Source organism: Mangifera indica, unplaced genomic scaffold (assembly GCF_011075055.1).
Source record: "Mangifera indica cultivar Alphonso unplaced genomic scaffold, CATAS_Mindica_2.1 Un_0031, whole genome shotgun sequence".
Classification (NCBI taxonomy): domain Eukaryota; kingdom Viridiplantae; phylum Streptophyta; class Magnoliopsida; order Sapindales; family Anacardiaceae; genus Mangifera; species Mangifera indica.
The window spans coordinates 61,702-133,790 of NW_025401123.1; the positions used below are offsets into that span (position 1 = coordinate 61,702).

General features: G+C 31.6%; 2 protein-coding genes and 1 non-coding gene across 3 annotated transcripts; 2 read left to right on the forward strand and 1 right to left on the reverse strand.

Moving 5' to 3' along the window:
* The first annotated feature begins 19,567 nt into the window (after positions 1-19,567).
* On the forward strand, positions 19,568-23,621 carry LOC123206301 (F-box protein SKIP19-like). Its single transcript, XM_044623465.1, has 2 exons — positions 19,568-19,956; positions 22,916-23,621. Exons 1-2 carry the CDS (start codon positions 19,634-19,636, stop codon positions 23,511-23,513), a joined length of 921 nt encoding a protein of 306 aa, XP_044479400.1. The 5' UTR covers positions 19,568-19,633; the 3' UTR covers positions 23,514-23,621.
* Positions 23,622-31,904: 8,283 nt separating this feature from the next.
* LOC123206292 (protein kinase PINOID-like) lies at positions 31,905-34,294 on the reverse strand. Its single transcript, XM_044623456.1, has 3 exons — positions 34,175-34,294; positions 33,336-33,903; positions 31,905-32,861 (listed from the first exon to the last, which is right to left on the reverse strand). Exons 2-3 carry the CDS (start codon positions 33,890-33,892, stop codon positions 32,075-32,077), a joined length of 1,344 nt encoding a protein of 447 aa, XP_044479391.1. The 5' UTR covers positions 33,893-33,903; positions 34,175-34,294; the 3' UTR covers positions 31,905-32,074.
* Positions 34,295-55,850: 21,556 nt separating this feature from the next.
* Positions 55,851-55,957, forward strand: LOC123206304. The gene has a single exon (XR_006499988.1). It is a non-coding gene; the product is annotated as a small nucleolar RNA R71 (small nucleolar RNA).
* The last annotated feature ends 16,132 nt before the right edge of the window (positions 55,958-72,089 follow it).

Genomic DNA, 72,089 nt, shown 5'->3' on the forward strand with positions numbered 1-72,089 from the left:
AGGGTTTCACTCAAAAGGAGGGAATCAATTATACGGAGACTTTTTCTCCTGTATCTAAGAAAGATTCTTTCCGTATTATAATGGCATTAGTAGCACATTTTGACTTGGAACTGCATCAAATGGATGTGAAAACGGCTTTCCTTAATGGAGATTTAGAGGAAGAGGTATATTGAAACAACCTGAAGGATTCTCCTCTAGTGATGGTAAGCATTTGGTATGCAAGCTTAGGAAGTCCATATATGGATTGAAACAAGCATCCCATCAATGGTATTTGAAATTCCATGAGGTTATCTCTTTATTCGGTTTTGAAGAGAATATCATGGATCAATGTATATACCAGAAGGTTAGTGGCAGTAAAATTTGTTTCCTTGTTCTATACGTGGATGATATATTACTTGCAACCAATGATAAAGGATTGCTTTATGAGGTGAAACAATTTCTCTCTAAAAACTTTGATATGAAAGATATGGGTAAGGCGTCTTATGTCATTGGCATTAAGATTCATAGGAACAGACCTCAAGGCATACTAGGTCTATCTCAAGAAACCTATATCAATAAAGTTTTAGAGAGATTTCGGATGAAAGATTGTTCACCAAGTATAGCACCAATTGTGAAGAGTGATAAGTTCAATTTGAACCAATGCCCTAAAAATGAACTTGAAAAGGAACAAATACAGAACATTCCCTATGCTTCAGCTGTTGGAAGCCTTATGTATGCTCAGGTTTGCACAATACCTGACATTGCATTTGCTGTTGGGGTATTAGAAAGATATCAGAGTAACCCAGGTATAGACCACTGGAGAGCTGCAAAGAAAGTGATGCAGTACCTTCAAGGGACCAAAGAATACATGCTTATATATAAACGGACTGATAATTTAAAGGTAGTTGGTTACTCCGATTCGGATTTTGCTGGCTGTATTGATTCAAGAAAATCAACATCTGGATATATTTTCTTGTTTGCCGGCGGAGCCATATCTTGGAGGAGTGCCAAGCAGTCATTGATTGCTACATCTACCATGGAGGCTGAGTTCGTTTCTTGTTTTGAGGCTACATCACATGGTGTATGGTTGAAGAGTTTCATATCTAGGCTTAGGATTGTGGATTCTATTTCTAAGCCGATAAAAATTTATTGTGACAATTCAGCTGCTGTTTTCTTGGCTAAAAATAATAAAAGTAGTAGTCGAAGTAAACATATCGACATTAAGTATTTAGCCATTAAGGAACATGTAAAAGAAAATAAAGTGGTCATTGAACACGTCAGCATTGAATTGATGATTGTCGATCCTTTGACAAAAGGCATGCCACCAAAAAGTTTTAAGGATCATGTATAGCGAATGGGAGTTAGTCTCATGTCGTAATTGTGATGGGAGTGAGTTCCATCATGTGATTTGATGTATATACATTTTCTATAATAAAATTATTCAGTTTTTCAATTGATTAAGTTTTCTCATTTTATGTGCACATTTTGGTTGAGAAAATAATCAAATTTAGACCCAGAATAAACATAAGGTTTATTCATTAAGTTATAGAGGAATGAATACATCGTGATACATGGAAGATAATACTCGTTCTTAGAGGACTTATCGTCATGATTCGTGTATTTTATTTCTTTACTTCAGTATGTGGATTGATGGGTTACAGACCAAGTAGGAGAATGTCAGTTTTTTTTTCTTCATGGCTTCATGCAGTTACTTCCATGGCTTAATGGTAACTGTTTCATGTAGTTACTTCTTCATGGCTTAGTGGTCTATAACTCCCATGCATCATGGTTTATAACTCCCATGTCATAACTCCACAAGTTGCGTAGCATTCTTGATGGTAGAATGCTTTTTAAGGCTATAAATAGGGTCCTTGGGTGAGCTTTTTCTACAAGTGAAAACATACACCATTCTATAAGAAAAAGAGATCACCTGGAAGACAAAACTTGCAAGCAATTTCCAGAGGATTATACTGCATCAAATCGTCAAGCAATGGCTGGAGGTTAATGTTTAATATTCCGCAATATAATTTTTGTTTCTATCTTGCATATTTAATATATATATGCTTAGATAGAGACCATATTCATGTTCTAACAATATGTTCCTCCAATTCACTCAATTCATGAACCTTTCTTGCCAGCTTCGATGCCATAATGTTCTTCTCCTTTCCTAAGCTTGAACATATAACTTCTAGGCTCTTTCAAGCGGCCAAGCTCTCTGTAAGCTGTCTTCTCAACTTGTCTTGTTCATCGGTTGGAAGTTCACAAGTCTTTTTATCTTTCGAAGGACGGGTAAGCCTCAACTCCGTGAAGCATCATCTAAGCTCTATAGTTTTTCTAACAGATTGAGATTTTTTTATCCTTGTTTTAAGATCGTCTATAATAGTTATCATGCCTGCCACCCGGCATTTTCCGGTCATCTTGATCTTTTGTACTTGCCTCATTATGCTCTTGAATTAGTTTCAGAAGCAACTTTACATTGGCAGCAATACCTAAGTCAAAACAAAAAAATTATACCAAATCTCAGTTTCTTTCAATCGCATATCAAAAACAGAAAAACATATATATTTACCTTCTAAGCTAAGATCATGTTGGTTCATAGTTTTCTGGAAAATTAAAGAAAAAAGCTCAAGAGAAATCACCATTAACAAAATGGAAGAAGGCGAATATATCCAGAAGAGAAAATGGGTAGGGTAAATTAATTTATTATTCTATATCATATGATCTCTGTTGAGAGATCCAAAGAAGAGTGACTGCTTGTTTGCACTCTCTCGATCCCTATCTTTCTCCCTATGAGTAATCTGGGTTGTATTGTGTTTTATCTGTAATATTGCTATTCAAAGTTTTCTGATTTGAGAATGGTTTGTGATTATGCGTAATTGTTGGCATAAGTTTGACTTTTCCATTGGCCTTTGCCTGTTTTGAATTTCTTAAACCACCATGATTGGACAAGAAGAGAGCTTGCCACCTCACTTCTGAAATATGATATTTGGATTCTCCACTTAATTATTAGGTATCACATATTTCCTATTTTCAATCACGTATACGTATACATCACTTGAAAATGAGAAAAAATAACAATAAAGTTTTTTTCTTTCTACAAATGGGTATGTTTAAGATGCAAAAGTCAAGAAGTTTGAAAAAAAAACTCCTGACTATTTTGATTCCTTTTTTCTATTAATAGACATGAAATAATCATTTAAGTATTTTTATATAAAAGCACATTCATTAATATTAAAAAAATAAATCAGTATTCTTAATTTGTTGTAAATTTTCATACAATAAAACAATTAAGAAAGTGCATATCTCTTCATGAAAAGTGAAATGTGTTAATAGATTAATATTGGTTATATTTAATTAAACCCTTATTTAATATGAGTTTTTGATCAAAAAAAATATTTCTCTAATTAAATTTAAGAACAATAATGTATATACATGTTTTTAAATATATTGTTAATATTTTATTATATAATTAATTTTTTAATTTAAAATCTTTATAATAATATATTTAATTAAATATTTAAAAAGTGTGCCCCATCTTCGTGATGGTTTGAAAGTGTGTAAAAAAAGGGTGCAGCGGAGAGAGAATTAACTTAATTTGTGGCGGTTATTGATGGCCACTTCTCGTCTGCGTGCATGTGGGTGTGCAGTGAACTGTTATGCGTTTAATAATAACATTAATTAATTTATAGAATGAGGCTGCCTAAAAAGTGAATGAGAATCTGGTGCCGTTGGTTTGCTTGCACCTTGACTTCCACCCTTGATGACCGGCAAGCGTGTAAACTCCATTCTTCGTTACTTTTGGAAAATGAAATCAAATGCTTACTTGACAATGCATTGTGATAAAGCAATTTACTTTCTTTATCCTCATTTTTCACATTTCTTTATTAAAAATACTTATGACCTAACAGCTTTTTGATGTGAAATGTGATAGGTCAACTTTTATATAGATGTCTATGTGTATTTTTAAATCTATTGAGTTAAACTTTTTGAGTATGATTAGATAACTTTTTATTATTAAAAATCCCCATAAAGATATTGTGAATTACATGAAAGCATTTTCATCATACCTAAAATCAAAGAGGATCAAAATTTGAAAAACTTAGAAAATCAATTGTAACAACTTAGTCCGCTATCAAAATATTATTTACTTTATACGTATAATTAATCATTGTTTTGTTTTTTCGTTTTGTAATTCAAAACATGTCTAATAACTTAAGATCTCACAAACTAAACAATATTATCTTAACAAAATTTCAAGTGATATAAAATGTTACAATTCACCTTATTTTAGATTAATTGTCTTCGCTAGCATCATGGGCTATTATTGGCCATCCATGTACTATTAGTTAGGTCTTGCTTTGATACCTTTATAGCAACTCAACCCATTATCAAATATTGTTTATTTTAGACATATAATCCATCACTATTTTTTTTTTTTGTTTTACAACCTAAAACACATTTAATAACTTACAAGTTCATAGATTATTTAACAATCTTCTCTTCACATTCCCAAACAATATGGGATGTCACACCAACCTCATAGTGTACACCATCTATTGAAGAGCCTCCAAAACTTGAACTCAAACTCTTACTCTCTCACTTGAAATATGCTTATTTAGATGGAGTTTATTCTTTATATTCCAGTAATTTGCTATTCTTCTTTGAGACGTTTGATAGAGGAAAAACCATTTATGGACTTGGAAGAACACAAAGTGCATTGGGTGGACTATAGTTGATATCAAGGGAATTAGTTGTAATATCAGCAAGTATATCCAAGGTTATTTTCATTTTTTGGCTTTATTTTAGGTTACACAACCGTGTGAGAAGGCTTGCAATTCATGTACATGATGACAAGGCTAAAATACTCTTTTTTCATACAATACGTGAAAATTGACTAAGTATGAAAGACATACAAACCAGTGTATATTATTGTATATGCTCATATATGGTCAACATATTTGAATTTTGGATATAGATCAATTTTACAGTAATTTCAAAATTTTTCATTAATGGGTAATGATATACACACCCGTGTATGAAGGTTACATGGTTGTGTATCATAAGTTTAAGTTAAAAAATAAAAAGGATGAAAATGGGTTTGGCTAAACATTGGTTATCACTTTTCACAAAAAATTTAGAGAGGTTTGAGAGATTTTGAAAGCCTTGAAGCTAGGAGGTGCACAAGAGCACTTGGAAATTCACCTTGCCACATGAAGACTTGCTTTTGGACTATGGAGGAAAGGTAAGTAAGCGGCTTCTCCTTTCAATTGATATGAAATTTGCTATTGTACTGTTAAATTAATTGATTAGTTTGTGAAGAGAATCTTATAAATGCATTTATGGATTTGAAAAGATAGGTTCTTTGGTTATTCGAATTACATGATGATTTGTTCACATGATTTTGCACTTATGTGTGTATCTATATTTTGTTCCTTGATGATGGTGAAATGTAATGCTTGTAATGGTACTGTTTGGTGATATGTGTATTAACTAATGAACCTTTTTTATATAATCAAAGAAATTGTGATTAGTTTTTATATGTGTTGAACTCCTAGGTTTTTGATGATGCTAAAAATACAAGTTTAAATATATAACATTGTCCAAGGAATATATAAAAAACATTACCAAGTGGATACAAATTAAAAAATGCAGAAATAAGATATACTCGCCCCTTGTATCAAGCCAAAACATGAGGAAAAGTGGTTGTGTATCCCTCTTGTGTAGTTTTAGGTGTAAGTCAACATGGTCAAACAAAATACATGCCTATGCAACATGACTACATGCTTGTGTATCAAGTCAACACACGAGGAAAAGTGGTCGTGTATCCTACCCATGCAGTTTGGACAAAAGTCAACATGGTCAAACTACATACATGTTCGTGTGCCTTAAAATACATGTTTGTGTATTAAAGACACCTATCCCTCTGCCTATCTCTTGCCCATCTTTTCATGTTTGAAACATTCTGGAATTTTGAAGGTGTAAAGTAGGATGCCCATCTTAGAAATAGGGATGTTCATCCCTCAAGAGGTGCATTTAAAAATTTGACCATTGGAAACTTTGACCGAAGATTGATCGAGCACAAAAAGTGAAAATCGAAGGACACATGCCCATGTGCCTCGTAGATTTTTGTAGAAATTATTCAATTGTTATATTCTCTCAACCAACGGTCATATGAGATATTCCAGTCATCCAAGACTATAAACTGAAGACTCTTTGATGGAGAATAGGTGAGTCATTGCTAATGTAAAATCTAATACTCATTTCTTCTCTAATTTATCTCCAAAGCTCATAACTCAAATTCTTAAGAAATATACTTGTGCTCACTTTCTTGTATCAACCTTGTAGAGGGTAAAGGCATTCACAATCATTTTTTCTATATTCAAGTAATCTTAGGGGAAATCTCAGATAAACTATTGTGGTGGGAGCAATCCTAGAGAACTACTGTATGTGGACAAAATCGAAAAGAACTATTGTAAAAAGATGTTATCTTTATGAGTGAAACTACAAGTAGGTTACTTGAAGAAGTAGACATAACAGACTTGGAAGAGAAAACCCTGAACCACTATAAATTTTGAGCATTTCTTTTCTCTATTCTCTTTACTTTATGCATTATACTTATATTATATGTTTTTGATAAATTGTTGAACATTGCAGATGCTTAATTACTTGAGTTTGTTGGTTATTGGATTTGTTTGAATATCTTGTTGAATTTATTTATTTAGTTGTGATTGCTTATAAATTTGCTTAAAGAATTTTATTTGGTTTAAAAAATTTTAAATAATCTTATTCACCCCTTCCCCCTATAGGATTATTAGCAATTTGAGGTTTTTTAATTGGTACTAAAATTTGGACTTTAGGTTGTAAAATCTAACGATTTTTAAAGTTTAAGATCATTTAGAATGGCTAATTTATCTATCGTTGTTTTTTGTGAAAGACATAGCACTACAAGACCACCATTATTTTATGAGTCAAGCTATACTCAATGAAAAATTAGGATGAAACTTCACATTCAATCTATAGACTATAAGTTATGGAAAACAATTAAGAATGGTGACTTTGTGCCTAGAGACTCTAGAACAAATTTACCTAAAAATGAAGATGACTTTGATAAGGAAGATGAAAAATTACTAAGTTTAAATGCAGGGGCTATGAATATGTTATTTTATGCATTAGACTCAATTAAATTTAATCGTGTTTCCTCATGTAATTTAACTAATAAGGTATGGACTATCCTTCAAACCACTCATAGAGGTACAAGTCAAGTGAAGGAGTTTAAAATTGAGCTTCTTTTTCAAGAATATGAATTGTTCCAAATGAATTCAGAAGAGAATATAACTGATGTCTACAAGAGGTTTTTAAACTTGGTAAATGATCTTAGAGGACTTGAAAAGAAGTTTGAGACCATTAAGTTAGTAAAGAAAATTCTTTTATCATTGTCGGAATCATGGAGCATAAAGGTAACCATCATCGAAGAAAAAAAAACTTAAGCAAAATGGGCACGAATGAGCTTATTAGAAGCTTATTAACATTTGAGATGAAAAGAAAGTCCAAGGAGGAAGAGACCAAGCCTAATAAAAGCATTGCCTTGAGAATAGAAAATTATGGTGATGATTCTTCAATGGATGAGGAAGATGTAAGTCTTCTTACAAGAAAATTCAACAAGTTCCTTTCAAAAAGCAAAGGCAAGAACTTCTCCAAAACAAAATACAAGAAAGATAGTAACAATAAAATTATATGCTACGAATGTAAAAAACCCAACACATCCAACAAAAATGTCTTCAACTTATGAAAACGAGAAAAGAGAAGAAACTCAAAAAGAATGTGTTTGTGGCTACTTGGAGTGGGAGTGATAATTCTAGTGATAAAAAGTGAGTCGGAGTATGAAAGAGTTAATCTATGCTTCATCGCAATAAACGAATCGAAGAAAGAGATAATAACTGTAACTCTTACTCTTACTCTTTTAATGAATTGTAAGAAGCATTTGATTCTTTAATGGATGAGTATAAATGCATGTGTGCTAAAAATAAATCTTTGAGAAAGCAATTGACATGCATTAAGAATGATAATGAAAATCTCATTAGTGAGCATGCTAAAATCAAGAACGAATTTGAATTGGTTAAAAATGAAAAGATTTTAGCATCAAATGAGTTAGAAAAATTTAGAAGTGAAAATGATGCATTGCTTGAAAAGTAACTAACTCAAATGAGATTTTAGAAAAATTTGAGATATGCACAAAAAGATTAGATGAGATGCTTGCATCTCAAATATGTGCATTAAATAAGAAAGGTCTAGCATATAATGGAAATAATCTTTTTGTTAAAACATATAAACCGTTGAAAAATGATAATTCATTACATTTAAAATGTAAGTTTTGTGTTTTTATTGGTCACACTATTGGAAAATGTCCAATTAGGAATGACAAATCATTTAAAATAAAAAAGGTTTGGGTTCTTAAAGGAACATTAAAGACTGACCTTGATGGACCTAGGACCATTTAGGTACCAAAGAAAACTTGAATTTCTTTGTAGATGTGTCTTATACCATTGGAATCAAATGTTACAAAATAAATGACTATGCAAGGCACATATCCAGGTAATGGAGATGAAAGCACCAAAGCACTTTGAAAATTTAAGTTCTACAAGTTGAGAGCTTAGGATGTCAAGTAAGTGCCTAAACTTTTATTTGAATTCAATATCTATATAATCTTGTTTGATGAGTTAGTTGGATATTTGAATGATGCAATTGAATTGATTGAGTGAATTCATATGTATCTTGATTAATATGTGATGATATGGATATATTTTTTATCTTTGCATATTCTATGATTGACATGTTTCAAAGATGTTTGAATATGTGATATTGGATATAAATTTAAGTTTCTAAATGTGTTCAATGCTTATTGTAAAAATCAAATCAATCCGAACTTATGTTCAAAGTTAATCATAACTTGATTTACATAAATATTTTTCGAAATGGATCAAAATATCCAAGATTTGTATCATATGGTGTTTTGATTTGATGTATAATTTATATGTTTTATTGCTAGGTTTTCAACTTAAAAATTCTTGAAAAATCATATGACTCTTTAAATAAATATTTATTCGTGATTTTTGGCAAATCATTTTATGCAAAATGCTAATGGGTTCTCAAATTTAAGTTTTTACATGTTAGAAACACCTAATGTTCTTTTTGCACAATTTCCTTCAAAATTTGAAACACATAACCATGCATCAGAAGCACATGCCCGTATACTTTTGGTACTTTTTAAATTTCTAGTTTAAAGCAAGCACATGCCCGTTTACTTTTGGTACTAAGCAAATGTATCATGGTTTTTAAAGAAAAATCTGCATCTTTTTTTCTCATTTTCACTCACCCTAAAACCTTAGCCATCGTGTGCCTCTATCATGCACCGACTCTAGTAGCTTTTTCTGATCAAATTGGTGTTGACAGATATATGTTCGGCCACTATCGTCCTTATTCATCTCCGAATCAAAGCTAAACGTCATTAGGTCTTCATCTCCACCCAAAATCTTATAGGTTCCTCAATTCTCTAGGCAAATCAACTACAAGCTTTGTGTTTCCAGCCAACACAAGCATCAATCTTCATCTATAATTGGTTTTCAAGCCTCGGTTCACTTCATTCCCGTCCATATTGCATAATTTCCCTCAAAATCTAAAAAATTGAAAATGACACCAAGAAGAAAATTGGTTGCTCAACCACAGGCATACGAAAGAAACTTCAAGAGCATAAGCATCAAGAAGTCCAAACTAGAGGTATCTTTAATAGTCGTTGTTTTGATATGAATATTATTAATGAAATTGATGTTTGAGATGAATTAATAGAGATAATTAGAAGGATGAGATGGGAAAAATTATTTCTTATACATTTAGATGTTTATGAAGATTTTGTGTATGAATTTTATAGTTCTTTATGAATGCCTACGGATAATCACAGCAATATTATTGAATATACTATGAGCTTCAGAATGAGAGGTGATGATTATATCCCCACATCTAAAAAGTTTGTTGAATGGCTAGAGTGTGATAATGAGAGCATTTTGAATACTTCAATAAGGTGGACTTTGAATTTTTTGCCGCATGTTTGGGTAGTATGAGGTCATATTATGCAAATATGACAAAATTAACTAGATTCAGTTGTCTGATAATAAGAATTTTGTACCAAAGGTTGCTTTTCACATTGAATGCAAGAAAAAGCACCAATGGACATGTATCGGTGCAAGATTTGGTTTTACTGAAGGTCGCAATGGATGGGAGACAAGTGGTTTCGACAAAATGGTTAATCCATAATTTTCTTAAAATTAGAGATGAAAAAGTAAAGCTCTAGTCCGGGATGATTGCCACTTTTATCGTAATAAAATTACAAGTTTCTCTTAATGAAAGCGACAAAGCATTCATACGAAAATTCAAAATGAATCAATGGATTAACGCCGATGCACTATTTAAAATGAGATTGATTAAAAAAGCTCAAAGTGAAGGATGATGTTTAATCTTAGTTAGAGGTAGGAAGAAAATCAACAAGAAGATCAACAGCTGGTTGAAGAAGAACAAAAGGTGTATGTTATGCCCAGTGATCCTACAATACCTTAATCTAGCTCCAGAAAGAGTAAAAGAACAACGACAGACTAAGTTAATAAAGATATATCTTCTAATTGTGTGGATCGTTCTATACAATATATGGAAAGGAGATTTTATGTAATTGAGCTATCCCAAAGTGTCATGAACTTAGTGATCCAAGATATATGGGATTAGTTTACTAGTCTAAGAGAGGATTTCTATCGGAATCGAGTATTGAGACACCGAGATGATTCCCCCCCCCCCTGCTTTAGCTATGATATCTTTTCATGCATCTCATTTTGATCTTACTCATTGCATATCATAACTTTTTTTAGGAGCAACTTTATTTTTAGTACTCAAACTTATTCTCTTGTTTATTTAGTTATTTATCAAGTTTGTAGTTATTGATAACATAGATATCTACGTATCAATTTTGAAACTATGTATCAATACCTTTATGGATTGAAATTGAAATATTGATGATGCCTTTGAGATTTTCTTTAAATGTTTATATTGATCATCTTAATGTTGTTTTGAGTTTAAATTATGTACTTTGAAGTTTATTGCCATGAGAAGATACATTTATTGATGATGGATATTGATTGATTATTTGCAAATGTTGTATTTTATGGATTGAAATTGAATTGATTGGTTGAGATAAATGGAAGTTTGGTGTTTGAAAAGAAGTTTGGTTAATTGAATGGATTATATTAAAGTGTATTTTTTTTTTTTTGTTTGAAAAAGGGATTTATCAAAAAAATAAGGGACACCATGGCAAATTTTTTCCAAAATCTTACCAAATAAACTTGTTTTAACACCGAAACTTAGTAATTATGTTTGTTAAAATGTGTTAAAGTAAGGAGGAGTATATAGTCATAGACTAAAGAGGAGAGATTGGTTTGTTTTAAATGATAATGAATTATTGCTAAGTTTGTTGATAAAATGAGTTTGGATTTTAAAAAGTTTTTTTTTCTAAATGGTTAATGAAAAGAGTAAATAAAATGGATTAATTGCAAATTAATTTTCTTAAAATTGGAATTCAAATGAATCTAGAGCTTAAATTAGATTTTGCATTTTCAAGCTTGAGTAAAATGTGCAAATTTGTGATAATGTTAAGAGGGTATTTTTTAATTGCATACTTTTGATTCAAACTTCGTTTTTGTCATAAATCAAAATAGAGGAGATTATTGAACCCCTAGGTGTTTTGGTGATGCTAAAAACACAAGTTTGAATATCTAATATTGTCCAAAGAATGTGTGAAAAACATTACCAAGTGGACACAAATTGAAAAATGCAAAAACAGGACATACAAGCTTGTGCATCATGAATATGTGCCCGTGTATCAAGCCAAAACACAGGAAAGTGGTCGATATCCCTCTATGTAGTTTTCAGTTTAAGTCAACATGATCAAACTAAATGCACGCCTATGCATCATGACTACACGCCTGTGTATCAAGCCATCACACAAGGAAAAATGGTCATGTATCCTACCCATGCAGTTTTGGGCAAAAGTCAACATGGTCAAACCAAATACACACTTGTGTGTTAAAGACATCCATCCCTCTGCCTATCCTTTGCCTATCCTTTCATGCCTAGAAAATTCTAGAATTTTAAAGGTACAAAGTGGGATGCCCATTTAGAAATAGGGACATCCATTCCTCAAGAGACGTATTTAAAAATTCGACCATTAGGAGTTTTGACCGAAGATTAACCAAGCACGAAAAGTGAAAAATTGAAGGACACACATCTATGTGCCTTGCAAATTTTTGTAGAAATAATGATTTCAATGCTCAATGGATCTATTCTCTCAACCAATAGTCATATGAGATATTTCAACCATCCAAGAAAATAAATTGAAGACTCTTTGATAGGGAATAGGTGAGACACTGTTAATGTAAAATCTAATAATCATTTCTTCTTTAATTTCTCTCCAAAGCTCACAACTCAAATTCTTGAGAGATACACTTGTATTCACTTTCTCGTATCAGCCTTGTAAAGGTATTCACATGCATTTTTCTATATTCAAACAATCTTGGACCAATCCCAGATAAACTATTATGGTAGGTGCGATCTTGGAGAATTAGTGTACATGGGCAAAATTTCAGAGAACTATTGTAAAGAGACGTTATCTTTACGAGTGAAACTTCAAACGAGTTGCTTAAAGAAGTGGATGTAGAAGGCTCGAAAGAGAAAGCTTTGAACCACTATAAATCTTGAGCATGTCTTTTCTTTACACTCTTTACTTTATGCATTATATTTATGTTATATGTTTTTGATAAATTATTAAATATTATTGATGTTTAATTATTTGAGTTTGTTGGTTATTGGATTTACTTGAATATCTTGTTGAATTTATCTGTTTGGTTGTGATTGTTTATAAATTTACTTATTTATTTGGTTTAAAAAGTTTTAAATAACTTTATTTACTCCTTTCTAGGATTATTAGCCATTTGAAGTTTTTCAATATGTATATGCGTTTGTGACTATGGAAGTAAGGTTCAAGTATTGAAGAATTGATTAAGATTTCATAATATTGTTTAAGGATTTTAATGTTGTCTATCGAAGATAAGTCCATTAAGAACATAGAATGGATACTTAGGAATGTTGAAGATTGGTTTTGGATCAGTATGTTGTGATTTGGGATGGCAACAGGATATAGAAACCTTAGTTTGAATTTCTAGAAAACCGATTACATGCTCGTGTATAGGAGATACACGACAGTGTACATTTAGGAATAAGCAGTCCTGATGTTAGGAGAATGTAACACCTTTCTCAAGATACATACCCTTACACGAAATATGCATTTGAAGAGACGTGTTAGTTTAAAATTTCTTTCATAAATGTATACAACGAAAGCATGCATAATAGTTAATGAAATTCCTACAATCCTAAAAGTGTGTTGATTATTAAATAAAACAAACCATCAAAGTCTGAAAACAAATTGTAGAAATAATTGTGCATAAAGAGGTAATAACAACTTAAAATAGATCAAAATGTCCAACATATAAAAATAATGAAAATTTCCCTACCCTTATACACTATCATGAGTTGATTCACTAGCACTTCGACACCTTTCTGTTGTTTCATAACCCTACCTGCAAAACTACACGTAAAAGAACATGTGAATGAAACAAACTTAATAAGTAGGTGATCTCACATTAACCAATATAATATAAAAATCTCAATTAATCGTATAGTCATGTGTTCTTTACAAATCTCTTATGGTATTACAAATATTTTTCCAACATTCTAGATATCCATTTGGATTATCTTGACACCTAGTTCCTTGTCCTCAGTGGCAATATCATCACAGATGATTGATGTTGAATGATGTATGATGACATCTTGAATGTCAAGTTAAAGTATGAGATATTCTAGATGTCAATCATAAGGTATACCTTATACACATGCTAGTTGGCCTTTGGGTTATGGATACCATCTCACAAAGGAACAACACCTCAGACCTTCCCAAATTTGCACAAATATCCTAGATGTTAAAATGCCCAACATTAATGCATGCACAAATATCCCAAATGCCAAGGCACTCTGCACTAGTGCGTAATTATTCAAATGTATCAAGGTCATATAAGTAAGATGGAGATATTCATTAATGGGCTCTGACCAAATATTGTTAAGGATGTCATGATAGGAGACCATGCCCTCAATTCCTATTCAGAGGCTCTAAGAAAGACACATATATCAAAGGTCATGTTATAAAGGATGGCTAAAGACAAGGGTGTATTAGATCAACCAAATGCAATTACCCCAAACTAGAAACTAGATCAAGCAATTACATGAGCCAACCGAGGGGGTGGCAATTGTGAAGGTGGCAACAAGGATTTCAGAGGCAAGAAAAGCTGAAAACACAAAGGTAATAAGAAACACAAAATAAATATGTGAGGACCAACTAAGGAAAGATAATATTTCTGCTTGTTTTAGATGTAGACATAAACATGCTAATAAGTGTATGGCTAATAAGAGGGCGAGTTGCATGTGAAAGCATCCAAGACATTTTGCCAGAGACTGCACAATAGTAATAGCACTATCCCTCGCATAGTAGACAATAAGAAGAAGACAAACTAAAGTTTTCATACCTACTTAGACACAAATCGAGGCCGACCCATCAACAGTGATAAGTTAATTATTATTTCATTCATATCCTTTATTTATACTAATAATAAATTCTGGTAGTTGTACTACATGTGGCATCATAAAAAGGATAAATCTAAAGCCTACATCAGTCTCAAAGATCAGTATTGAGATGCATACTTGAGATAGGGTGATAAGTAATCACATGTTTCTGGGTGAGATTATGATTTTGAAAGTTTAAGAGTTAGTTATTAACTTGATAGTATTTGACATGTTAGACTTTAATGTGGGATTTTCTAAGTAAATATAAGGTTGGTATAAACTGTAGAAAGAAGAAATTTTGGTTTAACTTTGATAACAGTGACAAGTTTACATTTGGAGAGGTTGAGTTCTTAGCATGATGATCAATATTGTAAAGGTCTGAAAGATATTGAGTAAGGGGTGTATGGGATATTTGGCATACATGGTGACAAATCAGATAGGGAAGTCCCAGGAATAAAAGATACTCTAATAATATGTGAGTTTCTATATGTATTCCTTAACAACTTTTCAAGGTTAGCACAAAAGAGAGAAGTGTAATTCATGTTGTTTGTTGTGTCTCATTTGTTGAAATTATCTAATTTTAAATGGTATTATTGGATGGTCTTAGGCTAGGGTTGGATTCTTCAAAGGATTGGTCACCCAAGGGTTTTTTTCTTTTCCATCTTTTAAGGGCCATCTAAGGAGAATGGTATGTCAAATATCAATAGGTGCAAGCATTTGCAATGAGGTTCAAAGGAAGCCCTCTTTCTAGCATTAAATAATTGATGCAATTTTTCATTACCAATTAAAAGTAAGTAATTTAGAATCTTACTTTATATAGGTTATGATAATAGCAATAAAAATTAGCTAGTAACTTTGTATCCATTATAAGAGTATGAGAAAGAATAATAAAAACAAAAGAAAATTTTAAATGGTTTAACCCTTTGTTCGAGAGTTTATATCCACAGTTATATTATTTATCTCTAAGAAAAGAGTTTTAGTAGAGTTGGTGTAATGAATACAAAGAAAGAATATTGTGTGTCTATGTTGCACTCATATTTTACGCACATTTTAAGGTCTAGACTTACAGATTTAAAATAATTTTAGAAAGAAAAAAATTAGGATTAGAATAATTTTTATATCTTTTTCTTGATTTAACATTACTTTCTTTCTTTTGTAAGAGATGCGGATAAAATAAAGGAAAAACGGAAGAAAAGAAGGAAAATAGAGGAATTTGGATCACATTAGGAAACTAACAACCTTAACACATGAAGAATCTAAGTCCTACTAGGAAACTGATACGAGCGCAAGGAGGAAAGAGCAAATATCAAGTAGATTTGGATAATGTAGATAGATATGTAATTTCTTATTTCATGCTAACTATCACCATAAGATATAAAAAGGACATTTAACACACAACAAAAAGACTTCGATTTCACAATTTTAGATAGCCAACCTACACTTCTGCTTCCTGAATTTTTTTGCAAGCCACCAAGACTATATTGCAATGCAAATCACAATCAACGATATCGAATCAAAGGACAACAATGAGAGTCCAAGTAGCATAAGTCATTCATTCATTAAGAATATTCTACACTTAATTCTTGGATTTAGTATGATTTTCTTCGATTATTATTACTATGTTTTTGTAAAAGCTACAAGTGGCTAAACTTATTATCTAGGGATTAAGAGGGATCCTTTAATCCCTATGAACTTGTAGTATTTTATTTCGATCATTAATATAATTTTCGTCAATTTTTGATTTCATGGATATGTATATTATGTCTTGCATTGACTCAAGAAAACAACTTTATGGATGTTTACAGAGGTTCATGTAGACTATTGAAAGGTAGATACAAAATTAGTTCATGCATTTATTAAACCTTGATACATAATTCTAAAGATAAATTACATCCTTGTGGAAGAATTGGTCATCATAGAGTTTCAAGGGTTCATATTAACCGAGTACCACAAGAGTAGGTGCCCATTTAATGCTTACACGCTTAGTCAACCTCAAGAGAGGAACTAGAGTAAAATAAGACAACCAATCATCAATATATCACAAGCTTCAAGAGTGCATATGGTTAAACTACAAGTCTATGTGGATTGTCGGTGAAATCTTTACCTTTAGAGATTGTTATCATAGAAGTTCAGTTAATAGTAGTTAGATCACATTAGTATAATAGATTAGTCAGTGGTTAATATAGTCACATTAGTTTAATACAATCTTAGCATTAGTTCAGGTTCCCCGACTAATATGGACAACAAAAAGAATTAGTAGTTGACTTCCAATCTTTGTGGGATTGATATATATTATATTACTTAATAACTCATGCACTTACAAGCATGATGCAATAGTCTAATATCTCTAGTGGAGGTTTAGATTCGACTTGGTAAACTAGTTTCCCTTTTTTATCTTTCTTTAGATGCCCTTACCTTTGTGTTAATCTTTTAAATTTATAGGACGATTAGGTAAAGTTACATGCAGATACTGTATCTAAATGTTTCTAGTTTGAATATGTTTCTAAAGATTTATTTCTATTATAATTGTGCAAAAACATGATATAACATTGATTGCATAATCTTGATTTGATAGGAGATAATTGTTTTCCCTTGTAGATAGAAGATGGAATCAGAAAGAATCTTATAGATGTTTAAGAGATATACTAACTTGTGGAGTTCTTCTTGTTTGTACTTGAGTGATAAGATTTGTTACCCATGTTATTGGACAATTGATGGATAGGTTATGTGTATGATCGTTATTCATGTAGTTGGTCATTTTATAAGTTCAAACCCATGAATTCACTCAATGAAGAGTTTTATCGTATAACTTTGTATTTTGATTTTTGTAATTGTTAATGATGTTTTTAGTGTTGTTTATGGTGGTTGGTTGGGTGGAAATGTGCTAGTTCAACTAATGGTGGTGTGGAAGGGTAGAGATGATTAAACAAGGGTATAGTCAGGGCAACAATGTCATTGGCACTTATTCTATTAAAATTTGTGACATCTCTCTCACAGATACATTGGGTTAAATATGAGCCAAGCCAAGCGTAAACATGGGTTAGCTTAAGTTTGACTCAAATTTATTATAGCTTGTTCAAATCGAATTCCAATCAAATTTGAGCTAGTTGGGTATGTCATTAGAAAGTTGTTAACGGATGAATAAGGTTATCAACAAGATGAATAGTTCTTTCGATGGGATAAATAGTGTCATCGATAGGATGAGTAATATCACCAATAAGATGAACAATATTGTCAGAAAAGGATTCAACTTGAACTCAAGCCAAGTTTTTGAACTAAAACTTCAGTTCGAACTCAACTCAAATTGAGTTAAACATTAATTTGAATTAAACTAACTCGACTCAAGTCCATCCTTACAGATAAAAGGGGGTTCTACATCATTTTGGTATTTGAGGGGTTTAAATAATTATGTATAATGCGTTTAGTTTAGATAATAGTTTATTATCAAAAATAAAATATTACCACAAAGATAGATTACATGGAAGAATATTGAATATGAATTATTACTATATTTGATCAAATTTAATATGTATAAATAATTATTATATTTAGTTGACAATAATAAATTAATACTAAGATATTATTTTACTTGAATAACTTTAAAAGATTATTAAGTATAATTTAATATTATATTTGCTTAAACTAACATACATTAAGTTGTATATTTGCTTTGTATATTTTCTAAAAAAAATTTTCATCTTAATAATATATTTGTATTTTTTTATATAATTAAATTATAAAATTAATTGATTAAGTCATTTTTTTTCATGTTATAATCTTATTAATATTATATTTGTTTAAAATATTCTTATATTACTTATTATTTTATTTAAAAATAAGGATATTTTCCCTTAAAATTAGTAAGCGAGAATCAAACAAGCTACTGGCATTAATAAAATATTGATTACCCGCACTAAAAGTGACATTATTTTCACATTTAACCAAAGGCCAAAGGACTATTTCTCACGCAAGGTATGTTATATTCCCAAGTTTTTTCTCTTTTAACTTTGATAATCTCAAATACCCACCTATGAGTAGTTAAAATTAACGGTAGTAAGCGTAAAATCATCATTTTCTCTATAATATTAAAAATAAACTAAAATATAATCTATTTTTGCCCCTCTAAACTTTTTAAACTAAAAGTTTTCCCCACCTAAATTTTAAAAAATGATAGTTTCCCCTTAGGGTTTCGTTTCGAGATCTCTGACATCATCTCCAGTGCCATTGTCGATGACCTCTCCCTCTCGAAGCTTACTCTCCCTCTGATGATCACTCTCCTCCTATTTGGATGCCCGATCGACATCGAAGGATCCATGGAAAACAAAGAGCTTCGTCTAGGAAAACGAAGGAAGTTGTCGTCTTCCCAAAGGTCTTCTTCTGGGAAGACGATCATCTTCCTAGACAAAGACGACAACTCCATCTTCGTCTGAGAGGACGAAGAACTTCATCTTCCACAACTCCCTCGACTCCGATCAGGGTCCAAATGGGTGGAGAGAGACTGTCAGAATGAGAGGAAACTTTGGAAGGAAGAGATCGCCTGCAATGGAGCTGGAGATCTCGAAACGAAACCCTAAGGGAAAACTGTCATTTTTCAAAACATAGGATGAGGGAAACTTTTAGTTTTTAAAGTTTAGAGGGGCAAAAAGAGATAAAAATTTAAGAAGTTAGGGTTCTGTTAATTTTAACTACTAATAAGTGGGTATTTGAGATTATCAAAGTTAAAGAGGGGAAACTGGGATTGCAGCAGACCTTGGGTGGGAAACAGTTCTTTGGCCTTAACCAAATTACCCAAGCCATTTTCAACGTCTTACTTTTTAACCATTCAACACCACAGAACGCTGCGTTTTATGTGTCGGTGCCCTATAAAAAATGAGGTAATTAGGTCGAGCAAATTATCTTGGATAAGATTAAGATGAAATAGAAACACGAGGCAATCGCAACAGCAGGCATGAGCACCACCATCACGCCGGATCTTCAAACACGCGACTGGACAGAGCTTCCAGTCGACGTGACGGCGACGATTCTCGCGAAGGTAGGGGCCATTGAAATCCTGACGAGTGTGCAATATGTGTGTTCTTCATGGTTGAGGATCTGCAGAGAACCGTCGATGTGGCGGAGCATCGACATGCGTAACCTTGGAGATCTTTGCGACGTGGAATATGACTTGGGGAAGATGTGTCGGCATGCCGTTGATCTTAGTCATGGCCGCTTGATTTCTATCAACATCGAGTCCTTTGGTACCGATGATCTCCTCAACTACATCGCTGAAAGGTAATTTCTTTGACATATATCCATTAAAATTTTATTCAGTTAAAAATATATAGAATTGTGAATTTATAGCTGATCGTTTTAACTGATCTATCTTTAGCACTACTGAGATTTAAATATATCATGAATTAATTATAAATTGGGGGGGGGGGGGGGGGGGGGGGGGGGGGAGGGGATTGGGGGGAGGGGGATTTCTTTTTGTGTGATAACGTGTTGGCCTTTTATTTTTATTATCTTTGTATTGATTGTTGTGTCTATTTCTACATTTTCTGCAACAGCTTTGTTTTTTAATCACATTTTGGACGATAAGCTACTGGCTGACGGTTTGTGTTTAGATATAGATGCTATTACATTGTGGGAGGTTCACTGTGACTACTAATTGATTCGATTATGTTTGGTATGCGTAACCCTATGACATTGTTTTCCTGAGGTTAAACTAAAGTGGGTTAGTCTGGGCTAGGTTTATGTCTACAATGTCTCGAACATATTCTATTTTAAAATCAAGGTTATAGAAAGAATACCTGCTGTAAGTTCTATATCTAGATTTTATGGTGACTTTCTGCGGTCACATAAAAAAGCAGTCAAACAGGAGTGACATCACTAGTTGTTAAATGACATCATAGTTACATATGATCATGATCTGGTGGTATAAGAAAGCTTTTGATCAAGACATGGTATAAGCTATGTGAGGTCCAAAAATATTTAACCTTCACTTTGCTTAACAAACACAATTTGATCTTGATAGTTTTGGTTGATTTTCATCACCTTAATGTGCATATATGATCTTTTATATGAATAATGCGAGAGAAGTTTGGAAGAATGTTGCTAAGGCTCTAAAGAAGAGTTCACCACTTGTTCTCTGTGTTTCTTTCTCTATGATGCATGATGCATGTGAAAATTAGATATTCTAAAATTTACAAGGAGGAAATTATGGTTTAAAATATAATAAGCATTTAAAAAATTGTTTGACAGTTGAAACTAGTAGAATTTTAAAGTAATTATTTGATATAATATTACAATATATTCATTGTAGCTTTTCTGTAATTTTTTGTTTTGAGCTGGACAGTGTTCATTCTGTACATTTCTGTAAGAATAAGATGTTGAATAGTCCTTGTTAAAAAATAAAAATGAAACTGCTATTTTTTTTTTTAATCAAAAGTTTGAATTTAATTCTAGTTTGAACGATGGTGGACAAAATTCATGTCATGTCTAGGTTTGACAAGCTTGAACCATCAGAATTTCTAGGGTCAGGTCATTCAGCTCCTTGTTTTGGCTTTAATTAATTTTTTAAGAAGAAATAGAAAATTAACAAAACCCATAAATAAACAAAAATAATCATATTTAGCCAAATATCAAGCAGGGCTAATATACACATACACACACATGCGAACGCGTGCACCCACACTCACCCACACACACACACACAAAAAAAAAAATGAAAAAAATAACTTATTTTTCAAAGAAGAAACATTCTCTAATGTTCAGAGAGGTGATTGCATTGCCTATGTCCAAAGTCTTGGCCAAACAATAGGGGGGTCTGGATGGCAGGTGCAGGGTTGAGCCCAGCCAACCTGTTTTTTCTTCTTTTTTTTATTTTTTTAACATTTAAGAACCTTACTAACTTTAACTCTGATTTTGATATTTGATGATTTTTGTCCATCCTTGCTTTGAACAGGGACTATGGATTGTCATGTTAAACTATAATAGTGATACTAATTTGAACATGGATTTGAGCTTTCAAGAATAGAAAATCAAGAAGAGAAGGAAAAAGAGCAAGAAGTAGTAATTTATGTAGGAAAATATTTTAATAAAGAGAGAAAGAGCACTAATCAATTATAGTTTTAACAATTCCATTTTCAAAGCTAATGGAAACATGGATTTGAGCTTTCAAGAATAGAAAATCAAGAAGGAAAAAGAGCAAGAAGTAGTAATTCATAGAAGAAAAGTTGTTAATAAAGAGAGAAGGAGCACTAATCATTTATAGCTTAACAATTCCATTATCCCAAAACAGTTTAAATATTATAGTTATTTGCCAATTTCTTTCCTTAATTTAATGGGACTTGGATTCACCAGCTGAATATTATTAGAAATTTTTGCACAAGCAAGAAGTCAGTGGACTAGATATGACGTAATTCAATTTAGGTTCAATTAATTACCAAAATATTGTCAACTCTACATTAATGGAATTCCTGAACTAGGTATAACTTGATCTTTATATCAACTATACCAAAATCTAGTAATGCAATACCTGTACATGGTGCTTCTTTATTTATTTGCATGTTCTCTTTCATTTATGCTCATCTATATTTTTTAGTGTGGGTGGATTGTAGTTGAGCTGTGATCAATTTTCTTTCTCAGAAGTAAAAGGGGTATGGATAATATAGTTTTGATTGAGAGTTCTATGACTTACGATTGTTGGACACTACTGTGATTTGTTTTGCTGCCTTTGAACACGTGAAATTTGGCATATGTAACATTTTGACAAAGACTGCAAGAAATGTTTGGTTTTGTTTTCTATTCCAATTGACAGAGGCATGTTTCACATTTGTAACCTCTTATTAACCCCAAGGAAATGGTGGAAAGTTAGGGCCTTTTGCATCAGCAAAAGATCAACACTTAAATCCCTTTGGGCATCTGTTTCGAATTTTATAATTCCAAAGTTTCCTTGCTACCAGGTTAGTGTGATTTGGCAGTTGTCCAGAGTTTTGTATGCACTGAACATACGGAAAGATTCAGAGTGTTTGTGTGTCTAAAAGGAGAAAAGAGAGAGAGAGATAGAGAAGAAAGAAAGCACTTAGAATTAACCTACTGCAGGTTGTAAATTTGATCTATGAGTGGACAAATTGGTTCAGCGAATGTTCTCAAGTATCAGTTGGGGATTCTCTCCCCTGATTTTTCATTTTATTAATCTTTAAATCATCCATTGAAAATATTTAAATCATGCTCTTTTATGGTCCTTTAGGTGTCCCCATATAAGAAGCCTTAGACTGGTATCTTGCTATTGCATATCAGACCTTGGATTGATTGAAGCTGTATCAAAGTTTCCACTGCTGGAGGAGCTTGACATTTCATTCTGTTCACTATCAAAAGAGACTTTGGAAGCTGTTGGGAGTTGTTGTCCTCATCTGAAATCGTTGAAATTGAATGATAAGGGTTACAGATGCCCGAAGATAGTGTGTGATGACGAGGCAATAGCAATTGCAGAGAACATGCCTAAATTATGCCATCTTGAGATATTTGGTAATAAGCTATCAAATGATGGCTTGGAGGCCATTCTTGATGGTTGTCCTCACCTTGAATCGCTTGACCTGCGCCAGTGTTTCAACATCAATCTTGTTGGGAATTTGCAGAAAAGATGTGCTGAACGGATCAAAGTTATGCAATATCCAGATGATTCTATTAAGGATGGGGAATTTGATACAGACTTTCTTGAACATTATGGATCATCTGAAGAAGACTATCCATCTGGAATATCTGACATTGAATTTGTGTCGGATGAGGATGATTACTATGAATTCTCTGATTATGAATTTGACTATGAATATATGTTTTATGATTAGTAGTTAAGTTTAAACGAATTATGTGTGGTTCTCATATTATGTCAAAGTATGTAATGGTCTGTAATCAGCTCTCTTTTCTGCCACATTTAAGACTTGAAATGTTTGGTATTTGGATCTGTGTATCAGATTTTACAGCTGAACTAAATTAGAGCACAAATCTTTAACATATAACCTTCTTTTTTTTTAATTTTTTTCTTTTTTAAAAGAGTAATTATGTATGTAATAGTATATGATTATGTAATTTTAAAATAAAAGTAAAGACATAATCATATATTATTATTATTTTACATAATCACATATTATTATTGATAAAATTTATGTAAGTTAGTGTAGGAAAATTGCAAGAAAATACAAACATAGCAAGGGATATGGGTTGACCCGTGACTGGACCTGCAAAATTGTGAGTTGTGTCATACCTGTGGATCATGTAGAGTGTGCCGGGTTTTGAGACAAGACCGATGGATTGGTATGATACAGTTAGTGAGTCAGTTTGGCATGCTAAGTCCACCCATTGACAGAATTAGACAGAGCCTAACCCTAGGCAATGAGCTGGCAGGCCCATGTCTGAACATACAACATGGCGAAGGAAATTCGAATGATGTGTCAATTTCGAGTCTTTGACCCGTAGTTTTCATTTGAGCAACCAAGAAAGCCTACATCTAGCATCAAAGAAAGCAAAAAGGCCGGCCTAGACCTAGTTGCTGTATATAATTAATAAATGTTAATAATTGATTAATAAAATAAATTAAGAAATATTCAGAAATACATAACGTAGCCCACGTACAGCCTATATAATGTAGGCACAAGTTCCGTTGCATGCACGATTCACGTGACATTGACAGCTTTGTCTGTCCATGTCCATTGACACCTCCTTTCTATTTCTACGTAATCTCTAACCCTGATACTCTCCTTCCCCTGCATTTCTGCCACGTTGCCATTCTGCCGTTGACATTTCTACCTCTTCGTGTTTCCGTTTCAAATTCAATCCCAATTCTCTCGTACGTGCATATATATATAACATAATGGCTTTACTTATAATAATATAGAGTTAGAATGTGGCAATAATATGTTGTAAAGCATATACATAATACAAGGAATTATAAAAGCTAACTTAACTTGCATAAAAAAGGTTTACAAGATAATGAGATTTGGTTTGGGTGACAAAATGTACAATTTGATTTCTAGAAAACTTAAAAACAAATAGAAAAAGGGATAGTTGGGTTGACATTGTGTCTTGCAGAATCAAATCTCAGCTGGCATTTTCTTTCTCACAATCAAGTCTCTCAAATGTTGTCGACAATGCATCCCTTGTTAGCTCTTAACCAAGAAAATTATCATTATATTATAACTTGAATTAAATATATAAGCAATCTGTCTCAAACAGCAGAGTCAAAACTATATATTTAATTTATTTACTGAAATCATGTGGCTAAACCCAAAGAAATTCATGCTCAAATCTTTCTTATCGATAGTATAAATTTAATCTTTCATTGTTACCAATTAAGGAAAGACAACTAAACATCACTCCACCCATATATGTTTTCATTTGAATTATTTATTCACATCAAAATAAAATTATTGTGAAACACACATCTCCATGGTATCTATATAATCAATGACATAGGAAAAGTCATACATTTTATCTTAGCAAGCCTAGACTTTTTTCTTTCTCATTATCATTATGTTGCTTTAAATTACTAAGTTAGAGTACATATCATTTTTCAACAAGGTTTGGGCTAAAAACATTTTTACACCCTAGATAGCACATATACAATATTTTCACACTCAAAATCAAACTTTGTTAATAAAAAACATTGATAGTGTTAGAAAGTGAAATCATTATTTTATTTCTATTATTTCATTTTTCAAAATTATCATACAACTTCAAATTAACAAAATTTCAAAGTAAAGCTTTAAATATCCAAATTACATAAGAGTTATTTTCCTTTCCTATCACCCTCACACCCTTCTTTATCTCTTTCTAGTTTTAAGTGGATAATGATGGCAAGGAAAAGTAGTAATTGCACTACTATAAGTATAGATAGAAATGTCAACAATGTATAATTATATATTTGACCTACCATTTATGAAAATGGTGGAGATGTTAATGAAATTTTTTCAATGCTTTTAGGAAATTTGAAAAAGACTTGGAGCATTTTGAAATTTTTAAAAATTTAATATGATCTTCGATAGTTTAAAAAATAATAATTACACTCTAAAGAACTTAATAAAACACAATAAATTGGATGAGTTAATTTTATATTACAAACTATTGGGGTCATAATAATATTAGAGTCAAAAGATTTTAAAAATTGATTTGTGAGTATTTAAAACTTTTTAAAGGTCAAACTGTTATATTTAAAATATTTAGGTCTAATCTATAAAAAAGTTATTTTTTAATTTTTTTTTCAAAGTTAATAGATTGTAAAATTGCTATTTTGCTTTTATGCTATTAATATTTTAGAATAGGGTTTTGATTTCGGATGAAAGAGTGTTCTTTATGCTATTTAGTGATGGAAAAGTTTTTTAGGTCAATGCTTCGGTGTTAAATGTAATTCACTCTTTACATTATAATATTGAAACATTATACATGTATTAGCTTATCTCTTCTTTTGTAACAAACTTGTGATGATGGATAGTTATGTTTATGGACATGTCCTAATAATGGGCACCAAAGATTTTTAATTATTGGTGAGTAATTTTGGCTTTTAAAAACATCACTTATGTTAGAGAGAAAAAAAAAAAGCATTTTATTTTAGAGAGATTTGATAAGATCATTAGGATATTCTGAAGCATTTACTATTATTTTTTTGAGCAATTATAACTGTTCATACTTTTCTTTACAAACCAATATCATAGAAATTTATATAAAAAAAATTTTCAATAATAAAACTATATGCAACTATAATGAGTATATTTGAATATCAATAATAATATATCATTTTGTAATTAAATGATTTTGAATTAAAAATAATATAACAACAATCACATAATGACATATTATCATTTATATATGAATTAATATTTATTATAAATACATATAACATTACTCTTAACTTAATATATGTTCAATAAATAAATATGAATAATATGACTATGAAAGAGTGGAGTCACATCTTTTTATATATTTAGTTGTATATTTTTATAGAGAAATTCTTCGTTTAGATTTTGTCTAGACTTTATCGAATTCAGATGTCGTCAGTCTAATATTAAACACCAGAGGGAAAGACAACACTGAGAGGGAGAGAGATCGACTATCGTTGGCTGGAAATTTGTCGATGAAATTGAAAACCCAAGGTAGGGGAAAAATCTCACTTTTCAAAACTTAATTTTGGGAAAAATTGGTAGTTTTTCAAATTAATGGGGTAAAATGATGTAAACTTTAAATATTATTATTAAATGATGATTTTGCCGTTAACCCTAACTTAATTTTGAGGAAAAATTGTTAGTTTTCCAAATCATGGGTGAGTGTTTGGGTTTTTGAAAGTTGGAGGGTAGGAGCTATGATTTCACCATACCTTGGGTGGAATAAGTCTTTTGGCCATTTGTAATCACTAAGTTTTTCATGATAGTTTTAAAACGTTTTGATGCAATATCACTATGTTATAATTGTAAACATGAGTTTATATTAAAAAATATAATCAATTTACATGAATTATAAAAAATTAAAGGCCAAAGGACTATTTCCCACCCAAAGTATGCTGCTTTCCTAAATTTTTTCCCGTTAACTTTGAAAATCTCATTTACCCAACCATGAGTGGTTAAAATTAATTGAGTCCGTTAGTTATATCATTTTCTCTCTTAAACTCTAAAAATTAACAATTTCCCCTCAACCGAAGTTTTCAAAAATAGCGTTTTCCCCTTAGGGTTTCCAAGTTTTCAAATTCGATTTTTCGACGACGTTTCTTTCTCTCCAATAACCTCCAAATGATGTTTCTTCCTCTCCAATGCGACATCATTTCGAAGGTTCTCCTAGACGTCATTGTTGACAAAGACAACTCATCTTCGTCGAGACGAAGACAAATTGTTAGAGATGTACACCTATGCATAAGAAAGTATACGGTTATACATGGCATTGGAATTTTTTGTAATCACATTTGCGATGATAGCAAGACATGATCTTTGTTATTAAATTGCTTGTACAATAGGCATGGAGGTTGAATGACTGTGAGTAACATTATATGACCAAAATAAAAAAGGGGTGTAATGGTATTGTTAAAGTCATTTTCACTTTCTGTATTTTCCAAAAATAAAGAGTTTAAGAGAGTTAAGTGGGAGACCAAAGAGTGTTAGAGAAGAGTCTAAAGTTGCCAGAGGATTACTGTAGCCATGTGAAGTTTTAGCTAATGTCAAACAACAAGTATGATGATCATTTGGTTTCATTTGGATAAGGATGTTATGACAGTTTCAAGTGTTTTGTGATTGATATTCATATTCTGTACAAATGACATGATGATTAGTATACAAAAACTGTTTTGTATTGATACAAGTACATGGAAAACATGTTAGAAATATATAAATGTTAGATATAATTTGTGATAATCAGAGATTTGTGATCTTGATTATTATCTGATATTTGTAATATGGCAATCATGTGTTAGGGTTCCTAAAGACATAATTTGCATGTTTTAGGACACACAGATTGTACTATGTACGTTGCAAAACATTAGAAATTGTAAGGCCCACAATGATGCACGATTATACACATAAAGGTGTATGGTTGTACATCCCTTATGTAGAGACGACTCGCTCGTACATAGGTGCACACTAATAAAGGATTAGGTAATAAAGTCATGTACGATTGTGTATTATGAGGTGCACGTCTATATATGGCATAAAAGGATGGATAATAAAGTCGTGACTTTAAGGAATGTATGCCTATGCATAACCTATTAGATGATGGATGTGTGTGCATGGTTGGTCATGCCTATATACAATAGCAAAATGACAATTATATGCATATGCTATGTGTTGGAATGAGGATAAGGATGGGGAAGCCTTATTATAGGAAAATTAAGGTGATTAGTAATTAAAAGGTGTTTGACTATATGAAGAATGACACAAGCCATGACCTAAGCGAATTCAAATCAAATTCAAAAACGTTGATAAAAGTGTAAAGGAAATGATGTATATCAAATTAAACATGTGAAAATAATAAGGCTATAGTTAGAGACCTAGTAAATGCATCATGTAATCGACACTAAGTGGTAATAATAGTCCATCATATTCAAGTGTGCAAGGTAAGGGACAACTACATTAGTTTATTCCTCATATGATCTGCAAGATGTTTCACATATGTGCCCATGGTAAAAGCCATTAGAGGATGGTTTTTAATTAGTAGTCTTATAGTTATGTGTACGTGGAAAAGGAGGAACTAAGATCAAATTCTTCGTGTGACTATAGTATTTATGCTTAGTCAGCCTAAAGCTCAATCGACATTGTGTTATGTGTACTAATAGTAGTAGACATCTACTATGTTGTTTAATATGTTTTCACAAGATATATGGAATGCCCAAGATCAAGAGTTTGGATCTTATCGATACAAGCTTAGAACTAGTTATTCAAGATGAGAGAGCCTATGGTGTTAGGGTATGAGTTTATGTTGTAGTATACTCAGATGGCATTTGGGATGTTGAAAAACATCCAAGTGTAAACCCTGATAAAAATTTAATAAAGTTTAGGCTAGGAATGCTTATTTGAGTTAGATAATTCTAAGATGTCCTGATAGGTCACCTACTTACTAAGTATTGTAACATTCACTCGTTCCTTTGTTAGTGGTTTTACAAGTAGATGTGATTAGTAGTTGGACATGCGAGGAGCTAATGGGTCAACCTAAGGAGTGCTTGCATGAGGGGCTTTAGTTTCCATGTTAGTTTTATGGTTATATGTTATTGTACTAGACTTGAGACGTTTGTGTTATTTGCTATTGCACATTTCAATTTGTGGACTGAGACATTTTTCAGATGTATGCTCAAGATATTTTGTTATAGTTATCGATGATGTTTTACAATATTGTTTAGACACCTTTTTATATGCATTTAAATTTTAATATATCAAGCTAATAATTAAATTTAGTTTTGTTGTATGTTGTATGTTGTTGAGTAAAATTTCAAGTCAACATGTCTTTTTGAGTCCATATTCCCTATAAAGGTATGTATTTGAAACGTGGTGTTATACTATATCAAGGTGAGGATGTGTATAGGAGAAAGTGTATATAACTAGCTTTAAGTGAAGTTATTTTTGCTAGTACAGGATGAAAAGTTTATTTGTTTTCCTTGTTGTATAATATAAACATGTTGGCCACCCCACAAATAGACATTCCATCCCAAAATAGCGAGAAGACCCCCAAGATAATTTTATTATTGTAAATATTTTCTTTCAATTTTTTTAGAATAGGAATACATTTCCAAAATCATATTTGAATAAGAAACTTTGCGATATTGTTATTTGAATGTAATTTTTCCTCTCAAATCCAATAAATATAAATGATCAATAAAAGAAAAAGATAGAGGATTAGATATATACACTTTAACCTACATATATCTTCTTCAAGATATATTTAATTACATCACATAGGGTTTTCAATTATCAAGCTGAACTACTTTAGGAATTTTTTATTTCATTTGCTTTCTCATAACTTTATTTATATCACACACAATATATGGTAGATATTGTTGCCTTTTACAAATTTGTTGTTACCCTACCAATGAAAAGGGGAACTACTTCAGAAATTTTTCAGAAATTTTTTTTTTTTGTCAAAACATTAAAATTCAAAAACCATAATCAATAGATAAATATTAAAATAATTTATATTAAGAAATAATTAATAATTAAAAAGAATTGAAATCGAAATCGAAAAGGAAATGTTGGTAGTGGCCAAAATTAAACGATAATTCTTAAGATTATTTTGTGGTCGTCCTAAACCATTTGATGAGCTGCTATACTATTATTTGACTATATCATAGCTCACATATGTCTCATAATATACCGAAAAGTAGGCTCTATTATTCCCAACATAAGGTAATTTTACAATAATTAAAAAAAAAAAAAAAAAGTAATTTGGCGGAAGCAAAGAAATCCCACGTAACAGAAAATAAAAAAGCCATGTGGGCAAATGTGATAGGGTGGGGACAGATATTTGGTAGCATTATGTTTGGTAAGACAGAAGTGGGGACACTGCTTTTAACTTAGCTGTTAAACCTGCCCGGTTGGCAGGTGTTCACATCGACACTCCCATGTGTTGTCTTAACAATTTCCTTCTTCTCACCTACTCCCCTTTTCATTGGTTCGTGTTCTTCACCTCCTCAACAGAGAGCGTCATTATCTAATGTAACCTCGGCATATGCAAACAAAACCCTTTTCTAAATTATTATTATCCAATGATTTTTTTTTTTAAATCTTTTTTGAAAAATTAATAAAGGAAAAGAGTTGAGACTCAATCTCAACCGTTGGTTGTGTCTTCCCATATGATATGATATGATTATTCATCATCTCCATTCCATTGTAGTAATAAAAAATACTTAACAGTAGTAAAAATCTACTTAATTCAGGTCAGGGAGATTTATTTATTTATTTGCCTTTGTGACAGCATGAATGAACCTACTGTGATACCCTTAGCCGAATCACACATCGATAAAGTACAAAAGAGATGTTGGGTCTATCTATGTATCCCACATTGGTTAGTGGTGAGAGAATTTAACTGGTTAAATACCCTGTAAACTCCTTAACTGTTAAAACGTGTTTTGAGTTGTAAAGCTCAAAAGTAAACCCATAATGAACTGTGTGTCTAAAATGGATAATATCTTGACAGTAGATCGGGTTATTGCACCAAGGATATTACACCTACTCCACTGGGATTTAATTTTAAGTAAATATTAAAATTATTTTTAATAGAAATTAGTTAAAGAAATGATTAAGATGTTAAATGTTGTATTGCATGAAGCATGCAAAATGATATTGAAAGTTGGAAATAAAAATTATATTGTTGGGGTGGGGAGGTGGTATAATGCGGGAGACAAATCCTCTTTACGCAATTGCAAATTCCATCATAACTTTTGGAAAAAAGTCGAATTACATATACATCAAATGATTAACATTAAATAATCAATTTCATTATATTCTCTTCCGTCTTAATAAATCATCATTATTTTTCTTGATTATTACTTTTCTTCTTTTTAATCTAATCTCACCCAACAAAAGTATACTTGTCGGGGAATGTTCCATTTTAAATAAATACGTTATTAATTTTTTTTTAAATTTATTTTTTAAAAGCTGAATAAAAATATAACTCAGTCATTATCACTAATCCATCACTATATATACACACGTGATTTGTAAACAAATAATAATAATAATAATAATAATAATAATAATAATTTTTGGCACATGATATTTATCTCTAACTAAAATTTTAAATTTCATTGTTTAATGACAATATTTACGTAATTGGTTATATAATTCTCAAAAGCATCCAAGTTAAAAAAAAAAAAAAAACATGTACACATTCATCACCAGCCAGCCAGTTACAAAATCTGGCAAAGGTTGATTCTTCTTTGTCCAACTCAAAAGTAATCGAAATCCGTTGCTTGTATTTTAATCTTTTCCTCGGGAAACGGCGTCGTTTTCCGTCTTCTAAGACCCGGAATATCAGGTGGCGTTAGCGACCGTACAAGAGCAAAGTTAAGGCCTTTGAAAAACGGGTGCGTTTTGACGTCGGCAGCTCCACGTTTCGATCCCAGTCGATGATTAGGGTGCTTGTTCAACAATCCGGAAATCAAGTCCCGCGCGTGCAGCTCAAATGTCGAAGAAGGCACGTGGGTTGGGAACGTTAATGGTTTCTTCACTATGTTGCGCAGTGTAGTTTCATTTGATGGAGCAGCAAATGGTGTACGGCCATAAATCATCTCGTAGATAAAAATGCCGAACGCCCACCAGTCAACAGCGTTACCATGGGACCCACCAGAAGCAACCTCAGGTGAAACATATTCGTGGGTTCCGACGAAAGAGCATGACCGGGCGGTGACCGGTTCGGCAACGAAGAGCCGATTAGGGTTTAATGTTGGGATCTTTCTAGACCGTAATAGCCGGTTAAAAAAACAGGAGAAGCGCTTAAGGGTATTACTGAAGTGTTGACGTGCGTAGGTTTGAGATTGTGGAGAAGCCGGATCAGGACAATAGGATGGAAATTCAACGGCTGGAATGGCATCTGAGCATAAAGACAGATCAAAATCTGAGAGCATGATATGACCGTCCGATCTAACTAAAACATTTTCAGGTTTCAGGTCTCTGTAGATTATTCCGAGCATGTGAAGGTACTCAAGAGCCACCAAAACTTCCGCAGCATAAAACCTGAAAATAAAATTTTAATTTAATTAATATTAATTTTCTTATCAATGAAATCTCATCTCAGGGAAAATCTTTTGATTTCTTCCATGAGGCAGATTCTATCGAATAAGCAAACTAAAACAGGAAGGCTGTATTGACCTAATAATGGAAATTTGCGGCGAAGTAAGTTGATTACGAGAGAGAAATCTGAAAACTGGGAACGACCCAATTAATGAATGAAATGATGTATAATATTATTTTCATTGAAGAAGACGACATTGCAGTGCCAAAGCAGACAAGATAAGAACAATTCATACTGATACAGTGCTTTGTTACACAAGAAAACAAAACACGCAGAATCAAGAAATTTCCAGAGAGTTTTAAAAATAAGAGTAAATACAAAAGAAAATTAAACTTGAAAAAGTTTCAGCTTTATTTATTTCTGATAGGAAGAAGATAAATTTCCACAGCGATTAACTTAACAAAATAATGAAGTACCTTGCAGAAGTCAAAGAGAATCTTTTGAGAGGTTGTTTATGTCTAAGAGAATGCAAGTCGCCACCGGAACAAAACTCCATGACAATACAAGAGAAATGAGAGGCTTCAAATTCAGCGTAAAGACTAGGCAAAAATGGATGGTCTAACATTTTCAAGATCTTCTTCTCCATTTCAGCTCTCTCAACTTTTTTCTTCATAGCCAATGCCCCTTTATTCACCACCTTCATCGCATACAAACACTGCTCATCATCTCCACTGTCAATAATCTCAGAGTGGTTGAGTCGGCAGAGATAGACTGTTCCGATATCTCCTGTTCCGATGCGGCGGAGCAGAGCGAAATCTCGGAAAGTGAGGCCGGCTTTTCGGGCAGAAGTCGCTGAACGGATTGCTGAGTAGGCGAAGTCAGAAGAACGGTGAGGCTTGAGAGTTATGTTATCTGGGGAAGATTTAGAAGTTGGGAGTTCGAAGGAGAGACGACTAAAACTGCTACAACTTTCACTGCTCATCGAGCTTGAATTTGTTGTTGTTGTATCAAGCTCTGATGAGTCTGTTACCATTTTACTTCTCTCTTTAAAAGAGAGAGATCAAAGGTCAAAAAGTGAAGAAAAACAACAACAGCAACACGAATAAGATTGAGAAAAGGAATTTAAGTTGAACTTTGTTCTAGAACGTAGGGTCTAATGGAAATGAAAATGGGTAAACGCATAAAAGAGTTTGAAGTCAAAAAAGATGTGCAAATGAAAACAAAAGTGAAGGTTAAGACTTGAGAGTCGGCATTACAAGAGATAGAAGAGAGAAAGGATGGTTTGAATGTACATTTTGAAAGAAGCAGTGTGTACCTGAAAATTAGGGTTTTCCTGATTAAAAACCAGTCCGTACGCTAAGCCAGTAATGGAGAGAGAGCGCATGTTTTGTTTTCTCAATATATCTCTGGTTTCTTTTTCTGAGAGAAAGAAAGACGAAACACACTGTAAATGAGATGGTGGTTGAGGGTATTTATGCTTCGTTTCGTTCTAACAAGATAATAAAAGCAAGGTTAAAATAGTCTTTTCACTTCGAGTCGAATTCTACCGAAGAAATGGGTTCATTTTTTTTTTTTATTATTAATAAAATATTATTACAGTATCTTTCCAATCAGATATTTAATTTATATATCCAAATTCGTGCAAGTTTTCTCCCTGCTCAAATAAGACATTGATATTGGGGTTAGAACGGGAATAAGACGTAGGATTCGGATGGGGTAAAGAAAATATTAAATTAAATAAGGGTAAAAGTGTCATTTGAGAAAATTGGATTAAAGCAATGCAGACGTTGGGTATAGCATGGGCATATCGATCAATTGTTCCTGGATAGATTAAGTTGAGTAGCTTTTATGATGACGTAAGTTGGTGGCACGTGCGGGGAGATGTCATCACGTGTCTGAGATGCAATCTTTTGAAAAAAAAAATGCATTGGAACACTACACACCAGGCGCGTGTGGTTTTACTGTTGTCTACAGGATTTGATGGAGCATTTTTCTGTCTGTAAAATTGTCTATAATTCCCGTGATCTTGTGAATTGTGATGTTAAAGTAAAATAGCTTTTCACTTAATTATTATTATTATTATTATTACATGTTTAGAACTTAGGAGCCTTTAAATCCCAGAAGGGTTACTTGGGATTATGAGTTGAATTTGATTGGATTCAAATTCAAATTCAAATTTAAATTTAAATTTAAATTATTTTTTAATCAATTTTAAATTTCAACCCATTATTTTAGAATTTGAGAATAGTGGGAAGTCCAGTTACAGATCGGAAAATTCAACCATAAACTTATGAATAATATAAATAGCATGATTGCAATACAGACAAACCATTTTAATTTATTAGGACACTATAATTTTGTTGAAGAATCAAACATCTATTTATGACAAATTTTGACAAAAATTTTTAATTATCATCTCAATTTTACTTTTTTTTTTTATACCCAATAACCTATCCGTATTTGTTAGATAAATAAACTCAAGATATAATAATTAAACTCGTAATTATTATACTAGATAAGTCAAGATTTTATAAGTATGATAGAGACTCAAATTTAAATCTTCATTTGAAAAATTCTGATGCTTTATTAATTTTACGAATATTTAGTGTCCAGTTTTACCCTTGTTAGATTAGATTAAATACACTGAATGCAAAAATTGTTAAAAAATAATTCTTTTATTATTTTAATAATTTAAAGATGTGTTTAGTGTAATAGAAGAGTAATCTTGGAAATTTTGTATTTAATAGTGAAAGCAACATTAGAAAGAAAAGTAGACAGAAACTAAAATTCCACATGGAACAGAGAAAGCATGACATGTCAGCAAGGCTGGAAACAGCGAGTGGGTTGCAACTCATGGGAACATGTGTCCCTCGTGTGTCCCTCGTAATTTTGGATTTTTTTCATTTTCAACCTTTATAACTAATAAATTTAAGGGTTAAGGGCCCCTGATAGCTTTGAATGAAGTTGGTGTTGCAAAAAAGTTCAGCAAAAAGTTAAGCAAGTGGCAGAGTTCTGCAGTTGAGCCATTTGAATTTTCTTCCTTAAACAAATAAATAATATAATTATATTCTTTCATAAAATATATTTTGTCTTGTTTTATGACTTTATAAGTTTGTTATTATCACCCACATAAATTGATATAAATATAATCTTGATAAAAAAATAAATATTTTTTTTTAATCCAAGCTATTGGTTGATTGGATGAAAACCCAAATAGTTTTTTATTAGTTAAAAACCCTAATAATATTTTACGTATTATTTAATTTTTGCATTTAGCAAAAAAAAGAAAGAAATAATTTGAATATTGAAAATTTGAAACAGAGCCTATTTTTTGAGAGATTTCTATAAATGAGTTGTTTATATCACCTCACACAAAAGATAAAAAGATTTGGAAGATATATATTATAAATTGGCCTAATGACTTATTCCCACATAAGATATAGTATAATTTAGAAGTAAAAATGACTATTATTTTAAGGGTAGATTTTAGGTTTTTGAAAGTTAGGGAGTATCAGTTTGAATTACACTATACTTTGGGTGGAAAATAGTAATTTAGCCTTATAAATTTAAGAAAAATTGAATAGTGGTTATGATGAAGACCGAAGGAACGTGGTATAAATGAAAACGAGGCAAACTAGCTGAAAAGAGGAAAAGAAAAAAGAAAGAGAGAGAGATGTAAAGACATCAATCATGTGATGTTGGTATTGAAATAAATCAATGATATAAATGAGAGAATCAACCATACTGTGGAGGAGGCAGACAAAATGACCTGTAGCCTGATTTTATTTTTATTTTTAGGAGAGAAAAAAAAAAGAAAAAGGAAAAGAAAAAGAAATAGCACAAAATTCTAAATCCATAGATTTTAATGATTAAATCAATGTGGTTAAGCACTAACAACACATGTAAATGAGTAAAAATCCAAATTGCTAATCCCCCTTTGGAGATCCCGTGGGCCAAAGCTTTAAAACTCAAATTTCCTTTTGGGTTTTGGTATTTTGTCCTTTTGCTTACCCTCTCAGAAGATGTCAACAATAATTGGTGCCTTTAAATGTCGTAATTTCAAAATAAGATAAGAGGTGATTCAGAAGAGGCTGTGAGAAAGAAGCGTCAAAATGTTTGCATGTGAAAAGCCATAGCCCACCTGGATTTCTCTTGAGACAACTTATTATCATCTACATGTACTATCAATCACTTTATATACCATATAATATATTATTTAAGAAATCAGGGAAAATAATTAATTAATTAATTTTTTTTTTTGTAATATATTGATTATTCTAACCCACCCACTCTTCCTTGATATTATTGGACCAATCATTGTTTTCCATTGCTTAGTTTATATTTTAGTATGGATATTACTTAATTTATAATATAATAAACCATTTTATGTTAACTATTAAAAGGCCATCAAATTAATTTTAATTTTATTATAATTTTATCATTATTTATTAATTTAATATTTGCATATCCTATTTGAATGTATGACACTTAGATAAAGAAGAGATAAATAAATAAGAAAAATAAGGCTTAAAATATAACAAGAGCATATGCTTTTCACATACATATATATAGTAATAGTTGGTAAATAAAAAAATGGTCAAATAAAGTAAGACAAGTTTATAATGAATGAATTAAAGGAAGTATCGTAAGAACATAGAATAAATGAAATAAGAACAGGCAGCCATATTCCCGCTGAATTGTTAGGCCGACAATCGGACAAATTATGTCACATCCAGACGACACCAACATTAGTTGATTAAATTGCATAGCACTGAGTTCAAATAAAATAAATGCAAAAGCCAAGAACTTGATACAATATAATGACTGTTACAAGTAAACCCTAAAGAAAATAAAACTAAAAACTTGTAGAGAATCCCATTTTCTTGGTACCATAAGCTGCTCAGATTGTTTCTATGTCTGCCTTATTTTATACTACAGTAAGTACTGGTTCTACTTCTACATGTAACTGTTAGATTCTGTCCCACCATCTTCTATAATCAATTCTATTATTTTATTTTACTGTTTTTGTGTGAAATATTATTATTAACTTGGTTAAATTTATGGTAGATTAGATTTATAATAAATAATAAGTTATAAATGATCATTTAGATAAAATTAAGTATATATCATATAATTTATTCTAATAGAATGAATGATTAGGAGAGGGGATTCGTTAAACAAATCTATTATTTCAAGAAATTTAAAAATATAATTAAATTTACGGAGCTCCTTAGAATATATAACAAGTTTCGAGACAAACCCTAATTATATATATAAAATAACATGATCTCGTCAAGACAAATTTTGTTTCCAAAATTTATACTTGAACTGTTCGTCCAAAGCAACTTGTTATGTTTTATTATTAATATTATGAGTAATCCAATAGCTATGTTTTACTTTTATGAAGCATTTGCAATAAGTTAGGATGATTCCAATCCATCTGTTTTCTATTTAGAATTATTCATTTTGGGAGTCCGGTTCTCGATTTTTAAAGTAAATGAAATTGCTGTTTACGTTTCTCTTAGAAGTAAATGAAATTGTTTAACCAACAGGAAGGGTTTAGAAAATGGAGGAAAAAACTTTGTAATATTGTAAATATTTTTATTCATGCAATTTGAGTGTTTATCCTTTATAAGGTTCAGCATAGTTCACTGTTAGCAAAATATAAGCATTTGTTTGAAGAATACTTAATGCCTATCTTTTTCGTAACAAATCCCAACTTTGATGCAACAAGAAGAAATTTAATTTGATTTGCTTTGACTAAGATTTCTTGGAGAAATAAGACGTAAATTTAAGTTAGAGAGTTCAATCTGTGATTTAAGGTAAATATCCCTTGATTCATTAAATATTGGAATTTGTAAAAACTCAAAGAAATTGGATATGAACATGTGTTTGTCAACAATGGAATTTGCCACATGGGGAACAAGTTATGAAAGATAATCAATTGAGTTGGTGGTCGGGATGGTAGACCTTCATTCAACTACCAAATAACATTTTATATTATCTTTTCTGTTGTGGCTGAGGAGGTCACATTATAAATGCTCTAAAGTATTTCGAAATAATATTTGTTTTTAAAATTAAAGCAATTTATATTACAATGAGCCCATGTTATCTGAAATTTTCTTTTTAATACGTACAATATGGAAAGTCAAATATGAGACAAACACTGGAGTTTATGTTATATGCTAATGTGGCATTATTGGTATGAGATTTTGAATATATAATTCATATTATATCCTATGAACAACATTCTAATACATACCTTTATTTAAATTCCGTATCTTATGAACATTCTAAGGCTTCCTATTCATTGGACTTATATAATTTCATCTAACAGTAGCCCCCCAAATCCCATAGTCTATGAATTTATGGACTTTTTGTCCATGTTCAAGTGAAACCTCCATAACTGAGCTTGTAGGATATGCTCCAAAGAGCTCTTGTTCAGCTTGTTTTGAACCTTCTTTGAATTTCGCTACTTGAACTTTGCTCCTTTATATTCGAGCTTTTATCACTCACTATACATTCAATTTATCTGATTTTTTTAATCCTTGGAAAGTTTCTTGACATTGAAAGCCAAAGAATCCCTTGATTTTGTCGAATCCTTGGGTAGTTTCATGATATTAGAATTATGTTTAGCGTTAGGTCACTCTTTTTTTTTAAACCTGTCATATGCTGACAATATGAATGCGAAGAAACCTTTGCTCATCATGGGGATGAACATACGACTTGACATGACGACTTTTCCATATCAAAGGCCCTTGGTTCCCAAAGCCAGACTCATGATGACACCTTGGGATGAACATGGTTTGGGCATAGTTGGGCCAAACTATGCCCATTTGGTATTTCATACCATGAGAAACTTGGTCTTACCTACTAAGCAATCATATGTACTCTTTCTTAGCTTGAGTGTTAAGTTTCGTTCAAGAAATTTATGTATCCTATATTCAACTTTTTTTTTTTTTTTAAGATTGATTTTACTTCGATCATAAGCTTTGGCTCATCTCAATATTTAAAATATGTATACATAGATTATTTACACTGAAGATTCGAATCACCTAAAAAGGAGATGAATTGGCCTTTTCAAAGTTTCCAAAATCAAAATTTGCTATACACTCAACTAGGGTTTTATGTAATTTTAGAAATTTTTAATGCAACTGGTAAAATTGTTGAACCCTTAAGTTTTTTAAAAGTAACATTTTGACACAAATTAGAAGAACCCAAAAACAAGTTTTTGAGAGCTTTCACGTGCACAAGATTTTTCTAACCCAAACTCATGCTTAATAAAAATAAATATGACTACAAGAAAAATTACCTAAACATAACTTTCTTGAATTCTTCAAATTTCTTCATCTAAACTTTGTCTTATCCCTCTTTAATATTAATTTAAATGTATTGGAAAATTCCTTGCCATCTAGATCTAAACTTAAGCACAAATCATTATTAATAATATTTACGATTATATTGGTTTGTTATCGTCAAAATAAAAATATGATAATTTATTGAGTCAACATTCTCATCTTTTCTAAGGATGACAAATATATATGTATTTAAAAAAATTTTAGCAGTTGTGCAAACATAATATGAATTTACTTAAAATAGTAAATAACTTGATTTTAAAAAAAATTGAAAGGAGTTACTTTAAAATAAATAAATAAATAAAGGTTTCTCCCAAAATGTATGCACAATAAATAATCTAATGGAAACATAGTCCAAAATACATCCACACTTAAATTAAGAACTAATAAATTTCTCAAATCATAACAAAATTATATAATCAACTCCTATCAAATAAACAATTGTCTAAATTTTTCATTTTTTTTAACATGATTAAAAAGAAAAAAAAAACATTTTGACACAAATTAGAAGAACCCAAAAACAAGTTTTTGATAGCTTTCACATGTGCAAAAGTTTTCTAACCCTTACTCACGCTTAAAAAAAAAACAACTATCTAGATTTTTTTTTTGAAATTTTCAAATCTCTTCATCCAAGCTTTGTCATTTTCCAATTACCCTAAATTCTAAATCCTAAACAATGTTATAAGAAATTCTTTGTCATTTAAATTCAAACTTAAACACAAATCATTGGTAATAATGTTTACTATTATATCAGTACGTTATCATCAAAATAAGAGAATGATAATTTTTTGGATAATAATCTCCTCTTTCTAAAGATTACAACGTATATTTTAAGGAATTTTAGTAATTATGCCCATATATATGAATTTCTTTTAATGGAAAAAAACTTGACTTTTAAGAAACTATTGAAAGAGTTTACACTAAAAAAAAAAAATTCAAATTTTCTCCCTTGAAATGTATGCACAATGCGTAATCTAACGAAAATGTAGTCTATAATACACCCACACTTAAACAAAAAAAAAAAAAAAATCTCAAATCATAGCTTTCCTGATTAAAAAGAAAAAAGAAAGATGGGCACCATAAAAGACAAAACACAAGAAAGTACGATAGCATAAAACAATACGTCATATAGAGGAAAATGAGCAATATAACCCATGAACACCTAGACAAGATGACAGGACTCATCCAATAAGGATTAGATGAACAAGACATATCGTGTGTGAATATAAAAAGCCTTTCTTTTAAAAAATTTTATCAAACTTTATTGATACCAAATCCTTTTTCTCAAAACAATGTCTATCTCCTCTTCAATTTCTTACAATATTTGTATTCCAATGAACTTCAACTTCCATATGAAATAAAAATATAATACTTTTCACCAAGAATATCAATTGGCAATGGTAACTTAAAAATAAATAATTTATATTCCCCTGTTTTTTGTTTTGGTTGTTCTCCAACTTATTAAACAATCATAGAGAGTTTAACCGTTGTTTGATTTGCAAGTTGAAATAATTGTAAGCAACCCTAAGAAGAGTATTTGGTATCTTATTATTTAAAACATAGGTAACATAATAGTTCAAAATACCAAATTACCAAAATACCTCTATCTCATGCAACGTCTTGTGTTGACCCATTGACTCCCTTGTCATTCTTCCGTTACTCTACAATCCTTCTTCCAAAATCACAAAAGGAATATGGTGAATGAAACACAATTAGTAAGTAGGTGGTCTTTTGGCACCAAACACACAACATAAATCATAACTATAATTACCAGTTTGTGTCCCATATTTGATCTCGATATGGTATTTTGAATGTTTTTCCAGTATCTCGAATGCCTATCTGAGTTATTTGGTGCCCAACATCTAATCTCTAATGGTGGTATCATCCCGAATGACTAATGTCACACAATGTATATTGGCATCTCGAATGCCTAGTAAAAACATAATATATTCCATAAGTTAATCATAAGGTGTAGCCAATACACTTGTTAGTCGGGTTTCAGGCTATGGACACCATATCACAAGAGGAGTAAGACCTCGAGCCTTTTCCAATATTACATAAGCATCCCAGATGCTAAGACGCCCAACACCGATGCATAATCATCAAATAGATATCAAGGTCACACAAGCTATCCCAAGTGTCGTCATACACATAGTTAATCTTTAAAATCCCTCTGTACTGTCAAACACACAGTTAGACCATTTATCTAGATATCATCTCGTGTTACCTTCATTAAAACCTTACTATTCATTTCCTTATAATCATCCTTTATACGGGTAAAATAATAATTTCCATAGTCATCTATAAGTATAAAAACCTTGTTCTAGCATTACTACTTTCATACGCCTTTACTTCTAAATTTTTCCAAATGTACATAAGGGTGTATCTTCCATAAACAAGGGTGTGTTATTTTATCTACACGATTTCAAATTTATCTAACGCAGGGGTATGCAATCCAAGGTGGCATACAAGGGCATGTGTCTCATACCACACGGGCTTGTATTTATCCCTAAATTAATACACTCGTGATTTTCCTAACATAAAGACTATTCATTCATAAAGATACATGAGCGTGTTTCCACCAAAACTTGACCAAAACTTGAGCGTGTTACACAACCATGTATCACTCAATCTATAAAAAAAGAATTCATTTGAACAACGATTTTTTACCACCAAAACTTGCCTCTGGCCATTCAATTAAACACCTTTTAGTTAACCAATAGGTCTACATGCACTTCATATATTCATAAACACATTTACATGGAAATCATGATCACTAAAACAATTAAGCCTAGTTACCTAGCTTGACATGCTTCAGATTTCATAATCACACACACTAAGTCCCTCTATCAACACTCAAATCATAGCCATATATACGTAACTACTGTCAAAAGGATGCATACTAATTTACACATACAATTCCAATGACATAACTTCATTGAAAGTCAATTGATAACCAACAATAGAATATCCCATAAGTAACAAGTAATTCAAGAATATTTTTTTATATCTTTAATCACAACAATTCCAAAAATTACAAACTTAGAAGGCTCTTGTATTGATTTGTGACTTTTTTGTTGTTAAATGAAGTTGTTGGGCATGTGAATTTATATGGATTCATGTTGTGTAAAGTAAAGGGAGGCATGGAAGTTCTTTCGTGTGTGGACTTCATCAGAAGACAAGATACATGAAAAAAAATACATGTTTTGTAGAATTTTGAAATTGGATGACAAGTCAAGTTTGGGCTAGAAAATTTGCCTATTGGGGATGCCAACAAGCTTTCAAAAGATATCTCGTGGGACTATGGCTTATGCTCTTGAATGTAATGCATTTGGGTTGCGAGTTCAAATCGAATTTTTGGTTAAAAAACTAGGTTGCAAGTTGCCTGAGAAGCAGCCCATAAAAAGAAAATTAGGTTGAATGTACCATATATGTACCCAAGGTAGGGGTTATCTCTAGATGGTTAATCAACAGTTTTGATCAACTTATATAGTACGGGAATAAGTTGCTACTAGAGATATCCCTGTGTGATCAAGGTGTCCTAGTTAGTTAGCTCGATAGGCTACATGACATGTTCATAACGCATAATAGTTAGTGACACATAAGGTGTCGTATGCGTTCACTAGGGCATTAGATATGCCAATTTCAACTTAGGCCTAATCCGCCTTTGTGGATGGCTTATGTTAGGGCATGAAGGTGTCGAGATGTGACCACAATGAGATTCACAAATGGAATGTAAAGTTCATTAGCTTTATGTGTTATGCAGGGTATCGCAAGTGGTTAGCCCAATAGACCATATGGTGTGTGCATAAGGTATGATGTTGGGTAAACACTCAATGTGTCATTTATTTTCATTAAAGCATTAGAGGTGCCAAGATCAACTTAGGTCTTAACAATCTATATGAGATGGCCTATGTATACAGGGCACAAGGAGCTTCAGAATAAATGGATTGACAAGGTAGTGAGCCAAAAACATCCATTTCAGCCACAAGGATATTTAACGATGAAATGCTAAGATTTCAGTTTTATGCTTCGTGTAGAGTACCGAGGTGTCACAACTTATTAAGTGTTTTCACTTATGCATTCATTTTTATGATTTTGTAGGTAAAGGCAAGTTATGAGGCATACGAGGGACTTAGTGATCCAGTCAAACTATTGCATGAGGGTAAGGGGCAAAATAATCATTTCAAAATTTTATATCATTCATATAGTGATTTCTAAATTATGCACTATAGAGACTTTTAGTTATTGTCAGACATTTGGGTTGTAATAATGGAGAATTTTGTTGCATTTAAAATATTTATTTACATAAAAATAGTGAAAGACTATATCGTGAGATACATAGAGACTATGGTTGATCAATAAAGGATTCATCATTCTTGAACACAAGAAAAAGATATCTTACATAAGATACTGAATGATATTCATTATTGCTTGAATCTATGACCACATTGGGATAAGATTGTAGCCTAATATGTGTAAGTCATTGATAAGTATCAGTTTATACTGAGAAACTACTGAGATAGACATATTTATATGTCTTAACCTTAAGAGATATTGATTGACAAAAGGATTGAATTGCACATAATTGTAATGTTGTAAAAGCTTAAGAGATGTTCACTGACACTTTGTTGTTCAAGTAGCCATGACGCTTTGCTAGAGGCCAATCTTGGTCTGTGTCTAAATTTAACCCAAATTCAAACACTGTCACTTTGATGGAGAGCTTATAGGTCACATACATATAAGGGTTTATACGAACCTAGAGATAAGGATCGTTTGACAATCCTAGTGTTTAGGAAGAGAGAGAACTTTATTCACCATATTTTGACTAAGTTTGACTTAACATGTATAGTGCCCTATAGCACTGTGCAAAATTAATATGCAACGTATGGTTTAAGGTATGCCAAGTGGCACACAAGTGAATCATCTGTGCACATATGTTAATGGTGTCCAGTATGAGTTAAACTCTTATTGCGCTTGGACACCTACATATAAATATGAAACAAAGTGTGAGTTAATGAAAACAAATTAATCTCAGATACGAAATTCATATGCAAAAAATCAAAAACCCTAGCTGCCAAAGACTTCTGAATTTCTCTCTCTAGTGAACACATTCCTGTCTAGCACATAGAAGCTCTAATAGCCTTTTTCCTAGATAACCTCTCATGTTTGTTTTCCGCATGGATACTAGGGCACCATCTCATAAGGGTTAGATAATGTTCGTTTCCTTACCACGTGAAGACTCAGAGGAGCAATCAACACAAGTTTATGGTGGTTTTACAAAATGTTCCAAGACTACCTAAATAAGTTTATAGTGGTTTTACAAATGCCCTCAATAAAAAACTATTTTTGTCACAGTTGTGATTCAAAGGAAGGTTCAGTTAGATTTGGGCCAACAGCAAATTGAGTTAATAATTGGGCTTCTACCCAGAGAATAAATCAAATCCACGTTAGTGGAAGAGTCAAGACAATTCAACTTTAGGATGATTGTAAACAAAGGATTCAAGATGGTTTCGAAGTAGATTTTTAGTTGGTTGGTGACGTCCTTAAGTTTAGAGGTAAAGTTTATGTTCCTCTAGTGAATTAGGTAAGGTAAAGAATTCTTTTAGAGGCTCACAGTTCTCTTTACACGACTCATCCTTAAGGTGTAAAGATGCATCATGATTTAAAGAGGAATTTCTGATGGTCTGGTATGAAGAATGATGTAAGTGAGTATGTCGCTAAGTGTCTCACCTACCAGTAGATTAAGGCTGAACACCAAATACCATCAAGATTACTTCAACCTCTGAGTATACCCAAATGGAAGCGAAAACATATTTTTATGGACTTTATTATTGGACTTCCTAGGGTTTAGAGTAGATATAATATGCTTTGTGTAATTATTGATAAATTGACCAAGTTAGTGCATTTCTTGTCTATTAAGGACACCACCCTTGTAAATAAGCTGGGAAAGTTATATGATTAAAAGATTATCAAATTACATGGTGTGCCCAAAAAGATAGTATCAGATAGAGACATAAGGTTTGTGTCAATTTTTTGGAAGAGTTTACATAGATCATTAGGCACTAATTTAATATTCACTACAACTTATTACTTGTAGACAAATGGTCAGACTAAAAGGACCAATCAAGTGTTAGAGGATATGTTGACAACCACTGTTTGGACTACAGGGCAAGTTAGGTTGACATGTTGCCTTTATAGGCCATTTGGTTTCCAATTAATAAATATTATTGTTAAACACTTTTGAAATAGCTAATATGAACTTAGAGGGGGTGAATAGGTTCCAAAAAAAATTTCTTTCTCAACAACTAAGATTATACAAAGCAATAATAAATAGCAGAGCAACAACAAATAAGCAATAAATACCAAAGCAAAAATCTATATAACACTGCAACAATAAATAATAATAACAAAGTAATAATCAGCAAGCAATCAACAAAAATTAAAATGTTAATATTTAGAAAAGCTCAATTTTAGAGTGGTTTAAAGTTTTCTCTTACAAGTCTCCTACATTCACTTCTTCAAGAAAACCATATTAGAGTTCCACTATCTCTTGAAAATTTTTTTATACGTAGTATATATGGGATTGCACCCATGATGTTTGATTACAAAGTGATAAATATGTTGAATGCCTTTATAAGGCTTTAAATACAAGCTGAGTGCACTTGGTATCTCAATGAATAAAAGGAAGCGTAGAGAAAGTTATTGAGAAAATATAGTCTTTTGGGTTTTTCTTTTTAATGTATTAAAATGTCTAACCTTTTGCTCTTCAATCCAAGCTCAATTTATAGAGCTAGGTTGCATTCTGTTAGAATGAGTTGTGTTGAAAACCAATTGAAAATTTTGGCAAAGAAGGTCTCAATCAGAGTTATAACAAATAACTTTAAATACACTCAACATGGGCAGTAGACCTATGTCACAAGTGGCTTGCTTCATTTCTATGTTTAATATAAAAAATCCAAAAACTTGAACAGGTATATACCGGCTTGTGTACGGTTGAAGTATGGGTTTGATTTTACACAAAATAAAGAAGTGCATGACTAGACTAGAGTACGACATGGCTAGAAGGTTTTGGAAAACTGCATGACTGAGAGAATTTTACATGTGTCACAATTTGATTGAATTTTATGTCACGATTGGGAGGTTTTTAGAAACTGCATAATAGGGACAAATTTACATGTGTCATACCTAGACTGGCATTTTGTGTTATGGTTGGGATTATTTCCAAGGGTTATGGTTGGAACACATTTGGCACGCCTAGGAAGAGTTCTTACAACCACGACTGGACACGTGGCAAGAAGAGTGGTAGCAAAGCATGTGGCTTGGATACGTGGTATGACATGGCTAGAGAGGAAAATGTCACAGGTGGGACACTTTTTAACTATCACAACTAGGACATTTAAAGGCTTGGACATGTGATAGTGATGCACTAGATTGGAATACTTGCTTGTACATATGGCAGCAATGCAATAGATTGGAGTACTTGTTTAGACATGTGGCAGCGATGCACAAAAAGAAAGTGTCATGGTCGAGACATTTTTAAGTGTCACGATTGGGACATTCAAGGGTTGTGAATTGGACAGGTAGTATGAGGAAGAGACAGTTGGATAACTTTACACAATACAAACCTTTTACTAAGTTTCTTTTTGAAATCTTTTGAAGAACATCAATGCTTGCATGTCCTAATCTTCTATGTCATAGCCACATGACCTCCTCCTTGGTTGACAAGAGACATAGATCTCTAGATGTAATATCATGCAAGTTTATAATGTACACATTTGAATGCCTATGGCCAATGAATGCAATTGCATTTGCATTAGCATCAATAATTTCACAACATAAAGAATAAAAACTAATCTTGAAGCCTTTGTCACATAATTGACTTATACTAAGTAAATTATGCTTAAGACCTTCAACTAGTAAAACATCATCAATTGAAAAAGAAAAGTTACCTATGGTGTCGATGCCAACTACTTTTTCTTTGGAGTTACCTCCAAAATTGACATTACCTTTATCTTTAGCGTTCAAAAAGGAGAATAAACTCCTATCTCTTGTCGTACGTCTTAAGCATCCATTATCTAAGTACTACTTGCTAGAAGACATCAAGGAAGGTTGCAAGCAAGCTTACAAGATAAATTCATCTGTTTACTTTTTGGTACCCAAACGGTCTTGGGTCTAACAACTTTAGTTTTAAGTGTCCCTTTAGGAATCTAAACCTTCTTCACTTTAAAAAGTTTACCATTCTTAATTGAACAATTTCTAATAGTATACCTAATTAATGAACAAAATTTGCATTTTATATGCAATGCATAACGTGTCTTTAAAGGTCTACATGAGTTTGAAAAAGTGTTACTTCTATTATAGCCTAGTCCTTTCTTATTAAGACCACTTCTTTGAAATACAAACATCTTATCCAACTTCTTAATGCCTATTTTGAATTTTTCTAATAATTCTTTCAAACTAGATACCTTTTTCTTTAGTTCTTCATGTTCCTCTTTCATGCATGTTAATTTTTTTAGGCATGAATCCTTTTCATTTCTAACAACATCATATTTCTTAGCCAACTCATCATGATCATGTAGGAGTATATCATGTTCCTTTTTAATGCAGATCAATTGTTTGTTTAATGATTTATATTTTGCTTCCATTTTTTCATACTCGTTTATTAAGATTTCAAATACATCTTGTAATTGATGCAAAGAGTATGAGTTTGAATCATTTACCTTATCCTCCAAATCATTCATGGCCATGAAACATATGTTGGCTTTTTCTTCCTCCGACTCATTTTCATCACTTGAGTCATCGCTTCCACTCCAAGTGGCGGCAAACACTTTCTTCTAAAATCTCTTCTCCTTTTAATCTTTCTTCTTCTTTCTCAGAGGACAATCTTGACAAATATGGTTTGGTTTTTGTTCCTCTTTGTCTAGCAAAACTCTTTCCTTTGTTTCTCTTTGATCTTGATATAAATTTGCTAAAGTTTCTAGCTAAAAGACATATCATCTTCATCCATGGAAGAATTTCCTTTCTCTTCCTTTTTCATCCATAACCTTTAATGCAATATCTTTTTTAGCCTTAACTTCTTCTTTCTTTGGTTTTCTCTTCATTTCATAAGTAAGGAGACTTCCTATGAGCTCATCCATTGTTATTTTGTTAATATCCTTAGACTTCTCAATAGTTGTTGCCTTCATAGTCCACAAATCTAGTAATGATCTTAAAATCTTTTTACCAATTCAATCGTCTTAAATCTCTTTTCGAGCCCTTTGAGATCATTCATCAAGTTGGAAAACCATTTGTACATGTTAGTTATATTTTCTTTAGACTTCATTTCGAATAACTCATATTTTCAGAAGAGAAGCTTGATCTTCGATTCTTTAACTTTGTATTGCTAATGGCTCGTAAGTATACAAGTCAATCAAGTAATATAGAAAGATGTTTGTCTTACAGGGATTGGTTGTCGAGTACTAGTTCGTTTTGTAATTTAAATTAGTTAGATAACTAAAATGGTATGGACGAAAATTGAATTAAAATTAATTAAGATGCAAACTAACTAAGTCGAAATTAATAATGGGAAATAAACATCTAACAAATTAAAAATGAAATATCAATATAAAGAAATCTAAGGCTTATGATTTCTCTATGAATTACTCAAAAATCAGTAACGAATCCAATTAAAATCACTAATAAGATGAATTGTGGATGGTTGATTATCCTATTTTACCCAATTCCTTTCTTAAGGTTAATTAGGCATATTAAGATTAAAAGCTTACCTACTTTCGTAGTATGATGTTAATCAAAACTCATTAATTTCTATGAAAATCAATTTACCTACAAAGGATTTATATTTATCTCTAAATAAAAGCCTAGGTTTAGTAAAGGCATGAATTAATTGGGTATGTATTTCTTAATATAACACTCCAATTTACAAACAAGCATGGTATTAGGCCCTAACACCAAGCAAGAAGTTAAAATCACAATTACTAAATCAAACATTCATCATCATTAATTAAAAATCAAAACCCATTATAAAATCTTTGAGAATTTATAAATTTGTCATAAACCCTAGCAAAGGAAATTAGCTATTCATGATTATAAAGTTCAAGCTACAAGATAAAGTTAAAGAGAGAGACATTTTGAATCAATAAAAGAAGATAATAAGAGAGATAAGAAAAACTCTATGATCTTCAAATCTTGATTCTCTTGGATCTTCACTTTTCCACTTGTTTCTTGAAGCTTTCTCTTTATAAAAATCCTTTGGGCTGTTGTATTTTAGTGATAAGGAAATGGAGAAGACGTAACTTCTTTTTTATACCTGCCACTTAACCCTATTTTTTGTTCTTTAAAAATATTATTTGTGCCCAGTAATTATGGGCACCAATTATGGCCATAAGACTGCTCACAATTGCCCTTTGCCTCTTGATATAAAGTCTTCTGATTTGTTTTTTCGAGTGTCCATTTTCACTTTGAAAGGGCTTAAATGTTTCCAAAGCATCTAAAATTATAATTCAAAATGCAAAATAAGATCAAGCTATCAAAATTAAATAAAACTTAAAGAATTTGACAAAATAGACCAAAATTCACTTTAAAGTTATACTATTATAATCCTATTTGTGTGTATTTCATACACACATCAAACTCCTCCAAACTTAAGAATTTGCTTGTCCCCAAGCAAAAATAAACAAAAGTGAAATCAAAGGGAAAAATAGAAAAACCAATAGGGTTTAGGGAATTGAATTCTTAAGATGACTTTATGCAATCGAAAACCAAAACTTGCTTTTCAAAAGCCTTAAGTGTAAGAAACACTCTATCTCGGATCCAAAGAAAACAAGAGTCACAAAAATCAAACTGAAAATGTATGCATTGTTCAATCACACCAAAATTGTTGTTGTTCAGATAGGCATATACGTACTTAACAATCTTCATTGTCTCTAAATGAAGTCAACCAAGTCCCATAGGCAAAATCAAACAACCTATCTCTACTAATGAAAGTGTAATGTATTTCAAAAAGATCAATAGGTCTTTATTTAAGTTGTAACGTAACTAAGGGTATGAGCTAAAGAATAAAATGATAAATAAGTTAACAAATAAACATGAGTATACTATTAATGGGGAAAGTGAAAATCCACATGATCACAAAATAGAAATTAAGGAAGAAATATGAATATAAATTGCACTAATAAAATGTGAAGAAATTTTCTTTTCTTTCTATTTTCTTTTCCGCTCCTTTTTTTTTCACATAAAATTTTTTTCTTCTTTTCATATATTTTTTTTCTTTTTCTTTTCCTTTTTTTCAGATTTCTCCTTTTTTTTTCATTTTTTTATATACATGTATAAATTTATGCATTTCTTTCAAAAATTCTCCAACTTATTTCTTTGTACATGGGGCATATAGAGTAATAATACTATGATTTTCTCTTTTTTTTCAGTCTCTCTTTTCAATTAATCCAAGAATCACACGTAAATCCACTTATTTTATCAATAATATAATTCATATAAAAGGTATGTTTAATATATTTATTAGCTAAGTGAATGATTAAGGGTTAAAATAAAGAAAATGCAAAAAAATGTAAATAAAGCACAAAAGAAATAGCTCAAAAAGCTAACGAAAGATTAAACATTTATAAAGGTTAGTTAAAAGAATAAGGCAATTTGAATTTTGCTAATGACGGTGTTGTTGATCAAAACATTCCAAATATCAATAGTACAATTCAATTTTTAGTGAGCATCCAAAAGGAATTAAAATATCTAATAATAAATATCATCAATGAAATTTTAAATAGACACATCAGTAAAATATCAATTTATCAACTCAATATCAACAAATTTGCTCAAAAAGATTTATCTATAAATGCAACAAGTTTACCATCAAAACAATAGATCAAAATTTCACCAACTTTAACAAAAATTTTACACAATAACACAAGCCACAAAAAATCTGCATAAAAATTTATCCAGAATCTCAACAAAATTATCATCAAAAAAATAAATATCCTGTAATCAATCTAACCAAAACTCCAAAAATCTAGCAGCTCCAAGTTCTCCAAGTCAACAATTTATCCAACAACACAATACAAAAAAAAAAAATCTGCACTGTCGTATGTATTCAATAGATTCAATTTGTGTAAGAGTATGCAACATTTTATGCAAACAAAGCAAATCCATTCGACAATAACAATTTCAATCCCCCAACAACAATTAAAAAAATATCATCAAGTGCATTTAAAATTTTACTAAAATATCAAAGTACCATATATAAAAAAAAAAAAAAGTTGTATGGCTGTTGAGATAAATTGAAGACACGCTGGAGCAAAGAAAAAGATGACGTGGCTGCCTTAGAGGAAAATTGAAGAACGCGCGCCACCGTTGCTCTGCTTTGTTATAGGCGTGCACTGTGGGGAGAAAAAGGGGCTGCTATTGTGAATTGGATAAATGGCAACTTGATGTGGCTGTTTGTGGTGAAGGAGAGGCTGACGTGTGGGCTTTTGTTTGTGTGAGAAAGGCTGAAGCTGCAGTGGCATTGTGCAGAGAAGAAAAAAGGCTGACACGTTTCAGTTGGCTGAATAAAAAAAAGGACGCATCAGGTGGTGCTGCAGTGTAGGAAAAATAGTGGAGAAGTGGGGCTGCAGTGCGGAGAAATTAACGTTGTGCAGAGAACAAACTGTAGTGCTTTGGTGAAGCTGCCACTGCATAAAGAAAGAGCAGGCTGACTCATTCTACAGTGTGTGGAGATGAAGCTGACGCGTAACCTGTAAGAGACTTCGATGTTGTTTTATGAAGAGTTGGAGAAGAAAATGGGAGCAAAAAGGCACTATTGTTAGGAGAATGACGAAGAAAGCGCCATGCTGAAATGGGGGAGATGAAACAGGGGCTCGGGTTTCAAATGTGCAAATATATGAGAGGGAAAAAAAATATAAATATATATATAAAATAAAATGAAAATACTAATAAAATGAAAATAATAATAAAATAAAGTAAAATAAAATATAATAATAATAAAATAAAGTAAAGTAAAATAAAATAAAATAAAATAAAAAGCAAAATAAAACAAAATAGATAAAATAAAAACAAAATAAAACAAAAACAAAACCCAAAACACCTTATCACATTTTTCTAAAAACCAAATATGGGCACTTTTATGCCTATATTTGGTGTCCGTAAATATTGCTCCCTTCACCTTAAAATGTAATTCCTAAAGAAGTTCAAATTTCACACTCTTTATCCACCAATTTAACACCACAAAGAAATCACTCAATCAAATTAAGGCAATTAATAGTAAGAACACAATTAATCAAACAAATCATAACCAATGAAAACATCAAATTGAACAAGATTTAATTTTACCCTCTTTTGTAACTTGAAAATATTCCTCATGTCCAAGCTTGTACTCCAAAATCAATCTGAAATAAACAAAAAAAAAAACCAAGTTTAAACTAAATGTGGGAAGGATTATTCACCAATAAACTCAAAGAAAATAGTGTAAGAAAAAAAAAACATGAGTTGCCTCCCAAGAGCACTTGTTTAAGGTCATTAGTTTGACCCTCATTTGAAAAAAATCAAGGTACACGATCATATAGTGGACAAGAGACAACCATATCAATAGGTTCACCACTAAGACAAAGTTTCAATCTCCAACCATTTACTTTGAAAGATTTTGATTTGTCACTCCACACCTCGACATCTCCATTCAAGAACACTTTCATCACCTTGAAGGGTCTCAACCATTTTGACTTAAGCTTTTTTGGAAAAAACTTTAGCCTCAAATTAGAAAGTAGTGTCATGTCACCTTCATAAAATTTTTTCTTTAGAACATGCTTGTCATGCCATCTTTTTGTTTTTTCCTTGTAGACCTTGGCATTTTCATAGGCTTTTAGTTTGAATTCATCTAACTCATCCAGTTGAACAAGGCAAGTCTCATCTTTTATCATAGCCTCATGTATGATCTACCCTTTAAGTGGGTCCTCCAGATATTTCTTGTTAGATACCTTATTCACGCACTTATCCATAATATCAACCCTACAACATGAACTCATAATGTTAGATTGCTTAAACATTTGGAAAACATCAAATTCTACTTTTTCGTCTCTAATCTCAAAAGTGAGTTTTCCATTTTTAACATCGATGATTGCTCCTGTCGTGGCTAAGAATGGTTTTCCCAGAATGAGAGGAACTTGAATATCCTCTTCCATTTCTAAAACCACAAAGTCTACAGGAACATAAAATTTTTTAACTTTAATTGGCACGTTTTCTATTATCCCTATAGGATACTTTATAGATTTATCCGCTAATTATAAGGTCACTATTGTAGGTTTTAATTCTCCGAGCTCCAAGCTCCAATCTCCTACAAATAGACATAAACATTAAACTTATACTTGCACCATAATCACATAAAGCTTTTCCAAAAGATTTTTTACCAACTACACAAGGGATAGAAAAACTCCTTGGATCTTTAAACTTAGGTGGCAACTTATTTTGCAAGATGGCACTACACTCCTCTGAAAGAGCTACCATTTCAAACTCTTCAAGTTTCCTTTTATGTGAGAGGATATCCTTGAAAAATTTGGCATACGTCGACATTTGAGTGATAGCTCCATAAAAGGAACATTAAGATGTATCTTCTTAAAGACATTTAAAAACTTTCCAAATTGTTGATCAAGTTTTACCTTTTGGTATCTTTGTGGAAAAGGCAAAGGTGTAATACAGGTTTTGGATGGGACTATCTTTTTAGGAGCTTTTTCAACGCTTTCCTAAATTTTTTTCTTTAATAAGTCTTCCTCACCCAACTTTTCAACTTCCTTTTGCTTACCCTCCTCATCAACCTCATTTACAACCTTGCCTACAGATTCACCCAAATGTTTATTGTCCCTGGTGACAATTGCATTACAATGTTCCTTAGGATTTTGAGGTTGGCTAGACAACTTTTCTATTTCTCTAGAATTAGAAGCACTTGCTTGTTAACCCAACTATACCTCAAGCATGCTATTATGCATGGCTAATTGATCAACCTTGGCAGTGAGTTGTCTAATCGCTTTATCTTAGGCATCGACTTTTTGTTTTTGGGCAAGAATGAAATTTTCCATCATTAATTCTAGATTTGATTTTTGCTCTTGAGGAGGTTGAGGATTAGTGTTTGCTACTTAAAATTTTGGTTTGGGTTGGAAGTATTGGCGTGGTTTGACCATGTAAAGTTTGGGTGATTCTTCTAACCTAGGTTATATGTATTTGAGTAAGGATTACCCTGTCTCCTTTGGTTATGGTTGAGAAAATTCACTTGCTCATTTGTACACTCATGTGCATAGTGGGTACCCAAATGGCATTCAAAGCTTGCATGATCTCCTCCATAATTCTCATAGCTAGAAGTTCTTACAACCTTTTATATCTAATCTTTCCAATTTATTTGTCAATGCATCCAACTTAGCCTTCACCATAGTAATTCCATCCACTTCATGTGCCCCTAAATGTCTTCTTTGACCAGCTCTATCATTAGACCATCGACAACTGTTGGAAGTCATTTCTTCAATCAAGTGTAAAACTGCACTAGATGGTTTACCCATTAGTTACCTATTAGCAGTTGGATCTAAAATACTTTTTAGCAAGTAAGAAAGAATATTGTAGAAAGTTTGAACAACTAGCCAATCAAACAAACCATGATAGAAACATTGTCTCTATAAATCTTTGAACCTTTCCTAAGCTTCATATAAAGACTCATCATCCCTTTGGTAAAAAGTGGAGATCTCATTTCTCAATTTAATAGTTTTACCAGGTAGGAAATATTTTGCAAGGAAAGCTTAAGAAAATGTCTGTCATGTAATGAATGCACCAGGTGCCTTAGAATCCAACCAAGCAATCACTCTATCCCTCAATGAAAATGGAAATAGCCTTAATTTGATTGCATTTTCAAGAACCTCATTCATCTTGAAAGGATCACATATCTGAGAGAAACATGATAAGTGGACATGTGGATCCTCATTTTCTAACCCTCTAAATTGATTTTGTTGTACCATCTGAACAATGGAAGGTTTGATCTCAAAATTGTTGGCGACCACAGTAGGCCTCTTAACATTTGAATAGCCATCATGTGTAATAGGTATAGCATAATCACGAAGAGCTCGTTGATTGTTAACGTTATCCTCCATGATAACTCTTGTCTTGCTAGTCTTTCTCTTCTAGATTTTGAGATCTGGTCATAAACCAATAATGTACCTACAAGGAAAGAACAAAGACAATAGGAAATGAAATATATCAAAAATAAAATAAAATAAAACTCTAGTCTAGCCAAGCTACAATTTATACTAATATCAACAAAGCACTAATCCTTGGCAACGGCACCAAAAACTTGTTGCCAATGGCTCACAAGTATACAAGTCAATCAAGTAATATAGAAAGATGTTGGCCCCACAGGGATTGATTGTCGAGTACTAGTTCGTTTTGTAATTTAAATTAGCTAGAGAAATAAAATGAGATGGATGAAAACTGGATTAAAATTAATTAAAATGCAAACTAACTAAGTCGAAATTAATAAAGGGAAATAAACATCTAGCAAATTAAAAGTGAAATACCAATATAAAGAAGCCTAGGGTTTATGATTTCACTATGAATTACTCAAAAATCAGTAACGAATCCAATTAAAATCAATGATAAGATGAATTGTTGACGGTTGATTATCCAATTTTACCCAATTCCTCTCTCAAGGTTAATTAGGCGTGTTAAGATTAAAATCTTACCTACTTTCGTCGTATGATGTTAATCAAAACCCATTAATTTCTATGACAATTAATTTACCCACAAAGGATTTATATTTATCTCTAAATAAAACCCTAGGTTTAGCAAAGACATGAACTAATTAGGTATGTATTCCTCAATATCACTCTCCAATCTACAAACAAGCATGGTAATAGGCCTTAACACCAAGTAAGAAGTTAAAATCACAATTACTAAATCAAACATTTATCATCGTTAATTAAAAATCAAAACGCATTACAAAATCTTTGAGAATTTATAGATTTGTCATAAACCCTAGCAAAGGAAATTTGCTATTCATAACTATAAAATTCAAACTACAAGATAAAGTTGAAGAGAGAGACATTTTGAATCAGTAAAAGAAGATAATAAAGGGATAGGAAAAACTCTAAGGTTTTTAAATCTTGATTCTCTTGGGTCTTCTATCTTTAATCTTGGATCTTTACTCTTTTACTTGTTTCTTGAAGTTTTCTCTCTCTAAAATCCTTTGGGCTGCTATATTTTGGTAAAGAAGTGAAAAAGATATAACTTCCTTTTTATACCTACCACTTAACCCTATTTTCTGTTTTTTAATAATTTTATTTATATGGGCACCAATTATGGCCATAAGCCTGCTCATAATTGCCCTCTACCTCCTGATATAAAGTCTTCTCATTTGTTTCTCCAAGCTTCTATTTTTGCTCCAAAAGGGCTTAAATGTTTCCAAAGCATCTAAAAATATAATTCATAGTGCAAAATAAGATCAAGCTACCAAAATTAAATAAAACTTAAAGAATTTGACAAAATAGACCGAAATTCACTTTAAAATTATATTATTATAACCCTATTTGTGTGTATTTCATACACATATCACTTGGCTTGTTCCTTCATGTGTGGTTTGGAATATAGTCTAAATTTCTTTAACAAACTCACAAGCTGATACCCTATTAAATTTTGTACCATCAAAAGCACAAAAGAAGATGTTAATAGCTTTAGCATTTAAGCTTATCATCTTTCATCCTCATCATTAAAATCCATTATTTTTTGGTTCATTGGTCTTAAGGTGTATTGGCACTAAATCGCCATGTTCAATAATTCTCCATAATTTAAAGTCAATAGATCTAACATGAAACTTCCTTCTAATTTTCCATTGGGTATAATTTATTTCAAAAAACAAGGGAGACCTTTTGGTGTATTACCCCCCAGCGAAAATAGGAGAAAGTGTATTAGCCATTAAGAAAGAAGATCGTTTACTCTAAAATCATTAGATTTTAATAAAACTAGAGTACAGGCTCTGATACCAATTGTTAAACACTTTTGAAATGGTTAATATAAACCTAGAAGGACCCAATAAATATCAGTAACTAAGAGCCAAAAAAAAAAATCTTTTTCAGTAACTAAGATCATGCAAAGCAACAATAAATAATAATTAGCAAACAACCAATAATAAATAATAAGGCCACAATAAATATCAGAGTAAAAATCTATAGAACATTGTAACAATAAATAATAATTAGTAAACAACCAACAAGAATTAAAGAGTTAAAATTTAGAAAAGTTCAATTTTAGAGTGGTTTGGAGCTTTCTCTTACAAGCCTTCTACATCTACTTCTCCAAGCAAACCGCTTTAGAGTGTCACTATTTGTTGAAAAATTTTCTACATATAGTATATTTGGGATTGCACCTACTACACTAGTTGATACAAGATTACGCCCAAAATATTTGATTACAAAGTGATAAAAGGTATTGAATGCCTCTCTAAAGCTTTAAATACAAGCTAAGTGCACTTGATCTCTCAATGAATAAAAGGAAGCTTAGAGAAAATTACAGAGAAAACATAGTCTTTTAGGTTTTTCTTTTTAGCATACAAAAATGTCTAAACTTTTGCCCTTCAATCCAAGCTCAATTTATAAAGCTAGGTTACATTTTGTCAGGATTGAGTTATTATTGAAAACCAATTTAAAAATTTGGTGAAAAAGGCCTCGATCAGAGTTGTAATGGATAACTTTATATGTTCAACGGATAGCTTTAAATGCAATCAGCACGGATGACAAGCCTATGTCACGAGTGGCTTGCTTCATTTCTATGTTTAGTATAAAAAATCTAGAAGCTTGAACAAATACATGTCGGCTTATGCATGGTTGAAGTACGGGTTTGATTTTACACAAAATAAAGAGGTGCATGAATGGACTAAAGTGCGACACGACTGGAAGGTTTTGAAAAACTACATGATTAAGAGAATTTTACTTATGCCACAATTTAATTAAATTATATGTCACAATTAGGAGGATTTTAGTAACTGTATAGAAAAGACAAAATTAGACGTGTCATACTTGGATTGGCATTCTATGTCACGACTAGGACAATTTCTTAGAGTCACGATTGGAACACATTTGACATGGCTAGGACAAGTTCTTGCAACCACAAATGGACACTTGGGGAGCTAGGAGAGAGGCAACAAAGCATATGGCTTGGACATATGGCGTGGCGTCACATGGCTAGAGAGGAAAATGTCGCGATTGGGACATTTTTTTTAAATGCCACGACTGGGACATTTAAAGGCTTGAACACATGGTAGTGATACAATGGATTGGAGTACTTGCTTAGACACAAGGCAGTGATGCAATGGATTAAAGTACTTGCTTGGACACATGGCAGTGATGCATGAAGAGAAAGTGTCATGGCTAAAACATCTAAGGGCTATGACTTGGACATATGGCGTAAGGAAGACATGATTGGATAGCTTTACATGTGGCAAGACTGGGCAATTTACACATGATATGAAACCCCTCTGATGTCACGATTAGAACGTTATCAGAACATCATAGTTGGATTTTTGCTATTTTTATTTCCAGAACACTAAACGGTTAATGCACGACTTGGTCACAGGAGAGGAATGACCACTATTTTTCTACTTCAGATTTATCTACAAATTTCACACTTTGTCCATTTCATAATGCATTCGTGCATTCTTGCATTCTTTAGCCATGTTAACATATTTAATTTAAGTTTTTATCATCATCAAAACATCAAGATACAATAATTACCTCGGTAATTTATCTTTTATTACTTACATTAACTTGTTTAGTTTGTTAGTTATAAAATATTATAGTAATATTATATTACCAATGCTACTGTGACAAGTAGGTGGTAATCTGATTATCACATTCACCTTAGGTATTAAAAAATTACTAAGATAATTTTGATTTTATTATAATTATATTCTTATTTGTTAATATTTTAGGACAAAAATAATTGCATTTTCAATTAATACAATAGGTAATATAAAAAATATTTTAGAATAATTATACCTAAGGGCATTTAAGTAAAATAAATTGCTAGTATTATTTTATTACCTTTAACCAAATACAATAATTATTTATACCTACCAAATTTTATTAAACATAGTAATCATTTATACCAAGTAATCTTCCAAGTAATATGTCTTTAAGGTAATATTTAAATTTTGATAATAAAACATTATCCAAACCAAACATCCCTTCAGTGGAGTTCACCTATAATAATAGTTACTAGGCGACGATTCAGATAGTGTCATATAAGACACTCTATAGTATGAGGTGTCGTTCTCTTCTGCACTGGGATAAGTTAGGTGAGAGAGGTCTTGGTTCAGTCTTTTGAACTAGAGTTAACTTAAAATGATTGAAAATGTTCAGCTGATCAAATAAAGAATGAAACAGACCCAAGATTGATAGAAGAACTATGCGAATCAGAGACATTAAGATCTAGAGTTCAGTTTAGGTGATAGAGTTTTCATCAAAGTTGCCCCATTTAAGCATATGATAAGGTTTGGGAGAAAGGGTAAGTTAGCTCCTAGGTATATTAGCCCAGACGAGATAATGGAATGAGTTGGTAAGGTAGCTTATAGGCTTGCACTACCAACGAGCATAAACCATATTCATTATGTGTTTCATGTTTCGTCATTACGTAAGTACATTGGTGGTCTTTCTAATGTTTTAAGGACCAAAAAGATTCAATTATTATAGGATTTGAGTTATTATGAGAGATCAATTCAAATCCTAGATAAAAGGATTAAACAATTGAGGAATCGATAAATTCCCTTAGTCAAAGTCCTTTAAAGGAATCACAAGATTAAAGAGACAACCTGGGAGATAGAGTTGACCATTAGAGATAAGTATCCCAAGTTGTTTCTAGTGAATTTTGGGGTCAAAATTCCAATAAGGGGGAGGACTTGTAACAACCATAGGTGCATCTTGATGGTAAAATAGTATTTATTTATAAGTGTAAATGACGTAAGCATGATTAAATGTTATTTTTGAGTCAAAGTTTAAGTTTTGGGAGACATACGATCATGTGTGGAGAGGTCATGCCCATGTGTCATGTGAAGTCAATTAGATAAGATTGATTCTATGAAAATTTCAAATTTAAATAACACATGACCGTGTGCTTATGACACATGCCTATGTATGTTGAATAGGATTCAATTTTGTATAAGACATATTCATTATGTTTTTAAGGATTTATATTTTTACCCTAATCGCTCAAACTTACTAGAAAAAGAAAGGTATTTTGGAGATTGATCATCCAACTTTCATGTAATAGCTTCAAAGATCATTTTCTGATGATATGGTAAGAAGGAAAGAAGGAAGAAGAAGACCCACTTATGTTTTTGCTTGTTGTGAATAAAGATAAGTACAAACTTTACCTTCCTTATTGATAATGACTTATTTGTATCTTATTATGGACTAAGGAGTGTTCTCCTTTACCAAAACATATTTTCTTGATGATGAAATTATGTATGATAAGGAGCGAAAAGAGATAATTGCATTCTAGACTATGTTGATGTTAATATGGCATAATTGATGATTGATGTCTTCTTATGATAAGATTTATGCATGCTTACACTAGAATAGATTAAATTGTATTTCATAATGAGATATCTAGATGTTTGGATAAGTAGCTTTGTTGAGATGGTTTTTTACACTTTTGATATTAATGTTTCATGTTTAGTTATTATTCTATATATAAGTTAATTGAGTTACTAATTAGTTTCTTGGCACTCAATTGCATTAAAGTGGAAATATATTGTTGTTTTGAGCACCTTTCCATACACAAGAATTGAAGAAACAATATTTGATAACATTGAAGCCAAGTAAGGATCAAAATTAAGTCTTCCCGATCTACAGTCTGCATTTATCATATGACTATATGGTATAGAACACAAGCTTATATGTGTGATTCCATATTTCAAGTGAAGATTTCTAGTGTTTTAACTATTATTAGATGTCACTGAACAGTAAGCGGTCAACTAAAACATAGAGACTTCTTATGTATAGCCTTAGCATGACTGTGCTGGAGAGAAATGACCATAATATCCCTGTAAAATGGCACAGTTAAGAAAAGTTTAGAAAGGAAAGTGAAATAATATCTAAAGAGGGCACACACCCTTATGTATTGAGAGATTAACACACGGAAAGATACCATGAGAGGATAGTCATGTACAAGGAATAAAAGAGACACACCATTATGTGTCCACAAACACACACCTATGTGTGTAGAGAAGAATAAAGAAAAGAAAAAGGGAATTAGGCTCAAAGTTTATGAGTTGTCCTAAAAGTCAATACATAGATCGTAGGTACGTAGTTGTATCATACGTGCCTAAGAGTTAAGTCATAGAATGACATAAAATACTTTTTAGGTGGAAACAAGACCAAACCGAAATTAGTAAGGGTTGAGATACATGTATACTAGACATCATAAGATTGTTACGAAGGGCACTGTGACTATATATTTCACTACACTACTTACAGTAGGATATGCTTGCAGTAGAACAACATACCCACATAGAGTACTTGCTCACAGGAGAACCTTGTTAAGATATAGTTTAGCATAATGAAACAAAGAGATAGCTCATATAGTCAAAGTGTTAAATCTCTATATTCGATTTGGATTGATCAATGCAGTATATAGTTACAATTATAACTTTCAAATTCAGATGTTTTCACCAAGTTTAGTATGGTCACATCAAATAAGAGTCTATAGGAGTGATTGCTTAGTGATCAAACAAGACATAGTTCAAAATGAAAGTTATGATATATAGCCTAGATAGTCCTTAGACTTCAATATGAGCACAGAGACACTATACAAGACCCGTCATCATCCATAGAGGAGTTTGATGCCAACTTTGAATGACAAAGTAAGCATGGGTCGAGTTTAATGATATTTTAGAGATTTCAATAAATGTTATCAATATAGTCTACTACTTTATGAGTGTTCTTATTGCTCATTCTCTTACTTTCACATGTGTAAGTACAGATGATTGTGCTAGTTGCGGGATGAGTGATAGTCTGCGGGCATAAAACAACGAAGGCATTTCCATCCTTTTAACTTTTATTTTACTCATTTTATTTTATGTATCAAATTACACATGTTGTGATTTTTAGCTTACATTTTATTATTTGATATCTTTTGAACATTTCTAATTTAGTTTAGCAAGGGTTTTTCAGTAATTTTACAGGTTTTAATAAATGAGGTTCTATTTAGCTATTTAATGAATTATTTCTTGTTTAAATAAAATGAACCTCAAAATCGACAATTTAGTAACGTCTTCCTCCGCAGGGTAGTACTTCTAGAGAGAAGTATTACATTTAACCCTGTTGTGAAAGTTGCCACCATTAGAATCATCCTTAGTTTAGTTGTTCAATATGCTTGGGATATCAAGCAAATAGCTATTAATAATGTCTTCCTAAATAGAGATCTAAATAAGCAAGTTTATATGTGTTAGCTAGGGTTGCTACTATCTAAAAGGATTATAAATTGGTGTGTAAATTGAATAAGGCCTTATATGGCTTAAAACAAGCTCTTAGAGCTTGTTTTGACAAATTAAAAGCTACCTTGATTGACTTGGGTTTCATTAGTGTTGTTATTAGCATTAATCTTTCTTTTAATAAAAACAGTGGCAAAATCATTTATATTCAGATGTATATGGATGATATTCTCTTTACTGGTAATGATATGCAACTTTTAGATACTTCAATACAAGATTTGAATGCTAATTTTGCTTTAAAAATTATGAGAGATCTTCACTATTTTCTTAGTTTTGAGGTTCATGAACTGATTATGGGTTACATTTTAGTCGGTCCAAATATGATCAGGACTTGTTGAATAAAGCAAAAATGTTTAAAGCAAAACCTTGTGTGACTCATTTGGCATCATAGCTTTTAGGATCCTTCTCTTTATAAAAGTGTTGTTAGAGTTGTATAATAAACCTAACATTGTCAAGACCTAATATTGCATTTTTTGTTTATAACCTCAATCAATTTCTCCAAAAATCATACGTTACTCATTAGCATGTAAAAGAGCTCTCAGATATGTGAAAGGGACATTATCTTTTGGTTTACAATTAGACTAAGACATCTTCTTCAGTTGAACAACTTATATGATAGAAGATCAACCATAGAATATTGTCTATTTTAGGCCTCAATCTTATTTAATAAAGCTCTAAAAAACAAAAGTTGTAGCATTATCTTCTACAAAAGCAAAATACAAGGCCTTAACTCAAACATCAACCAAAATAACTTAGGTAAGGAGTTTATACACTGAACTGATTCTTGATTTCTCTGCCCCCCCTGTTATATGGTGCAATAATGAAAATGCTAGTTCATTAACATCTAATCCAATATTTTATGCTAGAACTAAGCATATAGAAATCAATGCATATTACATTAGAGATTAGGTCACCAGTAAAATGTTAGATATACAATATGTTCCAACTGAGTTTTAAAAGATTGATATTTTAACAAGGCCAAACGACTATTTCCCACCCAAGGTATGCTACAATCTCAAGTTTCCACCCTTTAACTTTGATAATACCAAACACCTACCCATGGCCGGTTAAATGTAACGGAACCCTAACCTCTGAAAATTTAATCTCATTTTCCCCCCTAAAAGTTTAAAAACTAACATTTTTTCTTTAAGCTAAGTTTGAAAAGATCGTATTTCCCCCCTAGAGTTTAGTTTCCAAACCCCTTCACTTTTTTCGACGCCATCGTTGATCGTCTCTCCCTCCCAATGGTTTCTCTTCCATCGACGGCCCCTCTCAACTCTACCCCAACCCATCCGACGTCGAGAGATGTAGTCTAAGAAGAGAAATCATCTTTCCAAACGATGAAGACTAGATCGATCGATCTCATCTTCGTTATCTGGGAAGACGATCATCTTTCTAAATGAAGACGACTCATCTTCCCAAAGGATGATGAGTCGTCTCGTCTTCGTCTGGGAAGACGATCGTCTTCCCAGACGAAGACGACTGGGATTCGTCTTCCATAGCTTCTCTGATGTCGATCAGACGTTCAAATGAGAGGAAAGAAATTGTCGAAATGAGAGGATTCTTCGAGAGGGAGAGGCCATCAGCAATGGAGCTGGAGATGTTGTCGAAGATTTCAAAACGAAACCCTATGGTGAAACTGCCATTTTTTAAAACTTAGGTTGGGGGAAAAATTTAGTTTTTAAAGTTTAGGGGGAAAAAAATAGATTCTATTTTAGTTTATTTTTAATATTATAGAGGAAAATGATGATTTTACTCTTACCACCATTAATTTTAACCGGCTATAGGTGGGTGTTTGGTATTATCAAAGTTAAAGGGTGGAAACTTGAGATTGCAGCATACCTTGGGTGGGAAATAGTCGTTTGGCCTTTTAACAAAGCCCTTGGCAGTAAGTCAGTTTTATACTTTAAGATGAGCTTTGAACCTGTGCAGTCTTGAAACCTTTCAAGAAAATTTATTTGAAGCAAAAAAGAATTAAAATATTATGATTTTCTCCATATATTTTAGTTGCAATTATGTGAAATTGTTTGTGTAACATCTCATATTGTATGTTTTTTGTAGTGGTGATAACAAAGGTGATGTGATTTGAGGGGTTTTACACTATTATAGTGGCATTGAGCTTGCTTGTATGTTGGTATCTATTATTATAATAGTAATGTATTACTGGTACACGGTTGATTAATTGTAGCAAAGATTTAATAATGTAAAGAATTGTGAGACTTGAGGAGTATTGTAGTTTGTAAAGACTATATAAAGGTTGGTTGGTTCACAAAGGTAGGGAAAGTCTAGATTAAAAGGAGATGTTTTGCAGAATTTGACTGTGGATTGATTTACAAGGCTGGAGAAGTATAGTTTAAAGAGACATGTTATGCAAATGTTGATTGTTGACCAAGGCTGAAGGAGTTGATTTAACAGTTTCTATTTTTACATTACAATTTTTGTTAAGTTTGATATGGGTATGTTAGTACACAAAGGCTTGTTGATGTAATACATGTAATCATCTAAACACTTCATTAATAAAAAATCTGAAACAGAAAAGATTAAACTCTGTCTCTCTCTCTTTATCTTGAACTTCTTCCTCTTTTCTTCATTTTCTTAATTTCTTAAACCCTAGATCTAGTTGATTCCTAGTTTAGTTCAATCCATTTCAACCAAGTAACAACTTAAACAAAGTCTTCATTTTGATACTTCAAAACTCATATTTTTCACCATTAAAGATGTTTATTTGGGATTGTATGGAGGTTGAGATTTTGTTTGCTTCCGTTTAGGTGTTACTTTATGTAACACCTCTCTCTAGATACGTACCTATAACTAGAATAGATATCCGAAGAGACGGGTTAACTAAAACTTTGTCCAAGCACACACAATAATAAATAATATTATGATAAATGTTTACTCCCACAATCTCCAAAAGTGTAACAAATTACATTAATCATGATATCAGTCTCCGTGTCTGAAATCCAAGATCATAGAAATATAGTACACAATATCATAGATAAATTTTAATACATCAATATGGTTCAATAGGCAAAATAACCAAAATGCCCCTGCCTCATGGGCTATCTCAAGTTGATCTACTGACTCCTTATCGTCGTTTTACTACTCTACAATCATACTTGCAAAATCACAAAAATGGTAAGTGAAACACACTTAATAGTTAAGTGACCTTATAGTGTCTAGAGATATGTACATATCGCAATTAATCTCAATCTCTTATGTCCTTTGATCAATTTCCTTATGGTATCACAAATGTTTCTTCAGCATCTCTGATGCTAATTAGAGTTATCTCGACACTCAATAACAGTGTCATCCTAAATGACTAATGTCAAATGATATACGTTGACGTCCCGAATGTTTGGTGAAAGCATAAGACATCCCAAATGTTTATCATAAGGTGCATCTAGTACACATGTCAGTCAAGCTTTGGGTTATGAAACCATATCATAAGAGCAATAAGACCTCGAGCCTCTCCCACTATTGCACATGTATTCTAGATGTTATAATGCCCATTATAGGTGCTTATATAAGCATCCCAACTATTACGATGCCCAACATCAATTTATAATCATCTAAAGGTATCAAAGTCACACAGACTAGCCTTGATACTTTCACTACTATAATGCCCATCATCGGTGCTTATATAAGCATCCCAAATACTAAGGTGCCTAACATCGATTCATAATCATCTAAAGGTATCAAGGTCACACAGACTAGCCTTGATACTTTCACTGCCACACCGCACACAGCTCAGTGGCTCAATCACACTACACATAGCTCAATGATATGTTACATTGCATAAGCTCAGTGACAAGTCATAATATCATAATACATCATTTTCGATTTTTGATTCGAAATAGCTTTGATTGAGGTAAGTACCATCAACCACATAGTCAAGCACATCTATAATGATTTTCATCACCAACAGCCTTCGCCAAGGCCTTATCATCGGTTTTCCTCAAAAACATCCCTTATAAGGGTAAATTTATCATTTTTATAACATATTAAAACATTACTCATTTATTCTCATTTCCCCAATTATAGACGAGAGTGTATCTTCCACATATAGGGGTGTATTATTGAATCCTCACAACATAAATGCCACATATACATGGGTATGTAATTTGGGTAAGATACACGACCATGTATCCCTTACCATACAGACGTGTATCTACCCCCAAATCAACACACCCATGGCTTTAGCTTAACACGAAGAGAATTATCCTTAAAAGCATACAACCATGTATCTACCTATACACGGGTGTGTAACATGTTTCTATATAACTTTGTTTTAGTTAGAATTTGCCATTTTCTGATAACTCTACCATATATAATTAAATACCAACCTAGGGTGATTTGTCATACTGCTTCTTACCATCCTTCATGAAATTCCTTAGTTTAAATCATTATACACTTCTTATATACCATATAATAACAACAATCCAATCATAAGAGTCATTCAACACACATATCCACAACTCAACACACATTTCTTTAAGAATTTCCAATAGCATTCATAACTAAGTAACATGGTTAATTAACGAAGTACCCATAGTTTAAATTCTTGATGCTATAGCAACACACACAAGATAGAATATGCCTAATTCAATGATCTCACAATCACAATTACATTATTAGATTATAAGTCGAATTCAATCAATCATCATGCATAGAAGTTCATAAACATTCCTTTAGTCACATAACAATTTTAGAATCAATAAAACTTAGTAAGGGAGAAGAGACATCATACTTACCTCCCATCTAGCAATAACCAAGTCTTTACATGGCTAAGATTAATCTCCAAGAACTTTCCCTTAAGTCATCTAGCCTTGAAAACTCAAAACCATTTTTTTTTTCTCTATTTCCTATTAAATAATATCATGATAATCCCTAGCCAAACGCGTCTAGGTTCTTTTCATTTTCATTAAAAATCACGATACACGGGCATGCATGTTATTACCCATTAATGGCATATTCTAAAATCCTCACAAAATGCATCGTTATGCACAGGCATGTATCATAAGTGTGCATGTCATCCATACTTAACCAATTATCATGCATTAATCAAGAAAAGTCTATTTTGTCCTTGCCACCATATACACAGGCGTGTGACCTTCCCACACAATCGTGCAAGTCTAAAATCACACTCAGTATAATCTAATGTAATTAGCCATACCCAAAGCCAAAAGATAATAGTACCCTTCGACAAATTTGCAAGTATTATACTCTATTCACCCAATCATGACCGTAACAAAGCTCTTATTACAAGAATGTTGTATTTTGGAGAGAAAGATAAAAACAAATAAATGTAAACATTGAAACCTTTTAATTAACAGAGGAAATGGAGGACACAATACTATTAAAATGAATGAAATAATGTTTTTTATAAGCTTACACAAGTAGCCACTATCTGATTTTTTCATAAAGCACATTACCTACCTATTATATGTCCTACATAATAACAAGTTAACTTAAAATTAGAAACTCATGCGACTTCTTTAAACCTAAAGAAAAACACTTTTATATATATACATATATATTTACATGCATATTTATATATATATATATATATATATATATATATATATATATATATATATATATATATATATATATATATATATATATATATATATACATATATATACATATTGTAACTATTGCAAGCTTATCCTATAGGTTATGATTATGTAAGTATTGTGCCTCGACCTTCATGAGTACAACTTTACCATTTAACAAGATTTCTTTGGCTTTCAATATTACTTTTCGAATCGTCTATGGTAAGCCACTGTCTAGGGAAGTAAGGAAGTTTGTCTCCCTTAATATGTTAGCTACGATCCTCGATAGAAATGATTCTACCATGTTCTTTGAGAGGAAAGATATATTGGGATAACAAATGTTGGTAGGAAGTGAAAAATTACGTTCTCATATCTTGATTATGGTAGATTGAGATCCTTTGAAGTGAACTACTATTTCTTGAAACAAGACAACTTGGGTTATGAGCTCAAAGGATGAAGCATAGACTTCTCAAACAATTTGCAGCAATTACGGGAATTTAAATACCTATAGGGATGTAACCACATTATTAGGTAACATAACATGGGATTTACAAATTGGTAACGATTAACTACCTAATCAGTAGCCTCACCTTTTGGTGTAATCCCTTTAACTGAAAGGAAATATTACTGGTATTATTATAGGGTGTTTTTCTACACTCATAGGATGTCTTCCTAGGAAGTATTACCTTGAGGAAACATGTCCAAGTAATTGTGACTAGCGACCGGTTACATGATTAGTAATCGAAGAGCATCCTTTGTCCTCCATAAGCCAAGTGTTGATAGACCTCCCCTTCCATAACAATGAGAAGACTTTGTTAGACCTGATAGTTCATGTCATCAAGTCATGTTCGTATCGTGTCAGTTTAGATGTTGTGTCAGAGACTTTCAACTTTAACTTAGCCCAAATTAAAATTGCATCAAAATTTTTTAACCCTAACCCAACCCTTTAATATTCGAATTGATCCGATCCGACCCAAATTGACCTGAAATGATCTATTATTTTTACTCTTTAAAGTATTTTTATCGTTTTAATTTATTCACAAAATTATTTTAACCTACTATTAATAAAATACACAATATAACATTTTGTGTTATTGACAAATGGTTTAAAAATTTATATACTAAGAGTTTTAAAACACGTCAATAATCTAATTAACTAAATCAAATTCCTATTACTTAAAAATAAAATAAAATATTTAAATAAAAAAATAATATGATTAATTATATTTATACAAAGATATAAGTATATGCAATCTGTAAATATTTCAAATTTTTACTACAAATATACAACATATAAGTATAATATGAGTAAGACCTTTAAAACATGTTTATAATCTGATTAATCAAATCAAATTCTTATAACTTAATAATAAAATAAAATATTTAAATAAAAATAAACAATAATATGAGTAATCATATGCAATCTATAAATATTTCAACTGTCTTTTAATATTTCTATAATTTATCTCTAACAAATTATATTAAAGTAACATTTCTCTAAATATTTAAATTGATTTAGGTTATGTTAAGTTACTTTTGTATGAATCTTAATACTATCCTATTTAATTTCGAATTCTGTCAGATTAACTCAAAATAAACTTTGTGTAAAAGAAACTCAACCTTAACCTAATTTTTTTTTATCTTGTTAAGTTAAAGGGTCGTGTTGAAAATTGTCAACTCTAGATTTCGCTTAACTTTAGATTTGTCTCAAATCTTTTAAAGAATTTTCATATTCTCATTAGTAATGATAAAGGAAATATATATCTGTCGTACCAATTCAAGATAATCTTGTTGTTGGAAGTATTCATTTTAAGTTTAATTATAATATAAATAAATCTTTATAATCCTATTTGAATTAGGAACATTTTGATATTCCTATTTAAATGTAACTTCTTCTCAAATCTTAAAAATATAAATGATCACTACAAAAAAGTAAGAGGAAAAGGAAGAACAAAAAGAGGCATACAAAAAAATACAGACACTCCTTTTATACAATGTTTTTTTAATTTTTATTTTTTTTGCTCATACGATATTGTAATAGATATTAAAGTCTCTTGTTAAATTTTAATCACTATTATCATGAACTAATGGACCAAGAAATACAAAAAAAAAAAAAAAAGACCCACCTGGAGCAGAATAGTTGGTTAACATGCAATATTTTAAATGAGAAATAAGAAGTCTAAATTCAACTATATAGATTTTAGTGTAAATATTAATACAATATGATATTCCTATATTAAAGTAAAAGGTTTTAATGGTGGATTACTGAAGTAATCTCTTTGATATAATAGTTAAACCGTTGCCCCATTATGTAACCTTTAACTCTAGTCATAAAATAGTATTATATACATAAATAATGAGTATAAATATGTTCATAATCTATAAAATCTATAATATATCATTATATAATTAAATAATTTTGAATTAAAAATAAAATAATAACTAATTACGTAATGATATGTTATCAACTATGTACAAGTCCTCTATATAATTTACTAAGCATTAGATTTTAGCCACCAGAAAGAAATATTGTAGTTCCACTCTCTACCCTAACCCATGCGCCGACTATATTAAAAAAAAAAAGTGAATGCGACCATATTGGTATAATTGATGTGGCAACCACGAACAAATACATCCATTTCAAGTAATGACAACACAATTAATTTAAGAATAAGACTTTCAATATAAGTTAACTTATTATCATATAATTAGATAATTTTAAGTTAGAGATAAAATACACATAAAACAAATATAAAATAATAATATTTTAAAAGTAAATATAAAGCAAAATTCACATAAAAT

Excerpts from the sequence above, each read along its gene's own strand:
- LOC123206301 (XM_044623465.1), top strand. The coding sequence starts at position 19,634 with ATGAGCACCACCATCACGCCGGATCTTCAAACACGCGACTGGACAGAG. Across the intron at positions 19,957-22,915 it reads CTCAACTACATCGCTGAAAG|GTGTCCCCATATAAGAAGCC; the intron begins GTAATTTCTTTG and ends ATGGTCCTTTAG.
- LOC123206292 (XM_044623456.1), bottom strand. The coding sequence starts at position 33,892 with ATGGTAACAGACTCATCAGAGCTTGATACAACAACAACAAATTCAAGC. Across the intron at positions 32,862-33,335 it reads TTCTCTTTGACTTCTGCAAG|GTTTTATGCTGCGGAAGTTT; the intron begins GTACTTCATTAT and ends TTTTATTTTCAG.